The sequence below is a fragment of the Taudactylus pleione genome, unplaced genomic scaffold (assembly GCF_031769625.1).
Source record: "Taudactylus pleione unplaced genomic scaffold, aTauple2 ptg000005l, whole genome shotgun sequence".
Taxonomy (NCBI): domain Eukaryota; kingdom Metazoa; phylum Chordata; class Amphibia; order Anura; family Myobatrachidae; genus Taudactylus; species Taudactylus pleione.
Window position 1 is genome coordinate 25639392 of NW_028284408.1, and position 72089 is coordinate 25711480.

The 72089-nt window shown below is 42.9% G+C and overlaps 1 protein-coding gene across 4 annotated transcripts; it reads left to right on the forward strand.

The window, feature by feature from the left end:
• Nucleotides 1–3635: 3635 nt before the first annotated feature.
• On the forward strand, nucleotides 3636–57468 carry WNT10B (Wnt family member 10B). 4 transcript variants are annotated; one of them, XM_088479535.1, is made up of 5 exons: nucleotides 3636–3873; nucleotides 22433–22593; nucleotides 36680–36942; nucleotides 51781–52157; nucleotides 56431–57468. In XM_088479535.1, the coding sequence occupies exons 2-5, from the start codon at nucleotides 22511–22513 to the stop codon at nucleotides 56887–56889; spliced, it is 1182 nt and encodes a 393-aa protein (XP_088335661.1). In that variant the 5' UTR covers nucleotides 3636–3873; nucleotides 22433–22510; the 3' UTR covers nucleotides 56890–57468. The 4 variants fall into 4 exon arrangements, with proteins under 4 accessions (XP_088335661.1, XP_088335861.1, XP_088335729.1 ...); XM_088479735.1 differs by having other exon boundaries at nucleotides 51781–51956; XM_088479603.1 differs by lacking the exon at nucleotides 3636–3873 and adding an exon at nucleotides 16083–16158.
• The last annotated feature ends 14621 nt before the right edge of the window (nucleotides 57469–72089 follow it).

Here is a 72089-nt window from a genome sequence, read left to right on the forward strand (position 1 = left end):
AAGGCATCTTCCTTATTTCCCTTCTGCTTCCCTACCAACTTTATTGTTTTTCATACTTATATTGTTGCTTTAGTAGAAGATTTTGTTTACCTCTTGTTTCAAACACTGTTTTTGTACTCTTCTCATTTTGTAATTGCGATCTGCATTATTGAAATATATTAAATATGAATTATGCACAGATTTTGAGTTTGCTATACACACGAAGCATTGCCTGATATGCATCATCTCTAAAGATTTAAGATAAAGAATTATTGACTTGCATTAAGCTGGAAAGGGTTACAAAAGCATCTCTAAAAACCTTGATGATCATCATTCCATGAAAATACAAATTGTCTGTTATTGAAGAAAGTTCAGCATTGTTGCCATTCTCCTTAGGAGTTGCCATCCTATAAAGACAACGGCAAGAGCACCCTGCAGAATACTCAAAGAGGTTAGGAATGATTCTATTGTCAACTAACTTGCAAACATATCTGATCACAAGTCTACCATATGTAAAACTCTGAATAAGAATGGTGTTTATGGTGGATTCCATGGAAGAAACCACCGCCTTCCAAAAAACCGCTGTCCAAAAAATATTGCTGAAGTCCGCTTAAGAGCTTTGGATGTTATACAGCGCTACTGGCAAAATGATCTGTGGTCAGATGAAACAAAAGTTTATTATTAGTTTATTATTATCAGTCCACATTGTGACCGAATTAATGATAATTTTTCCATGATTATTATGTATTAAGGGCTACAGGGGCAGCGTTTTTCGATAAAGTGCTGTCCCTGTGAATTACATCGCAGACATATCGGAGGAATCTTTTGCGTTTTATAAAGACTCGCCTACAGTTTCTGACAGTGTCAGATTCAGAGAGTCTTCACTGGAGGACGGAGACTGCGGTAGAAAGATCACTAGATCCCTCTCCTCCGTAAATTCCTTTATAAGGACAAATCAGCTACCATCATCTGGCAATGGTGGCAGTCTTTGGAACCAAGCTCCGAAAACCTACGCTTTTTGGAGTTTGGTACATAGATGTCAGGCTACAGTACCTATTGAGAATAATGGGGAGTGTGGTCTGAAGAGCTAAGTAGCCTTTTGCTGCATTTGGCTATTACATAGTTTCTGCATAATTTTATGTGAAAGGGGCTTGATAAATAAGGCCCTATATGTTTCGAAAAAAGACACAGCACACCAGGATCAAAACCTCATCCCATCTGTACAGTATGGGGGAGGGAGCATCATGGTTTGGGGCTGCTTTCCTGCCTCAGGGCCTGTGACAACTGCAATAAAGCCCAGCCATCTTACTGACTAGCTGCTGTGTAACAAGTGGAAGCTGTCCAATTAGAATATAAAATTAGCTGAAATCATAGTGGCTTCATTTGCTGAAACCAATTGTGATTTTTTTTTTCATTGATTTAATTGAAATTGAAATTGTGTGGCTTTGGCCAACTGTTGGCTCTCCACACTATCAGTGTTTTATCATTCTTCTGACTAATATACAGTAGAGTGAACACTAACAACCACCAAAGATAAGATATGGCATACCATTCTGTAGGGTAGAAGACTGGGCATGGAACTATAGTGGGCATAAGACATGCTGAGGGTGGGACAAAATATGGGGGGGCATGAATTTGTTATGCTGGCACGTTGTGGTGGGTATGAGAAGTTTATGCTGAGATAGATTTGTAAGATTCTGCATGGAGCTTTATGTGATGGGCATCTAGCTATTAAGCTGGTCAGAGTATAGTATATGATTGGCATGTGTTAGATGTGCTGGTTATGGGTCTGCTATGCACAGTATTACTCTATAGGTATACCATGCACAAATAGTTACATTTATTCAATATTATGTGCCATGAGTAGTACAAATTGTCCATTTTCACCATACTACTAGTGCTCTTAATTTGATATCTTGCTCTATTATGAGACCATCCATTCATGGCATGCTAGGTAAATATTCATGTACACTGTACCCTACTAGTCAACATATCACACCACACATATGACATACTGTCATAGCACATGGGATCATTTTTGAGGAAATTGGCTGAGAAGGTTAGGTATTACTAGTTACAAAATAGTATTGAAATTTACAGTATAGAAAACGGAGCATCAGTTGGGACTATACTACTTGCAAGGAATGTTTACTGGATGTGAATACAAAATTACTGTGAGCCCCACAGAGCTGCAGTATATGTAACTTGTATACTTTCTTACTAATAGCACAAAAACAAATTTGTAGTGCGCAAGTATCCTAAACTACAATTTTGTTTTTACAAGAAAGTATATGTAAAAAAGACAAACCTTTGGGACATAAACCTTTCCGTAAGTGACATGTTTTTTACAACCTATTGAAAAAAGTCACAAAAGCTAATGTTCGGCCAGCTAATGTGGTCTCTCTTCCCTCAGGCAATGCAGAAGTCAGTGGGGTTTTCTCCCTGAGAAATGTAACAGGCTTATTTACTAATCTTGTCAAAACAAATGACATTTACTGCAATAAAACTAACATTGTGAACCCATTCTATAATATACTGTAGGAGAAAAATATTTGATGTACCTGCTTTCCTCAAAATGAATACAAGAAATGTACATGAGCAACACGGGTGGTCATAGGATTTATTCTTAATAATCTTTATAATTGCCAAATCACTAACTTTCTTTCTGCTCTGTTTCATAAATAAGTTGTCATGTCGGAGTTGGCAGTTTTGCATCTGATTTGCCAACTTTATGCATGCATACTTCTACTGATTTCTCATTACTTTAAATGAAATATGCTAGATCTTGAAAGGGTTGTTGCCTATTTCAAATAATCTAAAACAGGTGTATGCCGACCGTCATATATTGTTTAAGGACATTGGACCATTAAAATACTTTTAGATCTCATATACTGCATTATGGCAGAAACATATATTGGCAGACCACTGGAGTTCCTCTAAACCACTGAACACATGAACACATGCTGTCTGTTTGTGTAGTGGGACAATGTAAAAAAATGTGCAGTATTGTCCTGTGTAGCAAAAATGTGTTTTCACTTTACTCCACAGTGTCCTTCCATATTCTATAACATAACACTGCTCAGAAAAGTGACAGTGCATTAACCAATCATTCAAATCTTTAACGTTATTGAATGACAGCAACGGTAGCAGTCAGTATATGCTTTGTAGCAGATGTGGTAGGGAATAATTAAAATATGCCTGAGGAGAAATAATTTCAACTGTTTTGGTTAATAAAATGGGAACAATAAATGAATATCTGAATGGAATCAAGACTAGATGGAGCAACGTCCTGTTCATTTCTGCTGTGAAAGTCTATGTAAGTGTTAATAAGACATAATCCATGACAGACATTGTAGTTTAACCTATAACAGCAGCAACTCTTTTGGGCTTTTTTTTTTTTAAGTTTTTAGTTTGCCACCTAGAGCTTAGCAAATTGGCGTTGAACTTTGCCCTGTGATCCCTCACTCACTTGTCCCCCAAAGCAGCAGGGAAAAGGTAGCATTGTGCTTGAAACTTCTACACCTTACAGATGGGAAACTATAGCAAAGGAACAGATGAGAGAAAGAGGTAAATCCTGAGGATGGACAGAGGGAGGGAGTGGAAAAGTGACTTCAGGGAGTGGCTGTGTGTGTATGCATTATCCAGTGCAACTTCAGACAGAGAGGAGAGAATCTGCCAGAGACACATCCATAAAGAAACAACACAGAGTTGCACTACAGGCAGTTGTGACCAGGTCACCAGGACAGTGTCACTGAGAGATGCACTGGCAGAAGATACAAGGGTAGCAGACAAGTTCAAAAGCATCTAGAGGATCCCAGTAACCATGGAGCACACTGATAAATCTAAAGGAAGCATCTTCAGCACATAAGCAGGAATCAAGCACTGGAGAAGAAGGTAGGACAATAATGGGCTCCTAGGGGATAAGCTGAGGTCAGAAAACAATGTTACACACCATACACAACCAGTGAAAAGTTATTGATTCCCTGTGTCACTACTACCACAGACATTTACAGTGAATGAGATAATATGACCTGCTCAGTTACACTAGTGTAGCTAGTGAGAATCACCTGTCAGAGCTTTGTACTTGTTACTATTATTGTATGAGAAACCACTGACTATACAGTGAAATGAATTGTGGTACAGTCCACGATGGTGTGACATATATAATATGTGTATAAAGTTCTCCACAAGCAATGTATCCAGAAATGTATGTTATATGAAATGAACACAGATGTGTGATTGAAATGTAAGAATTCAGACATTAATGTCGGTGTCTGCCTGTGAATGTGCAGCCCCTGTTGTCATGTCATTGATGAGTGTGGTTCCTATTCAGCTGAGGAACCATTTGCTAAGACCTCAGCAGGTACTGTAGACAGAAGATACTTTCAGCTGCAGCCTCTGTATCAAAGGCGTCCTCGTTATAGATATTCAGAATCGGAATGAAAGAGAAATGACCACAGGTAGAATAGGCAGGAACATGCCAGAGATGTAAGGACGACAGGCAAGATTTATAGACGTCTGATAATTGAAAGCTCCCTGCTGTCATAGCAGAATAGTAGCAGCTCTAGCTATGATGCTTTAACCCTGTAAATGGTCCACTAGAGTTTTTCAAAAAGGATTTCACAGTAGGCGTTCACAGTACAGAAACAGGATCAGATTTCTATTTCATACTCCCAAGCCATGTATTGCTGCCCCTTTCCCTACAGCCACAGTGGTATGGTCCCACTGATCACCTCAGTATCCTATACTTTCATTAAAAATAATCATGTTTTTCATAGCAGAAACATATCAAATTAAAATGAACATGAGCATTGTATTACAAACCCACCTATTACAATTTAAAGGGCAGTCTGCCGCCTCTGCCATTGACTTGGGCCTTAGTAGTAAATATAAAAACAAAATGTCAGACAACATTATCATTGCAAATTACTGTCTATATATAATCCATGAACATACTCATAGGACTTGCCATGAGGTTTCTGTGACAAATACTTTACTGGAATGAAGCCCAGGATTTAGCCAAATAAAAGCTAGCATTCGGTTTTTTAAAGATCCATTCCATTGTTTTATTGTTTTATGTCCTATGCTGAAACATACTATCATTCAAACTATGCTGAAACATACTAACATATTTTCTTTCATATATGATAACTGTTATTCCCGAGACCAACCATATTGAATCAATCTGTTGCCCTAGGTTTATTCTCAAAATGATTGATTATGGTATTAATGATTTGTCGTCATTCTAAGCATCTTATTTCAGTGTCACTAGGAAAAGATTGATAATCATGCACCAAGTCTGGGCGATATCCCTATTAGGATGTATCTCACAGAGTTAGTTTACATTGCAATATTTCAGGAATTATGTTATCGCAGAAATCTGAAAAGATTGTTTTCATTTGTATACCATATTATGTACCATTACATATGATGCAATCAGTTACAGGGCTGCGTTTCTCCTGTAGGTTTCAGTAAAGTTAGGAAGATTTCCAGATTTCCCCCACTGCTTGTTATTATCGAGTTTCGGGTGACTAATGAACATGAATTGCAACATAAGTAATAAATATCACAGTTGCCCAACAAGTGTAGTCAGTATTATAATATACATTAAAATGAAAGTGCTGACATGTAGTGTGTGTGTGTATATATATATATATATATATATATATATCTATCACATCAAAAGAATTAGAATTTTTAAACTTATACAGGAAATGTTTTTATGTTGTTCATCAATATCTCACATTCAAAAAAGTAACACCTACAGTATAGTACTTTACCCACTAATTACAAGTTTTACGTAATATTACATATTGTTAAGCTGTACATGATGCTCTTTTTATTTACATGAAAAACGGTTTATCACTATTTAAACTATTACAGCATACTGGCATGACATCCCTGGTGTACAAACATTTTACTAAAATAGAACTTTTAGAATAACAAGTAAAATGATAACAATATATGCCATTTATCTCAAAACTAAAATACTGGATTTGTTAAAACAATTTGTATTAGGAAAACACTATTTTAACATAAACCTTTATAGAAGTGATTCATCAGTGTTTAGTGTGTGTGACTGTCTCACTATCTGCACATGTTAAGGCAGTGGGGCTAAGACTGTTCTAAGAGAGGATATACTTGGAAGTGGTATGCATGAATTCCAATTGAAATTGTATATACAGTACACAAAAAAGAGGTAAGTATATTGGAAACATTGCACGTATCCACAAAAACACTGCGATACAGGCACAGACTTGTTCTTTTTGTGCCCAAAATCATATTTAGCACTACCTACCTAAATAATTCTCTATTTCTAAATCCCTATGGCTTTAGTGTGAATGTTTTACTACTCATTTCATATTAATTTTAAATAAATTAGGATATGTGTGTATTAAGCTATTCATTTAAATCATATTCGATTCACTTTAATAAATGATACACATTACTGTACATGCACGCTTTTTATACTACATATATTCTCACATTACAAATACACTTTAAAAAAAATAACTAAACCAATAATTAAGAAACCTTAATAAGATTACTAAACCAATTTACTTTTTGTATATTTTTGTTATGAACTTTTGCATCTGTTACAAATTACACATTCAGCTCCTGTAGGCATCCAGAAATGTCATAATTGTTACTCTCAAAGGTGCCAATGTAGTCATATATCCAGCCACAAATACACGAGACCTACTGTAGCACACTCTTCAGTGCTGAGCTTGTGACGTGCATCCTAATATATATACGATCTCCTGTACAGAAATATCAGTGTGCACCTGCTTACACCAGGGAGGCAGACATATGACAGATCATAAAGAATAACTGAGCTGCACTATTTATAGAGAAATAGGATTTATTATTTCATGCCAATTTTTTTGTATCTCATATAATAACAAAATAGATTGAAGTATTAATTGAAATACCTTAACTAAATGAACTCCACTATCTGCAGGTCTAGAAAAGCACTGCTTTGTAACAAGCAGTGACCGCTGAGAATTAACTGGTATCAGTCACTGCAGATACCATCCCAAGATTCCAAACAAATCCCTTTCCTTCCCATTTACTTTCATCTACTTCTTACTCCCCACTAGGGCACCTAACACTTGGTTGCTTAAACTCTGCTGCTTATGTGGGTGTTATGGTCGCTAATGTGGCAATAATGTATATTATCGATGTCCTTGTCCTGTATTGTACTGTAAGTCTTTTGTCACCTATTCGTTTTCATACATTTGTAAGGTGCTGCGGAACACTTGTGGCGCCATATAAATAAATAATAATAATAATACAATGCACTTATACAATTGCTGTGTTCATGCTCATACTTTCATTAAATGTATCTTAGATGAAGTTATGGCCAACAACTTACAGTAGTTACTCTTATCTGATGAATACAAGTAATGCATATCATCTGAACTTTGTCACTTTAATATTATTGTAATTACATTTATTGAAATATATTTAGTACATAGGTTATCATGACATGATAGAACCATTTGGAGCTAATACATCTGCACCACTGTAACTGGGCTCAGCCTCTAACATCTTACATAAAACCTCCCTGAGGAGCTCAGAGCACAAGTTATTGGGGCTCTGTAATTTACTAAAACGCTGTCAGAAATGAGTCAGTGGTCTTCACACACACCCTCCCCAGTATCCATGTAAACTGGAAATCCTCACCACACTGAATGTATCAAAGAATAACAATCAAACTCTTCAAGTTACATGTTCTTTGAAATCTGTGATGCAATTATCCAACCCCCAAATTGCTCCACTTTTGCCGTACTACTAAATGAATATGTCCTATTATAGAGTACATGTAACAAGATTAAACCTGCTCTAATGATACCAGCAGAGGATTACTCCAGCTCTGCAGGCACGCAGAGACACCTGCAGCAGATACTGTTCAGCCCCAACACTTGGACTTTTCAGTAACCACATGCAGAGTATTCCTAGTGAACCATGCAGGGTACAGTTTACTATTAAGTATTTCATAGGCTTACATGGTGGTTAAGCATTACTTTGTTTTATAGTCCTGCTGAGCGCTATTTACTTTTACCATTGAATCCCACAGAGCCCTGTTTAATTATATCAGCATGTAAGTGTTTCTCACATACAGGCTGCCACCATGGAAATACAAGTTACATACTTGGGCATTGGTTTTTGTGCTGGTAATTGGCATTAAAAGTTAGTTAACACACAAATGAGATGTTTCTGTACATTTCTATCAGGCTGTCAAGCAAACCAACCAGTTTAAAGCTGTATTATTAGACTATAAACCTCCACTGCTACAAGTCAATGCACTTTAGAGCTTCCTATCCATGATGAATCCTTTATCCATTGTAGAACAGAGACAGCATAGAGCGCTGCAGGAAATTGTTTCTATTAAAGATCTACAAAATCCTGGCCCTGTTTTAGATTTTGTATGAAAGTCTGAAAAATATTTGTCTATTTACAGAGAGAATATCTAAGCCATAATCACTTTGTTAATTAAAACTGAACCATAATCATTAATCTTAATCTGTTTTATTGCAACACTTTTTGTTAGCTGTGTAGAAAATACATACTGTAAGTAGATTTTTAATTGGAGGAAATGTTATTACTTACAGTTGTGCTCATGCGTATCACATTTGCAGTATCATAAATTGTTATTTGCTTTAATGAAATATAGCTTAGTGCCATAGTGCTTTCAGGCCTGAAAGGTGGATGTACCCAGGACTAGATGAAACAAGTGAGGTCTTCTCTGGTGGCTGCATGGACAATGTGAAGAGACAAGGAATCTCTGAGCTAGATCTCCTTCAGCTATCATCTACGGGTTGGGTACGGGATGATGGAGCTCAGGATCCCAACGCCTGCATCCTGACTGGGATACAATGCAGACACTTACCTGTAAGTAGGCTAACCCTACCCCTAAACCTAACCCTCCCTCCCCACAGCTTAAACCTGACTCCCCCGAAGCCTAAACCTAACCCTCCCCCCCGCAGCCTACACCTAACCCTCCCCCTTTGCAGCCTAAATCTAACCCTCCCCCCCAGCAGCCTAAAACTAACCCTCCCCCCACAGCCTTAATCTAACCCTCCCCCTGCAGCCTTACCCTAACCATCCGATAAACCCCAATACTTGTTGGAGGCTGTGTTATGAAACCTGGGGAACATATGATCTTTATAATAAGATTTGTACAAGTAAACAACTGTGTGTGGACCCAAAGAAAATGGCTACCCTGGAATTGGTGACACTGTAATTACCAAAGAACAGTTCTAGCGGGCAATTAGGAGGCAGTACTCTTTTTGTGTCCCTGTGGCACAATATATTTAGGATCGTATACGGTAAAATGTATCTTTTGAGAACTTCTGCAGTACATTATGGTCCTCTGGGCAGTACTTCTTATGGAGTAAATGTCCTGTTGTTAATTATTAAATCAGAGGGAAAAAAACTCAATACAAAAGGCCAAGAACTTCTTTGCGCATTCAGAAATTGCTTGAAAAGTATGTACATCTAGCTTTGTGGACAATGCAAGTGAAATATGAAAAAACAAATGCAGAAATAAAGGACACAAAACTGATGCATAAGCTATGTTTCTATGAAAACAGTCTGCTAAAAGACCATGGAACATGAGTTCATCATGACCTGCAAGATGGAGACATATGACCTACAATCAGATGTTCCTACAAATACAAGAGCTTGATACACAGTAAATATATGTCTCAATGTACTCTGAAATTAAAGCATAAAACAAATAAACAATTGGAAATACAAATATTTTTTTTAACAAAATTCATCTAAATTTTTGACTCCTGAAAGTAGCCGCCTTTTGCAGATAGAATTGCCGGACACTTGTGCCATTGTTCTTTCTACAATGGAAATCAAATATTGTTCAGTAAGTTCTTCCCAACACTATTGCATAAGCTCCCACAAATGTGTTACATTTGTAAATTGCTTTACTTTCACTCGTATATCCAGTTCATTTAAAAACCAGCACAATGGGGTTTAGGTTTGGAGACTATGCTGGCCACTCCATGAAGACTACCATCTTGTTCTTCACCTCGAAGGTAGCTCTGACATAGCCAGAAGTTATGTTTTTGGTCATTATGTTGCTGTAGAATTAACCCTTGTCCAACTAAGCATAGACCAGAAGGTATTGCATGGTGCTACAAAATGCTGTGGAAGCCCTTTTGTTCAGGGTGTCAGTCATTCTGCGCAAGTCGCTGACCTGGGATCCAGCTTAAGAGCCCTAGACCATCATGCTTCCTCCTCCATGGGGTCATAAGAATTTATTGTAAATGAGTCACTTCTAAACATGTTTTAGCCTGAAATTTAAAAGGGCAATGTTTTTAATAGCAAAACATGCATAATAAATCAAAGATTTCAGATGTTGATTTATCTTCTTCCAATTTTCAATAGTCCAATGACAGTGCTTCATGGCCCAGGCAGGTCTCTCTTTCATTGCTGCAGAACAAATGTAAGCCCATTACCTGTTAAGACACACTTGGTCTTTATTTATTTTATAACTCTGAAAAGTACTGACCGCCTCCTCTTTTTTTTAACCTATGATTTTTTTAACCTCTAGAATGTTACCACTTACCCTTGTACTTTTTCAGATTATTCACTGGACTTAAATGCTCAAATTTCAGTATAAACTAGAAAAACTTTTGATGAGAGAGAGAGAGAGAGAGAGAGAGGGGGGGGGGGGGGGAGAGAGATCTTACAAATTTCCCCCTTATTATTCTGCCTACATAAAGCCCCCTAGCAACTAGCATTAGAAATCATTTTTATAATGGTGTATTTCAATGCTAGTAAAACCGGCATTTAAATGGGGGAGGAGGTGGAACCTATTGATATCAGTGACCTGCATGTGTTAGTGTCTGTAATTGGGACCTCTTCTAGCGCGGTGAGTTTTTAGGATGTTGTTTGCAGTGTTTACTTGCAAAATGAATTGGGGTCAATGGATTGTCTTCCATTGACACGACACAACCACAAGATTGCCACAACATCGAATACCATTGTGCTTCACATACAGTTTGCAAACTACTTGCAGAATGTATTTATTTACTTAGGACCTGATTATGATTTTGGAGTAATATAGAGCAAATAACTGTGCATCTTGGTGAGACCATGTTGGTCTGCAGGTGGAGGAGATTTAATATGTGCAGAGATATATACAGTCAGGTGCATAAATATTGGGACATTGACAGAATTTTCATATTTTGGCCTCTATTCACCACCACAATCTCTTTGAAATGAAACAAACAAGATGTGCTTTAACTGCAGACTTTCAGATTTAATTTGAGGGTAATTACATCCAAATCAGGTGAACGGTGTAGGAATTACAACGGTTTCTATATGTGCCTCCCACTTTTTAAGGGGCCAAAAGTAATGGGACTATCAACTCAAAAGCTATTTCATGGACAGGTGTGGGCTATTCCCTCGTTATTTCATTATCAATTAAGCAGGTAAAAGGTCTGGAGTTGATTCTAGGTGTGACATTTGCATTTGGAATCAGTTGCTGTCGACTCTCAATATGAAATCCAAAGAGCTGTCACTATCAGTGAAGTAAGCCATCATTAGGCTGAAAAATCAAAACAAACCCATCAGAGAGATAGCAAAAACTTTAGGTGTGGCCAAATCAATTGTTTGGAACATTCTTAAAACAAAAGAACACACCGGAGTGCTCAGCAACACCACGGAAAACAGCTGTGGTGGATGACAGAAGAATTATTTCCCTGGTGAAGAAAAACCCCTTCACAACAGTTGGCCAAATCAAGAACACTCTCCCGGAGGTAGGTGTATATGTGTCAAAGTCAACAATCAAGAGAAGACTTCACAAGACTGAATAAAGAGGGTTCACCACAAGATGTAAACCATTGGTGAGCCACAAAAACAGGAACACCAGATTAGAGTTTGCCAAACAACATCTAAAAAAGCCATTACAGTTCTGGAACAACATCCTATGGACAGATGAGACAAAGATCAACTTGTACCAGAGTGATGGGAAGAGAAGAGTATGGAGAAGGAAAGGAACTGCTCATGATCCAAAACATACCACCTCATCAGTGAAGCATGGTGGTGGTAGTGTCATGGCGTGGGCATGTATGGCTGCCAATGGAACTGGTTCCCTTGTATTTATTGATGATGTGACTGCTGACAAAAGCAGCAGAATGAATTCTGAAGTGTTTCGGGCAATATTATAAGCTCATATTCAGTCAAATGCTTCAGAACTCATTGGACAGCACTTCACAGTGCAGATGGACAATGACCCGAAGCATACTGCAAAAGCAACCAAATCATTTTTTAAGGCTTAAAAGTGGAATGTTATGCAATGGCCAAGTCAATCCCCTGACCTGAATCCGATTGAGCATGCATTTCACTTGATGAAGACCAAACTGAAGGGAAAATGCCCCAAGAACAAGCAGGAACTGAAGACATGTGCAGTAGAGGCCTGGCAGAGCATCACCAGGGATGAAACCCAGCGTCTAGTGATGTCTATGCATTTCAGAATTCAGGCTGCAATTGCCTGCAAAGGATTTACAACAAATTATTAAAAAGTGAAAGTTAGATTTAGGATTGTTTAGTTTGTCCCATTACTTTGGGCCCCTTAAAAAGTGGGAGGCACATATAGAAAGCGTTGTAATTCCTACACCGTTCACCTCATTTGGATGTAATTACCCTCAAATTAAATCTGAAAGTCTGCAGTTAAAGCACATCTCGTTTGTTTCATTTCAAAGCCATTGTGGTGGTGAATAGAGGCCAAAATATGAAAATTCTGTCATAGTCCCAATATTTATGCACCTGACTGTAGATTTGGGAGGGGTGTGTCCAAACTCAAATCTAAACTGCAGTGTAAATATAAATCTGGCCATCATTTGTGGGCTATATGCAGAAGCAGCCAGTATTTACCCCACATGCAATATGTATGTGTTTGCACCCTTTGCATTGCAACATGGTTTGTTCAGGTACACAGTTACTTGCTCAGGGATTTTAATGCTTGAATTGCCTTCGAGCAAATAAATTAGATCCAGTCTTATTCACCCGAAAAAATATCTGTTTCCGGGCAAATACACATAGGATCCGTGATAAGTTCATGGATCCTATGTGTTAACACCTGCGCCTAACTGAAAACAGATAGTTATCTGGAATTTTTTTATCGGAGACTGCTGAGCTCCTGAAAAATAATGATTGATAAGCAGGGGCAACGAGGGGGGGGGGAATTACCCAGGCCTGGCTTATTGGAGGGGCCCGGGTCCGATGCTACCGCCTCCCTTCTCCCATCGCCTCCCGCACCCTCCCCTTACATGTCAGCAGCCCAGCAATGCTGCTGTGTGCTGGGCTGCAGTGGGACCAGGGAGGTTGCTGTAGCTGAGCAGCACCAGTCTCCTCTCCCTGTGCTGGCGTTGCTCCCCCCTCCTCAGCCCGCATGGTGCTGGTGTTTTTTTCTAAGGGGAGCATGAGCATGCCTCCCGCGATTAGGCCACGCCACCCATAAGTGCGGTCTTCGGGGATAATTGAGTTAGCCTGGGGGATCAATTAGCCGGCGGTAAAGAGTATGAAAAATGTGGACATGACACTGCTAGTAGCATTCTTTTCTGCAATTAGGAATTTGCACATTATACTGAGTTGGATGTACCCTCGTTTGCGTAGCATAAAATCAGTAAACAAAAGCTGCATGTATATGTGTACTGTATATACAGCTTTGCTCACATCTGATTCTTGTGATTGGAGAGGCAGGATGGGGGAGGGACACACTATACACTATATGGCCGATCCGCCAAATATCGTCAGATCGCCCACATTTCTGAATTAACACCTGAATATATGGTGCTGGCAACATATTTTAAAAAATAATGCACAAAATACAGTGCATCAAGGGAGTACAAGGGATACGGCAGTATGGGGTCCAGGCTGCTTAGAGGAACTCTGACTGACTAGGAGGCCCAACCTGATCAGACAGCTTTATTTTTGTCATTACCTTTAAAGTGCAGCACTCTGGTTCTAGTAGAAGAGGGCTTGCCACTGCATATAAACCTCCTAATGGCTGACGTGTGTTTTGTGTTTAGGTCACAATAACATTAAACTTATATAAAATAATGACACTGAGACAGAAATGGCATTAAAAAGAACGTTAGCTATTTATTGAAAAGATCACAAAATAAAAAACTGTATAGTGGCCAGAAAGGACGGGCAATAATCATCGCAGCCCAGCAATACACCAACGCAAACACAAAACATGCATTGCCGGCGTAGTCTGCCATAAAGGTGCTTACAAAACACGACTAACAAAATGGGATATCCAACTCAACCTTGCAACATAAAAAAAATCACCCGGAAAGGTGTAGTGCTGCCCCCGGTGGGGTGGTTCAGACTTCAGACAAATTGAGTGCACCGAAATACAAATGAACTGCAATGGAAAATAGCCAACAACCGAACAAAACCTAATGAAAGAGCGGGTGGGAGGCTTGTACTATGTGATCACAAGCCTTAAATACTCTAACCTTTAACCCCACCCACTAATACCTAACTGGCTAAAATTCCCCCATGTGACCTCACACAAACCACCCATAGCCTTGTGGTTTAACTGATGCAGACATAGTCTGCCTTCTGTTCTTCTTCTGTGGGTCAATGAGTCCCCCCTGATCCTCCCATGCCTTCCTGTTCATTGCAGGGTCAGAGAGTTCTGAAGTCTGAAGGAGTAGTGGAGTGCCACATACCAGTATCAAGGGTTTTATGCTGGGTACACGCGATATAACGTTTGTACAGCAAATGAACAATATATTGTTCAGTCCATCTGGCAGTGTGTACATACAGTATATCTGTGAATTACATCTTTCACAGATATATTGCATCAGCCGTGCTGCCCAGCAGATGTGTTATATCTGAAAGATATGTCTTTCACATCTGCTTGTGTCTACACAAGACTGACCGACTCAAATGCTGGCCACAGGAACCAACGATGATGACATCACAGCTGGTTCTTCTGGCCACACATATTGAGCGACCGATTGGTAAGTGTGTATGCACAAGGTCGTTTGTGCATAACCTTGATTGGTTGGCGGGTCAGCCGATCTAATTATTTGTCGTTCAAGTGTGTACCCCACACATTAGTCTGATCTTGCATTAGTACAGTACCTTACTTTATCCATTGAGAGGGTGAGGTGAGGTGGGGTGGATTTCAGGGGGAGGAGACATTACGTTGGAGCTCTACTTTTTATTTGTCCTGGGCCCCACGATTTCTGATGACAGCCCTGAACACGGCTCTGGCATAATGACAGAGACTATGCGAGTTTCTGTGCATGCGCCACACCATTTATTTTCAGGGGGAAGGGAGTCCATGGACATCTGTACATGAGCCCCCTACAATCTTAAAATACCCTTGATAGGTGCTTTTGTCATTGGATTTGCATATATAATGTGATTGAGTACATATTTTATCTGTTTTTGCTTTCATTCTTACGTGGCAATTTATATGATATTTCCTGTACTAAACCTTATTTTATTGTATAACTCAAAAAAAAAAAACATTTGCCCCAGCTGGCCACCTTTTTTATAAGTTGGTTTTACATGTCCTGGCAAATCAAGAAAGTTCATATACAACAATTATAACATTTCTAACCCCAAGCTCTACAGTATGTACTATTCCTGCCTAGTATATGTGAAGGGTGAAAATTCTTGGTAACAAATGGGCATTGCCATCCCACTATGTTGCAGTAAAACTCAGTGCTAAAATTGTTTAGAGTGTAAAACAGATAGATGGTGGAATGAAAAAGAATATAAAAAGTATAATATTGGTTCTATATATATAAACAGTGTCTTTATTCAGACAACTCAAGTAGGTAAAGCAAATACAATAATTAATGATAGTACTGTAGTAGTAACACACAACTGCAGAATAAAGCACACAAAAGTATGCTGCTTTCTAAAAGATCCCAAGTCGTGGGTCCTGTATTGGTCGTGTGCAATTATTTAAATCCTGTAAGATTTGCCTTATGAAAGGCTCAGTACCTGATTTCTGATCTTGTTCATCTCATTGTTTTGCAGATCAGTCATCTTCTGCAGTCTCTTTGCTTTATGACAGAGAGGACCAGGTGCATTTTGAGACTTATTGCATTCAGATTCTCCTAGATCTACAGATCAATACTGAACACGATTCAATTTTCTTGATCTGGTGATTACTATGATCTGGTATGAGATCAGGACTGCTGTAGGGGGAATCTACACCTCTGTAACCTTTGCAATATTTCTATATGTGGTACTGTGGGCCTGATTCAGAGCTGGACACAAAGGCGATTACGTATGAAGATCGAGCGATACTTTTCCATCACACATGCGTATAAGACTCACTACACATGTGCAGCGGACGCCTAGAGGAATCCATCGCAAAGTGAGAAACAGGTTGTCAGTATTTGGGGTGGTGACAGGGGGTGGTCTGAGAAATGCAGGCGTGTCTGTAGGTTTGACGTGCATATATTATCCACCTCGACTGCATACGCAGCTCTGCGTGTCAGAAGAGCTCCCATGGCTGCGTCAGGTCAGACCTGCCACAAGGACAAGATGGCTGCTCAATGTTCGTCAATGTTACCGATATTTACACATTTACCGTATCTACTCGAGTAGAAGCCGATTTTTTCAGCACATTTGTTGTGCTGAAAAAGCCCCCCCTCGAGTGATGCTCCAAGACCACAATGAAAACTACCTGCTTGAGGTGGCCGGCAGTAGCAGTGTGAGATATCCCGGGGTACGCTGCCCTGTCTGATTCCACTGCGCTGGTGACCTGCTCTGCTCTGTATGCTTCCGGGTGAGCGGCGCCCACAAACCCCCGCCCTCCCATGTGGAGCCATGTGCTCTGTCTGCTTCTGGGTGAGCTAGGTGAGCGGCGCCCGCAAACCCACCCCCCGTGGACCGTGCACCAGAGCAGTTAGCGGCGAGAGGTGCTGAAGAGAAGCTGAGATGCCCTCACTAGTTGCAATACGCACATCCTGACAGTGGGGTCACTGTTATCCAGAGCAGCATAACTGCTGGGTACCGCTGCTTCTAATGAATATGCTTCCACTGTAGTGGAAGCCTGGGGTCTCAGCTGAATGTATAAAAGTAAAGTAAAAAAAAAAAAGAATTCGAACATAATAAAGTGCATAAAATACTAGATGTAAATAACCCACAGCTGCAGCAGCTCCATTACATACAGTGTTTGCAGAGTACACACTGGGCGATTATGCCATTTACCATGAATTTACCAGTATCTGCTGCATTTCCCACCATAGGCTTATACTCGTCAATAAGTTTTCCCAGTTTTTTGTGGTAAAATTAGGTGCCTCGGCTTATATTCAGGTCGACTTATACTCGAGTATATACGGTAAGCAACGTTGTGCACATATGAGAAGGCAGCAGTGTGCGTCCTTATGTTCGGGGAAGCTTTGCAACCATTAGCATATTTTCACAGCTGCGATCACATTAGCGTGTGTCTCTGAATCAGTCCCTGTGTCCCTTAGAGATTCAGTCTTCCTTCTTCTTCTAGACTGAACTGATTCCACTGCTGCATGAGGAGATTGCTAGTTCTCATCTCTGCAGGACTTGGCATGATTTTGTTCCTTGGTATCTGAGGTGTTTTCATTTGTTTCCATAGTCACAGTTGGACATAAACTGGAGCCTTTCTTTCACAATGCAAACTAAATACTTTATATTTACATGGATATGACCAGTTCCAACTGTCCAGTCATTTGGATGAGAAGGATGTAAGGGGATGCAGTCAGGAAGCCGACGGTTGAAGTGCCGACGCCGGCTTCCCGACTGTGCAATCCCGACGGGACTAATGATAGGCATCGAAATCCCGATGCCTATCATAATCCCTACGCCGGGACCCCGACGCCCGGGATACCGAACGAACGTAAGCCGGGCGGGGACAGCCGCGTGTGGGGGGGGTTAGGGGCTTCCGGGGGGGGACCTAGAGTTAGGCACCCCCTGGGAGGGTGAAGGTTAGGCACCCCCCTGGGACGGTTAGGTTTTAGCTGTTTGGACGGGGGGTTAGATTTAGGCAATTACGGGGGGAGGTTAGGGTTAGGCACCCCTAAGGGAGGGTTAGGGGGGGAGAGGGTTAGGTATAGTTACTTTACTTACCCATCAGGATCTTCACTGGTGCCGGTCTTCCGGCGTCGGGATTTGAACCGCTGGACATAGGTCCGGCCTTCATTCTTACCGATCCCGGATGTAAGGTATATGGTTTTACTTGCTGAAAAGAACTGTCAGTTGTAGCCAGACCTTCCAACTTCTTATTTTAAGAGTACTAGGTGACTTCACTAACATTCCCTTCCATTTCCCTCTTTTCCCTCCCATCGACCTAGTGACTTTCCATGTGACAATGGGCAATGGGCCTGATCCGAGATGGACGGAATTGCAGAGCTGCACCCAAGCGTCTGTGCTATTCCGTCCATCTAAATTACTAATGTAGCAGGAGGTAGCAGACACCTCCTTACTGCATTTGCGATTCCAGCACTGCGACCCACGTCACAGCCTGGGATCACCATTGTAACCATTGTTACTGGTTGCTCCTTTGGCCAGGCTGTGGAAGCTGAAGTTCCGTGTTGAATCGAGTCCCGGCTCGGAGCACTTTTGGGGTTCCGAGTAGAACAGAGTTCCGGCTCGGGTCTGCTAAAAGTTCGTAACTTGGATTTAAAAAACTAATCTCAGGTTTTGCATTGCATGTAAACAGGCGCAAATGGCATAAATTATTAGCTGTTTTTATCAACAGAACCGAAACCGAATCAAAACACTTAAGTTTGGTTTTGCAAAAATGAAAACCATAGCATTTGAGGGTGGTTTTGCCAAAATCAAAACACTTGGGCCCGTACACGTCTCTACTACAAATATGCTTTAAAAAAATTAAAAAAAATATTGGATTCTCCATTGTGGTCTTTTATGGTGTAAATGACTTGCCTACAAGTGCTTCTGATAATATGTCTAAGGGATAAAGGGCCTGATTCAGACCCACTTGCGAGCGGCTGTTTTGCACTGAGCACGCGCACGACGGAGGGAGCTCCGTCGTGCGCATGCGCCAGACGCGACGAGCGAAGGAAAGTCCTTCGCTCGTTGTGTCCGATCAAAGGGGGCGTGCTGTCAATGATTGACAGCACACCCCCTTTGGTGGGCGTGCCGGGGGCGTGCCTCCCCGACGGGGGCGTTCCCACGGGAACGCCTCCCGTCAGAAGCCGGCCCACTGACATCACTAGTGATGTCAGTGGGAGTGATTTTGGCTCTGATAGAGCCAAAATCACTCCGGAGCTTGAAACCTCAACCGCAGGCTCCGGCTCGCAATTTCGATGGTCGCGATGGTCTTGACCATCGCGGCCATCAAAAAGCACGCTCGTATAGCCTGTGGGTGGTGACCCACAGCTATACGAGCGTCCAGGAGGACGCTCCATGAAAATGGAGCCCGGCCCTCATTCAGAGCGTGCGCTCTGCTCAGAGCGTACGGCTCTGAATGAGGGCCAAAAAGAGCTATTTCTGTGGCAGACCACTCCTGCAATGACAGATTTAATGAGCCCTCTTGTGGCAAATGTATGCAAAGATTTTTTCACCACTTAAACTGGACACTATATTCATTCATTATCTTTATCCAATTTTCTTTCCAAAATAAAATGTACAACACATTTCCGAACTCGCTTGAGTGAGTAATTTTAATCTGGCGACATGACTGCCACTTTACTAGGACATATGTTTCTTATGTATTTCTTGAAAATCATAAAAGTTTCCATTTAAAAGAAATGTCTACATGGCACTTCAGAACATAAAACACATACTCTTAGAGACATAAATATTTTTTTTAATTATGTTTGTAACGTGCAGGTATCATTGGAGTGAATAGGTGGTTTATGGATTAATAATTGCGGAACTGCCGCGATTATTAAGGATCCGTATCGCGGCGGATATTTTCATATGTAATAAAAATATCCCCGCTATGTACAAAGTAGAGCTCACAGGGACAGCAGTTGCGGTAACCACTGTCCCTGCGAGTTATATCCCCGGCATTTAGTAGAAGTCTTAATCATTTGTGAAAGACTTCTCTGGGGGAAGCTGACACTGCGCCACCGTGCAGTGTCAGTTTCCGCCGCCGGCTGGAGGTTGCAGGAGAGAGATCGGAAGACCTCTCTCCTGCTTGTAAGCCTCCAAAGGCTTAAAGTAGTTTACACCATCTGAAGATGGTATAAACTAGCGGAGCCAAACTTCGAAAATCTTTGCTTTTTGGAGTTTGGTTCATACAGTAGAGGTCAGATCATACTCCCCATTGATAATAATGGGGACTGCGATCTGCAGTGCTAATTAGCACTTTGCTGGAGATTTCTGTGCAATCACCTGCATTGTGCTGTTTAGTACACAGGAACAATATATAATATTATGCAGAATATGCAGTTTCTACAAATTTTTATGGGAAAAATAAGCTTGATACATAGGCCCCTTGGAGTTAAAACGTCTCTCTTCATTTATAGTTAATTAATATTAGTGTAGCTACGTTCTCCCCACCTCAAACCACTCTTTTTATCTCATTCTTCTTTCTCAGAAAGCAAAAAGTTTCATAAACAACTCAATAAAATGTAATTTATGGAAGCTCATTTCACTTCCTCAGTGTTCTTGCCTCCAGCATTGTGCTCCACTCCCGCAAGAATGGATTTATAATAACATATTTATTAAACTGTTGTGTAACACCAATATCATTATAGAAATTATACACAGACGTTTTCCTCCTCCATTAGTGTCACTCTAAACTTCATACCGTGTGCTCGGATTATCACAAAAGGTATAAGCTTATTTCTAGGGCCTGACTGTGCATTCGTGATAGCCCTGTAATACATAATTAGTACTGAACATGTCTGAAGAATAGGTTTGTCACAGCTTACTCTGATCATCTTATAAGGCAGAGGTGTTCAACAAGTGGCCCTCCAGCTGCTGTGGAACTATACATACCAGCATGCACTGCCACAGTTTTAGCATGCACTAATAGCATTACTGTGGCAGAGCATGCTGAGATGTGTAGTTCCACAGCAGTTGGAGGGCTCATTTTGAACACCCCAGTTACAAGGCTTCCTGCTACTCCCTATGTATTTCTCAATTATAGGCTGGCTGGCTGGCTGGCTGGCTGGCTGGCTGTATGCATGTAATGTTATGCTGTTTTGTTTTTAGAAGTCATAGGACTTGAACTCTCTAAATAAATAATATTAACAAGTCTTTTAAACAACAGGAACGGCTGTGATATCATCGTCGATGTATGGTCATTTTTGCTACTGGTGGAACTAATTATTCATAAAAATATACTTTAATAGTAAACTATTATGTAGGTGCCAGGGGAGTATGTGTTAGAATTGTACGAGTGTAATATATTTGGGCGATTATGTAAAACCTAGTATAGAAAATATTTAGGGACATCATTGACTTAGGTCTGCTGGAGAGAGTGAGAATTTACACAGATTACGGGATATTTGGATTTGAAAGGATTAATCATAGTGTTTGTTATTTTATGAGCATAATGTAAACTGAGAAAGAGATCGTAACATGTTTTAGCTACTCTAGAATTCAGCCACTTGCTAAGTCATGTTTAGATATGTACAGTATATGGCTAGCAGACCTATAGTGCTCCGGGTAGCGAATGTGTGCTGCCAGCAAATTTAAAAGGTTAACAACGTGCATTCATTAAAGGACTTTTCAGAGTAATAACAAATGCCTTGTAGGTCATCTGTAAACTTACCCATGTATTATTATATCAATTAACACATTATTACAAACTAGCCAAAAATACCTTTGCATTGTTGGTATACTGTATACTGTATATACTTTTTCTTGCTCTATATGACCTAATCTATTGTCTGAAGCCAAATTATTCTTTTTTATTTGCAGAGCACCACAAAGTGATAAAACTATGCATTAATTTAGCACAAGTGGAGATAACCTCCAACAATAATGTTATGTTTATTGTATTACAAATGTATTTATTTTTTCTTTATGACTTTATATGCTTTTATAACAATTACTATCATTATAATCTGTGTTTATGGTAATCTCCTCACGCTAAATTCATCTCTCTGGCAGGTGGGAGGTTAATACCGGAAAGATATTTGCAGGCTATATTGCTACATACATATACATGGGCAAGAGGAGGGGAACAGACACAGTGTAGAAAAAAAGCCAAAAATAGATAAGGATATGGGTCAAACAGCGGCTGGGAACCGGTGCCTAATGAGCACTAATCAGGGAACCAGTAAGAAGGGAAAGATGAACAATCATTTTTTCAATTAGAATTATGCTTTGTTGTATTGGAAAGAAATCATACCAGTATATTTCTAGTATTTATTTCCGATTATTGTCACTCGTAAGGATTCGATTTTATTTTGTTTGTTTGTTTTTAGTATGTTTATATAATAGAGTTTAGAAATGTTACATTGCTATCAATTTCATTGTGGATTGTCTTTAACAGGCTCAGCAAGACTGGAGAAGAGGCAGCTCCTGGACCAGGAGATGAAGAAAGAGCCTCATCATCTGACACAGCTGTCCAATGAAAGGTCAGATGATGGCCTGGGACACTCACACAGGGACCTGGCCCTGGATTCTTACCATCGTCTTATGGCTCTGCAGCCGGTAAATGTTCATAAGTGAGAGAATGGGAATATATTGTTGACATCTTTGTTGACACCACTAATTATGGCTAACATCATAGAAAATGACCGCGCAACCACTTTTACAATTGGATTGAGCTATAATCAGGAGCATGCAAATTTACTATGCGATAGGTGCGTTAATTTAAACAGTGGTAAATGAAAATATTTTGGCAATTAATTGAATTCCCGCCATAGTCTCTTTAATCATCTCATCATATCATACCTCCTCTGCCCCACCTCCAGCTCACCTTATCAACCTATCTCTCTCCACTGGCAGATACCTATCCTCCTTTACATACACTTTCATCTGACCAGCGTTAAAGAAACCATATGATGACACAAGTCTCTCTGTCCAACTACCACCCTATTTCTCTCCTCCCCTTTGCCTTCAAACTACTTGAGCAAATTCTGTACAACCACCTATTTCATATTCTCTCCTCTCACAGCGTTCCTCACTTTCTGATATTAGGCTTCAACATTCCACTGTGACTGCTCTACTTACAGCAAACTCCTAGGGTCAGTTTTCCATATTGATCCTAAGGGGCATCTCTGTTGTTTTCAAATTGTTGATCACCCTCATCTCCTGTACACCTTCACTCCATTACCTCCGCGACACAGTTCTTTCCTGGTTCACCTCCTATCTATCATGCCATTCCTTTTGTGTTCTTACCACTGACACATTCTCCCCTCCAATCACATTTTCTGTTGTGGTTACACATGGCTCTGTATTGTGCTCTGTATTTTGCCCTCTACTTTATTCATTGTATGTCTCTTCTTTTGTGATGCTACTTCACTCATTCAAGTACCATCTCTACTACCACCTCTACACAGTACCACCTCCATATCTACACTAACAACACCCAAGTCTCTTTGCTATTTGTTTTAAAGTTAAATGTGCCCTCCGCTTTATTCCTATTATTATCAGTCTCTCCCCGAGTACTGCCACCACCTCCTTAGAAATATTTCCAGAATATGTCCTTTTTTTACCTAAAATGCTACCAAAAAACTCTTTTCCTCTGTCATCAACTCTCTCCCTGATTTCTGCAAACTCCTGCGCTTTGGCATTCCCTTCTGACTCCACATGTCATCCAAAATCCAATCCTACAGAGAATTCAGCAGGCCCAACCCATTCATACATCTCACATTTCATCATAAAATACTCTCCCTCTTAAAGCTACCGCTGACCACCCTCTCACCTATGGTAATCACCTAGCACTGCTGCCTACAAGACTTATCCTGTGGTGTTACCCACTTATGGAATTCCTGACCACTCCCAGATACAGCCTTCACATCTTTAAATGCTCTCTGAAAACCCATCTATTTATTAGATCTTTTTATTCGACCTATACTCCCCACGCTAATGCACCCTCATAACGTCATGATCTCCCCTCTGATTTCCCCTCTGAACCTCACTCGCTACTCTTGTTTCAGCTGTGTCTTTTTCCAACTATAATATAAGCTCTCTCATGAGCAGGCTCCCCCTATCCTTTGTGTTCATGTCCATATTTATTTTGTACGTCCATGTCCTATTTTCCCCACTGCTAGCTCTTTCGCTGTCTACAATAACAATAATAATGAAAATTTTCTCACAAGACTGGTCTGCAAATGGTTTTCCCAGAAATGTGTGCTCCATGGCTAAGTTAAAAAAAACATCAGTAAAATATAACGTACCATAGCTTGAATTGTTTCACATTGTTGGTGTCTTTGTTATACTGCTGAATACAAGTATCAACCCTGTGGGCTCTGAATTGTTACTGAATGAATCGAGGCTGAGAGATAGGCTTCTTATAACCTTATTTCAAATCTCTTTAGTTCCTGAAATATTTGCATATCTACTGTATCTGCTAAAATGACTAAGGCATGTATTATACATGACAACTTGAATAATAGTGCTTTAAAATTATTCTTACTTCTTAGAATCTTTTAGCACAAAAATGATCTATAAAGCACACGATACTGAGTTGCAGGCAAGTTCATCTTTGAATAGATTTTTTTTTTAACAAGCTGCACATATGTTCGAGTGATTTAGGACAATTTCGTCAGATTGAGAGTTGTACTTATCTCAGTTGTATCACTACTCACAGCTGAGTAGGTGTAACTAGGTGGCAACTGGGCGTCTAACTTGTGGGATAGCCATGGAAGTATCTTGGGCATGTAGGTGGAATTGAGGGCTGTTCAGAGTTGTGACTATGCAAAAATCTGTCCGAGTTCAGACGGACCTCTTGTACCAAGGATAGGACAGGTGCTGATAATGGTGATAGCTACTTCCTCAAGCGGATGGGGGGCAGTGCTGTCCCCTCTCCCCCTACAAATTCATGCACAACCCACATTTATTTCTGAGCACAGAAATCCACTGCAGTTGTGGCCACTTTACATGCAGCTCTAAATTGGGCCCTTATTATGAATAGTTGCAGCATCAATCCCCTGCAGGGTTTGTATATGTATATATATATATATATATATATATATAAATATATGTATATGCATATATATATATATATATATATATTAGTTTCTGTATTAAAGCTCGTGCGTGCAAGCATGGAAAAATGACCCTAATACAATTACAGACAAAATATTGTAATTTGTCCTTACTTTTACCAGAGTATTCGAAACACATTCATTAGCGCTTCTCAAAGCTTCCCTGCAGTATAGTGTACTATGCACTTAATGAGTCAACTCCACTGCTAAAGCTTCTGCATGCCACAGGCAATGGGGACATTTCCACAAACTAAGCAAACCAAAATGAAATAAATATAGAAGGATAAAACAAATCATGCTCAATTTTGGATACACCTGTAAATAGATACTCCTTTAATTTAATTTGTAATCTACTAATACAATATATTACTATGTTGATTTAAATTTACTAAACTAAAGGGCAGCTCTAATCTACCTGCAATTTCATACGAATGTACAGATACATTTTTACTGATACATTGTGCTATACAGAAGTGCATCCAGTGCTGGAAATAGAAGCCACATTTACAACAAAAGAGAACTGTATGTAAAAGGTTTAGGCTTAGGGCTCTATCTATTATGGTAATTTTCAGGGTTCGACCGGACCCTGATAATTAACATTCTAACTCGCCGCAGACACCGGAGCAAGTCATCATTGCTCCAGCGGGGTGACAGCTGATGAGAAAATCAGCTGTCACGCATGCGCACAAGAGCCCCGACATCCGGCGGAAGGAGCTGGACAGGGGTGGAGGAATCTGAAAGGATCCCTCTTCGCAACCCGGGACTCCGTCCCATAGGGAAGGAGCGGGTAGTAGGAGCACTCGCCATCTGAAGATGGCGAATGCTCCCGCATTCAAGCTCCGAAAATATTGTATTTTCAGAGCTTGATGAATTCTGTCCCCATGCTAGTGTATGGGGACAGCGGGCCATTCCGCCAGATGAAGGTAAGCAGGAGATATCTGTGATATCTCCTGCTTTACCTTCTTAATGAATGGCCTGAATACTTAATTTCTACAATTGCAGGTTAAAATTACAATTTTCATTTGCTTTTGTAGAAATTAAGTGATGATGAATAGGCCCATAAATATCTAAAGCATTGCTGTAACCCATCTGGGGCTCATGTAGAGTTAGATGTAAACATATTTTCCACTTTATTGTAAATGCAAAATCATCTTTTTCAACAGTGCATGGGTATCAAGAATTTTTACATACCTGTACTCATACCAACTATGGCGCATAGGCTTACAACACCTTGTGGAAGGGGGGATAGGACGGGGATAGGAGGGGGCATGCAAGCTCAGTCAAATTACAGTAAGGGTGAGTATATGCAAAATGTGTCACATGCTGACCACAAGAAAGACACAGTTTAGCCCAGTGGACTCCAACATGTAGCTCGCGGTCTTAATTTTGGGAGCTCACCTAGCTGCAGTACTGCTGGGTAAACTAAGAGGAAGTGACCTCCTCACTTGACGTGCTTCCCTGTGGTTCCATCCACGTTGTCTATGCTATGGCAGAGCAAGTGACTCCCGCCCAGCCCTGGAGGAAAATCACACAGCAGCCCTACCTATACAGTGTCTTTTGCTCCTCTACTGCATGTACTTCCTTGGAGCCGGTAATTAACAGTAAAATGTGCCTGTGCTTAGATTTTATATACAAATACAACAATATCACTGTAATAATTAAATGCATTGTTGTTTTCTGTGAAACATTTTTTTTTTAATTTTGATTAAATGACCTTCAATTGTTTGGTTATTAGCCAGATTTTATTTCTACAATTTTAGTAGCACTTCAGGACGTTTCATTTTACTAAAGTAGCTCAGACCTCAACTAAGGTTGGCGACCACTGGTTTAGCCTGTTTCAGAGATGGCTCCTAATGCGATCACATCTGTGATTTCATACACAACGCAGCAGAGAAAATATGCTAATGTTAGCAAAGATCACCTGAGCATAAAGATGCCCACTGCTGCCTTCTTACCTGCACGCTACGACGCATACCCATGTAAATATCGGTAACATCGACGCACATCGGTGGCCATCTCACCTTGCTTAAGGTCTGACCTGCTGCAGCCTTGGTAGTGCTTCTGACACGCAGAGTGGCTAATTTATGCATGCCCATGTAACAGCATTTAAACGGGCAGACACGCCTGCATTTTTCTGACCACTCCCCGTTACCACCCCCAAACGCTGACAACCTGTCAGTCACTTTGTGTTGGGATCCTCTGTACATCCGTAATCGCAATGTGATCGCTGCGAATCACGTGTAATGGCAAACAGTCGCTCGATCTGCATGCAAATTGCATTAGCGTCCATCTCTGAATCAGGCCCTTTGTTTTTAGCAATTATGGTGTCAACCAGGTGTGTATATAACTATATATATATATATATATATAATATATATATATATATATACGACTGCTATCTCCAGGGGTAAACCAGTGCACATCTTGTATATGCACCAGGCCAGCTCTGCATGCTAAGCAAAAGGCGTCTTTTTGTGGGATGCATTTACACTTGTGATACAGATGCAGTTACTTCCAGCTCAGCATGAGACCTTCCTTTGTGCCATTGTGGCATCAGAAGTGGGTCTGATTTTCAAGGACATCATTTTTTTTCATATGATAGGTGAAATGTACTGTCAGTAAGCACAATAATAGATGGCAACCCCATGTGTCTACCGTGTCCCCTGGGGTACTCATTTCAGACAAATGCTGGTCTATAGAATTTCCAGATATGCTGCATGTTATGTTATATCTCTGTTTCCAGTCATCTGCAAGATGCTACAGTAATTGTGTAATTGTATATGAATGTGTTTATTTTGTTGGTGTCAAGTTGTATTATTAAGTCCCAGTTCAAATACTGTAGTTGTAGAATAGACGTAAATGTCAATTCTGCCAGTGGCAATGAAATGCTTTAGCATCTGAACTTCAGGAGTGCTGTCAGGGTGGATTAATGGTAGTCGTGCACCTTGACCTGAGAGGGTTTCAAAGTATTTATCTTCCATCACTGGCAGCTCAGTACTGTTGTGCACAAGTCATGTCTCAGACCAGTTGGATATAAACATTCACAAAAAAATATAAACATTTAAAAATAGTCTCATAACCCCTCACTCCCTTCAATAATGTAAAATATAAATAATGGCAAACTGGACAATGTTTTAGGAGAAAAACAAAAAAAGAGATGAATGGAGACGGTTGCTTGTAGTGGAATTAGGTTTAACTTTGATGGGCTTTACTATCATGAAGTGAGGTTAGTACATTGCCTCAAACAGTATCCTCTAGGACGCATCAGTGGGGGAAATTATTATTTATTTATTTTTTTAAATGACATCTCCCTTACCTGTGTGTCCCAACCAGTGGTGCACTCTTATAGTGATGCAGAAGTTGTGCAGTGACAGGCCTGGGAATGGCTGGATCATATGCACCACCTCCTGAATTGTATGATGAGCGTCCCAGGGATGTTTAGTCTTTCTCTATTTACTACCTCAATGGCTTGTTCATCATACTGATGCAGAAGGTGGTGAGCAATATTCTGGTCATTCTGTGGCTGTCTGCATGTGTCTAATGAGTGTATCACTGACAGCACAGGGGAATGGGAGTGCTGTGCATGGTTGTGTAAGCCAGATGCAAGCCAGGCTGCAGAGATGTCATGCGGTCAAACTAGATGTTCCTTTTTTTTTCTTTATAACCAAGGTTAGTTGTTGGAGGCTGAGGCAGTGGCCAATGAGCACCTCTGGGGGGTATATGGGCAAAGCTTCACCTTTGATAAGACATATTTAGTTTACACTATGTGCATGCACTTCCCCATTTATGGCAGTATCTAAAGGCTGGGAGCAGACATGCATCTTGAAATAAATTTGGTAGACAAATACGGTAGCTGTAGCTGCACAAATACGTATGCAGCATGTGTTCACATAATTTGGAAATGATCGTTGATGACATAACTGATTAGATTGTGCTCCAGTTTATTCTGCCTACAATGTAGCTGGTGTGGTACCTTGGTTTAGTTATTAATTGCAGAATTTAGTAAATAGTCCCCAACTGTATACTGTACTTTTACCATGTGTCATTTGCAGGAATGTTTCATCACAAAGGGAGGTAGAAACACAAGCATCTTCTAATGAGATATGATATTGCGCAAACTGCTGTTAAATCTGAGTATCACAAAAAACGTGTTTTAACAGAGAGGGAGCCTGACAAAGATCTGGAGATAAGAGCCTCCTGTTTGCTGGCACTTGTTGAACATACCTCATGTGTGCCTGCCAGTCAGCACATACATACAGGGAAGTGTTTGCTGGGCCGAGTTCCTCACACTCCTGAACACATGCCTACTGTACATCTGGCAGAACAAGTGTGCAAATAGAGATAATCAGACAGACCACCTCTCTGATTCATGAGTCATTACCATTAAAAAAAAAAAAAATTCACAACTTCTAATGAAACATTTGCATTGGCAAATAGTATATAAAAGTGAATTATTCAAACCTATACATATACCGATATAGTAGCATTAACTTCTACCAGTCCTACTGTACAATCCCAGCTGTTTCTCTACTATATATACTGATGTGGCCAACAGAATATTTAGTAGGATGGACTATTATTATTATAGCAACTTGCAGAGAGCATAGAGGTAATAATTAATAGCTTCCTAGTTAAAAAGATTGTTGTATAAACCAAATTCAATTCACCCTCTAGCATTTATTTTGCTTTAAAGAGGATAGGACACATAAAATAGCCTCCGGGTTGCCAAAAGTGCTGATGGTCATGCTTAAAAAACTGCTTTAAATCCTGTGGCTAAATCGTCACTTTTGGCAATCCCGAGCCTATTACATTTTGTCAAATATCTTCCTGGGTCTTCTAATTTCCTTTCAGTGCTTGTTTAGCAAAAAAAACCACACAATTGGGTTTTCCCATGACCAGATTGACCCAGGAGATAGCATTAAATCCAGTCGGCTCTGATTGTTCTGTGATGTCTCTTGGCCTGGCTTCCTCCAGACTGCATAGCAGGAAAGTGGTATGGAGGAGCTGGCCCAGGAGTAAGCTCTTTAAGCTGAGAGCTCGCCAGCCAAGCCTAGGTATCAGACTGCACAGTGCTCACTTCCCAGCAGGCTCCCTCTGTACGGCACTGCTCTTCCGCTGTTAGATCTGGGGGAAGAAAAATGACACAGAGATGCACACTGAAGGCCTGATTCAGAGGCGCACGCCATCCGCACACAATGCTGATGTTCAAGTAAATGAGTGATTTTTTGCAACTGGGCATGCACAAAAAGCTCAGGAAACCGCTATGAGGCATGAGGCATGCCTTACACAGATGATGTTGCATCATCTTTGGTGAGTACAGATGGAACAGGTGTCGGCAAAGAGGTGATGACTGGAAGATGGCCTGAAGTCAACACAAAAAGATAATTTCATGGACGTGTTATGGGAGTGTTGCGGCTGCATTCCCAAACGCACAGCCACAGCCACACAGGCCATGTTCTGACAAAGAGACTGCACCTGCCATAGGGCTAGTACAAGTACCGATGGTGTGCGCGATTGTGGTGTGTCAGGAGTCATCGGTGGGGTTACAGCATGCAGAGATGCAGAAAGTGGGCATCTCAGTGCTAGCAGGCTACTATACCATGGGAAGGCTGATACTAGCATTCACATATTATTGCAGTCACCACTACGGCAACAGGTGTTAAAAAACATCAGAAAACTGCAGTTTTGGAGGATTACTGCAATACATCTGGCTCACCATTTGTATTATAAAGGTCTCCGGTAAATATCTTCAATATAAGCTGCAGATACCACAGAAGTTTATGGGGCGGTGATGTGCCCATATGCATCCAGCTCTGGAAAGTGTACACTTCTGGAAATTGTGCTCGACAGGCAATGCCATCAGTAGATAGCGTTTGCTATAGAAGCCTACGGGCACCTTTACTCAATGAGTACACAAGTCCACAAATACATATAGAATATATATGTATATATAGATACACACTATTGTAGAAAAGTTTTAGGCAGGTGTGGAATAAATGCTGCTAAGTAAGAATTCTTTCAAAAATAAGAGTGTCAATAGTTTATTTTTATCAATTAACAAAATGCAAAGTGAAAGAACAGAAGAGAAATCTAAATCAAATCACCCTTGACCACCCTTTGCCTTCAAAACAGCATCAATTCTTCTAGGTACACTTGCACAACGTCAGGAATATTGTAAGATTATAGTCAGGTGTATGACTAACCAATCATACCAAATAGATGATAATGATCATCATTTTTAGATGTAGGTTGAAACACAGTCGTTAGCTGAAACAGACACAGCTGTGTAGGAGGCTTAAAACTGGGTGAGGAACAGCCAAACTCTGCTACAAAGGTGAGGTTGTGGAAGACAGTTTCATGTCACAGGATAATACACCATGGCAAGACTGAGCAAAGCAACAAGACACGAGGTAGTTATACTACATCAGCAAGGCAAAGATTTCTCTCCCGGGCAAAGATTTCAAAGCAGACTCGGGTTTCAAGATGTGCTGTTCAAGCTCTTTTGAAGAAACACAAAGAAACAGGCAATGCTGAGGACCATAGTCGCAGTGGTCGGCCAAGGATACTTAATGCATTAGATGAAAGACACATCATGCTTACTTCCCTTCGAAATCAGATGATGTCCAGCAGTACCATCAGCTCAGAACTGGCAGAAACCAGTGGGACCCAGGTACACCCATCTATAGTTCGGAGAAGTTTGGCCAGAACTGGTCTTCATGAAAGAATTGTGGTGAAAAAGCCATACCTTTGACATGGAAACAAGGCCTAGCGACTCAACTATGCATGAAAACATGGGAACTGGGGTGCAGAAATAGACAGTAGGTGCTCTGGACTGATGAATCAAAATGTGAAATATTTGGCTGTAACAGAAGGCAGTTTGTTCACCGAAGGGCTGGAGAGCGGTACAATAATGAGTGTCTGCAGGCAACAATGAAGCATGGTGGAGGTTCCTTGCAAGTTTCGGGGCTGCATTTCAGCAAATGGAGTTATGGATTTGGGGCCTGATTCAGAGCTGAACGCTGTGACCAGAGCTCTCGCTCTGAATCAGGGCCGTCCCAGCTAAATTTGGAGCAGCCTCCTGGCCGCTCGCATAGCTGTGTGTGACCACCCACAGCTTATGTGAGCGGCCAAAAAGATGGTCGCGATGGTCAAAGACCATCGCGACCATCGGGCTTAAGACGAGACCCTGCGGTAGGGTCTCGCTTCCGCAAGCCCAGGAGTGATTTACTCATTACTCATTTACTCATTACTGATGTCAGTGGGGCCGGACTCAGACGGTAGGCGTTCCCATGGGAATGCCTCCGTCTGGCAGCCACGCCCCTGGCACGCCCACCAAAGGGGGCGTGCTGTCAATCAACATCAACAGCACGCCCCCTTTGGTGCGAGACCCGGAGCGACGGAGAGCCCGTCGCTATCCGGGTCTCGGGCATGCGCACGACGGAGCTCCCTCTGTCGTGCGCATGCGCAGTGGGGCAACATCGACCCGTTTGTGAGCGTCCTTTGCTCGCGAACGGGTCTGAATGACCCCCTTGGTCAGGATTAATGGTGTCCTCAATGCTGAGAAATACAGGCATCATGCAGTTCCATCAGGGAGGCAACTGATTGGCTCCAAATTTATTCTGCAGCAGGACAACGACCCCAAACATACAACCAATGTCATTAAGAACTACAGTATCTTCAGCGTAAAGAATAACAAGGAGTCCTGGAAGTGATGATATTGCCCCCACAGAGCCCTGATCTCAGCATCATCGAGTCCGTCCGGGATTAACTGAAGAGACAGAAGGATTTGAGCAAACCTACATCCACAGAATATCTCTGGTTAGTTCTCCAAGATGTTTGGAACAACCTTCCTGCCGAGTTCCTTTAAAATCTGTGTGCAAGTGTACCTAGAAAAATTTATGCTGTTTTGAAGGCAAAAGGTGATCATACCAAATATTGATTAGATTTAGATTTCTCTTCTGTTCATTCACTTTGCATTTTGTTAATTGATAAAAAGTAAACTATTAACACTTCTATTTTTGAAAGCATTCTTACTTTGCAGCATTTTTTCCACACCTGACTAAAACAGTACTGTATATATAGGGTGAGCGGGTTCGGTTTTACTCGGTTTTACTCGGATCTTTTTATTGGCTATCGCCGAACACGTGTTTTGGATAACGAATTAAATCGAGCCGAAATTGCGGTAAAGTGGCGATAAGAACCGAGTAAAACCGAGTAAAACCGAACCCGCTCACCCCGAGCAGAGAGAGAGAGAGAGGATCCATGTAGTAACAAAAAACCTGTGTATTTTTTGTGTTTATTTTTCTAGTCATGTAACTTTAATAATATTTTATTTTAAACAACATATAGCATTTTGATGACGGTTTTCCCTTGAAGGCAAGGAATGTAGTAATGTTTTATGTGATTTGTCAGAGCTATAACTCACTCCAGAAATGTGAAAATGGATATGCACCTGTATGATGATCGAGTGTTGACATTTATTGCGCTGTGTTTTTGGCCAATTGGGATGTTGTTACATTAAGATGTACATTAACATACAGTATAATGGACCTTTCATGTTATGGTATAAATATTTTTGTATTTGTTAACGTGTATGTTAATAATGTATCACTGTGTCTGTTTTATTACATTCTCATTTCCTGTTTTGAGAAAGGCTGCTTTTATTGCTAAGGTTATAAAACATGAATTATTTTCCCTTCAGCATGGGCATGTTTTGATCTGTCATTCGGTCCCTTGGCTTTGACTTCTGTTTTCCTGCCCCTCCTACAGCAGGAGTGAAATTGCTGAGCCCTAGTTCCAAAGTGAAGACAAATATATTCTCACCCTGCAGGGAGCGTCCCACAGCCTTTCTGACAGCGGTCGAGCTTTCTGTCTCCACCCAGGGCAAGTTGAGCATTCGGGTTAACCATTTTACAGTTGCATACAGTGTACGAGAAAGATTAGACACCTGTTCTGCCCATTCACTTGCACATTCCAATTCTAACAGAACTTAAGGGACATAGGCATTGCCAATTTTCTTTGTATACAGGACTAGACAGTAACAAACGAAACAAGAGTCCAGAATAAAGGAAAATAATATTCATTGGAATGCAATTCAGGTCTTGCATTTTATTTTTATTGATGACCAATGTATTTGACAGGTCTTATCCCAGCATCTAATGGCTTCATGTACATCTTGTTATAACGAGCATTTAAATGAGTATTCCAATCTAAACAGTTACTTTATATAGCTGATTTCCTAGGTATGATATGTTCTTTTATAATTAACAAAATAAAAGACAATTACTTATGTTTCTCTGTCTTCCATATAATTCCTTGAGAATTTAGACTATGAAAATTGGCAGATGTGACATACATAACTGAAAACAGTAGTGTGTGCATTGTTGTTATTTGTGTACAGTTGTTTGTGTTTTGCCATTATTTTGTTTGTTTGCGACTTTGCGGAGGTTGTGTTGACAGTGGCTTTTGTCTCACTGACTTCCAATTTAAATCTATATGAATTTTCATCCTGGGTGTGAGCACCAGATAGCTTTAGAAGTTACTCACACATGCACTTCTGTGTCATTGATCATATGACATGTTTGCCACCTTTATTATGCTGCCATCATAGGCAAACACAGGGGGGGGTTCCGTCTGCCTGGAAACCCCCCTCCTCAGCCCACACCATGGCACAATAGAAATAGTAATATAATAGAATTTTATAAGTGCTGCATGTTATTCTCAGTATCACAAATTAAATAATTAGTACCACCTGTGGATCTTTTCACATGCATCAGCTATTAATAAATAACCCGTGCATCAACTAGGAGTTCTGGAAACCATGCACTGTTAGGGATGTGCTGCTATAGAGCCCAATATGTACATATATGTCCAGGGCAGTGCTAGGTTATTATGCTGCTCCCAGACTCCCAGACTTGCTCTAATAGTCAGGAATGGTGCCCACATATAAAATACAAACATTCAGCTTAGGCAGGATGGCCTACTGCCACATCTAATGACTTATTGTGATCGCTGGTTCTGTACATGCTGGAATTATGACACACAATACACTTTGTATGATGCATATTAAAGCTGGATAAGTGCTAATTCTGCCCTCTTCATGGACTGGCCACACTCACTCTAAAATCAAGCATTTGGGAATGGAATGGGTATGAAATACCGCCAGCCCGACAGGAGCAGAGTGCGACACAGCGGAAGCCTGACAGCGCTGTAAATCCCGATCGTGGATAGGTAAGTATCCACTAACCTAACCCCCTAACCCTAACCCTCCTTAGGGGTGCCTAACCCTAACTTCCCCCCCAAGTGCCTAACCCTAATCCCCCCTCTAAGTGCCTAACCCTAACCACCCCCTTCCCCGCTACCTAAACCTAAGTCCCCCGGGGGGGTGCCTAACCCTAAGTCCACCCCGGGAGCCCTAAACCTAACCCTCCCCTCCCGCGGCTGTCCGCTCGCGGCGCCCGGAATCACGATCGTAGTCTCCTGGCGTCGGGGAAATGCGGGCGTCTACATCTAGACGCCTGGCATTTCACCCATGCCGGGATAAGACAGTCGGGAAGCCGGCTGCCGGTATATAGGCAGTCGGCTTCCCGATTGCTTCCCTTTGGGAACCCCCCTCTAGAAATCCTGCGTTTGCCACTGACCATATCAAATCCAGTCTGATTGCGTTTTCCTGTAGAATTAGGTTTTCCAGTAGCGCTGTGTGTGCTGTGGCAGGATGTATACAGTAAGCTGCTGTTTTTCAGAGTTTGAATGTAGCTACTGATTTAGAAAATTGCCTATTGTCTCATCTCGAGGCCACTGAATGAAGTTACCATATTTATATTAAAGCTACTCTCGTGGTTAAAAGTTGTGCTTCTCCTTCCCTGTAGTGGAGCAATGGGAGCTGCCTACCAAATCCATTTTTGCAGGACTTCCTCAGTTTTTTATAGTGCAGCTATGGCAAAAGCATACGTGTGAGCAGTCTGGGATGGTCACGTGTAGTGACCATGGAGACCAATAAGAAACCTTCAGCGGGGAGCTTTTCGCTTCTGATTGGTCTTCTCACTCATACCTGTTTAATATGTTAGAATGGCAATCAAGCAGCCATATCATGATTAAAAATGACACTTTAATGCATGTTTTTATAAGGCAAGGTCTCCTATAAAGTAGAGAACAACAGATATATCCTCATGTTTTCCAAGCAGAACACTATGGGGACTGTGCAGAGTTTAATGCAAGTCAGTTATCAAAATGTACATATTCCATTGATGAGTGTATGGGCAATTCAGAGACATACACAGCTCAGTCACATCTTGGCTTGCGGCTGAAGGGGCGTAACTGGGCAGTAATAGGACGTTGCCATGTAGGCAAAGTTTAGAGATGGTGTTTTCAGATGGATCTCCTACACCCTGGATAGGGCAGGTGCAAGTGTGCACTGATAATGATGATGGCTATGATACTAATCATATGGATAGGGCTGGTCGTGCAGACACATGGATGCGTACAATTCACCTTGCGTTCAGCTATACATCAGCCCCTATATGCTGTTATCAGTCATGTGTATCTTCAGAGTCAACCCTCACCTCTCTGTCTCTTCTTCTCCCCAGAGTTCTGTGCAATGATATTTTGGGTTTGAAGTTACCCAACGACCCCATACTGACTCCCAACACAGTCTGCCTGACATTACCTGGCTTAAGTAAGCGCCAGTTGGGACTATGTGTGCGCAGCCCTGATGTGACAGCTTCAGCGGTTCAAGGAATCCAAATTGCCATACATGAATGTCAGCACCAACTGAAAGGACAGCGCTGGAATTGTTCCACTTTGGAGACTGTGGGAAAAGTTCCACATGACAGCGCCATTCTGAAGAGAGGTACAGTCAGGGCTTGGGGCATGAGTCATAACAAACTGGCGTCATTCTAAAATATTTATACATTTATATAAAAAGCATTTTACCTCTGTGCATTATTTTCCATTGACTGACATGACAGCTATTTACAAAACCTTCAGAGTAGTGTCTTAGTAAGATATCTGGACTAATATGTACAGTACAGGTTGAGTCTCCCATATCCAAAATTCTTGAGACCAAGGGTATTTTGGATATCGGAATATTCCGTATTTTGGAATATTTGCATATCATAATTAAATATCTTGGGAATGGGACCCAAATCTAAACACAGAATGCATCTATGTGTTATATACATTTTATACACACAGCGTGCAGGTCATTTTATACAATATTTTCAATAATATTGTGGCTCACTCAAAGTTTGTGTACATACATAAAATTCAATTATGTTTCATATACACCTTATACACAAAGCCTGAAGGTAATTGTATACTTTATTTTAATAATTGTGTGCCTTAAACAAAGTTTTTGTACATTGAACCATCAAAAAGCAAAGGTTTCACTTTCTCAGTCATGCTAAAAAAGTTCCGTATTTCGGAATATTCCGTATTTCGGAATATTTGGATATGGGAGACTCAACCTGTATATGCAAACCAACTGGATCAATCCTTTCCCAAACTTACTGCCCTTGTGCTTTACTAGCAGTGTCATTGAGATTATATATACACACACACACACACACACACACACACATATATATAATATATATATATATATATATATATATATATATATATATATCAAAATAAAAGCACTCCAAGCACAGAATGACTTTCTTTTACCTTATGGTATTTAGCATTACTGTCTTACAGCACTAAGATAATGAGTTAATTTACTTGTCATGACTCATCTGTGTGGAGCTTGTATGTGCTCCCTGTCTGTGCACGGGTATTCTCCAGGTGCTCCAGTTTCCTCACACACTCCAAAAAAATAATGTCAGGTTAATTAGATTAAAAAAAAAAATGAAAAGCGCTGTGGAATAGGTGTGCGCTATATAAATAATAACTGTAAGTAAAGGCCATGATACTATGCACTCCCATTGCCCGCTTTGTGACCTCCTCCTACACGGAGGCTGGGCTCATTAAACACCAAGGGGTATTATATGATGACCTAAGTAATTACCTCCATGTAACAAGTTAAGTGCTTATCTCTTTTCTTGTATAACTTTTAGCACTTTCTTATATATTGGTCTCCTTTTATTTCTAGAAAATTTGTTGCCATAATATCATAAGCTTTATACCTGCAACAATACTATGCAAAATATGTACACATTGTCACTGCAGTCATAGGAGCCAGTTCTGTAGGTCCTTCAGCATCCCTAATATTTATACTATTAATAGCAACTTTCAGTCATATGGATGGGATGGGGCCATAGTAACGTGAGCAACCCCCAATGACTTTAAAAAGTTGGCTCCTATGACTATTATTAATTGTATTTCAAACCACATGGGCTTCAAACTGTTGTGTTGTTGCCAAAACAGAGATACCTTTGGCTATGAAAATATCCTAATACACCTATTACATGCCAGCTCAGGAGGTGTGTATGCAGCTTACTACAACACACATTCTGAACATGTTATCCCTACATAAAACCACATTGATAGCTTTAAACATTTAATTAAGTTATATCTAAATCTGTGATTTAGGGGTCTATGTACTAATAATCGTGGAACTGCTGCTATTATTATGTAACCGTATCGCAGGGAATACTTTCATTTTTATTGAAACTATCCCTGCTACTGTATGAACTCGCAGTGACAGCGGTTGAGGTTATTGCTGCCCCTGCAAGTTATATCCCTGGCATTTAGTAGAAGTCAATAACAGAAGTAAAAGAGTACTCTGTGGGAAGCTGACACTGCGCATGTGCACAGTGTCAGCTTCTGCCGCTGGCCTCAGACTGCGGGAGAGAGGGCGCAAGATCTCTCTCCTGCTCCTAAATTTCCTTGGGTTTAAAGCAGTTTACACCATCCCTGCAGCCTAAACCTGTCTCCTGGGGAAGTGCCTAACCCTAACCTCCCCCCGGGGGTGCCTTACCCTAACACCCCCTATCCCTAGCCTAAATCTAACCCTCCTGGGGTGGTTGCCTAACCCTAAGTCCCCCCGGGAGCCCTAAAACCTAACCCTCCCCCCCGTGGCTGTCCGCACCCAGCTTACCTTCGTTCGGTATCCCGGGCGTCGGTCTAACGGCGTATGGATAATGAAATCCCGACGCCTGTCAGTAGTAGCACGCCGGGATTAGAGAGTCGGGAAGCCGGCGGTCGGCATTTAGACCGTTGACTTCCTGACTACATCCCCTTTATAGACACCTTCTCTTAAGGAGCGTACACACTAGAGGATATGCTCCCTGAGCGATATCGTCTAGTGTGTCCCCGGCAGGGTGTGCTCAATGTCGTTCATGACATTGAATACACCCGCTGAACGATATCATTAACACTATCGTTCAGCGCCGGGCTCTCTCCCCCATTCCCCAACATGCAGCAACCTGACAGTATCGTCAGGTTGGCCTGCATGTTTACCCGATGAACGATAATGACGAACGACCCGCGGGAATGCGCATCGTCGTTATCGTTCATCGTTTTGGTGTTAAAAATGGACGATAAAGTGGACGACTGAACGATAACAATATCGTTCAGTCGTCCACTTTAATCGCCCAGTGTGTACGCACCTTTACCTTTCCGCTGAGTAATACTGAGGGGTCTATTTACTAAGCAGTGTTAGGAGACAGAGTGAAAAGTGATAAGAAAGTGATAAGGTGCCAGCCAATCAGCTCCTAACTGTCATCTCACAGGCTGTGTTTGAAAAATGACAGTTGGGAGCGGATTGGCTGGCACCTTATCACTTTTCACTCTGTCTCCTAACACTTCTTAGTAAATAGACCCCTGAGTCTTTCTCACTTCTCATTTATATAGAATGGAGCTGACATTAGCTGGGCGACTCCTAGAAAAGTGCATGTTACTGAACAGTCTCTATTTTGACAGGACTGTCCCAATTCATGGTCTCAAAAAGGGTTGTAGTCTCACGATAATGTGGATATGATTTGGACAGATTGTAGAGTGGGCGTATTTTTGTCTCAAATTTTCTTTTTGAAATTTTGGGAGGTACAAAAACATGTAGGAGGATACATATAATTAAGAAGAAAATAATCTCATATAGCTCAAGTGCAATGGTTTCAGCATTCAACTGCATTACTGGAACCATAAACAGACAGCAATGTTCTGCCATACAGGGACACCCTAAAACCGCCTTTTCTTGTTAATGAAATTATCAGAAACCACGCAGCTCTTTTCCTCAAAGGAAGGGTTGACACCAGTGGCAGCTCTTTCCTTTCAAATGAAGGGGGGCTGCAGCCCTGGTTGGGTCCAGCAGAAGACTCCTACTCATCCTCAGTCTGAAGGAAAACTCTAGACCCTGTTGCGTTGCACAAGCGTTAAAAATTGTGATGAGAATGAGGCCATGTGATATAGAAGTTGCCAGCTGCAAACAAAGATCAAACTTATGTTGGGTACACACGGAACGATCTGTACCACCAACAACTCGAAAGATATCTTTCAAAGAGTATGCAGTCAGGAAGCCAACAGTCGAAATGCCGACCGCTGGCTTCCCGACTGCCATATCCCGGCAAGGTACTAATGATAGGCGTAGAAATCCCGACGCCTATCATTAGCCCTATGGTGCGAGACCGACGCCCGGAATACCGAACGAAGCCGGCAGCGGACACACGGAGTGAAGGGTTAGGTTAGGGGCACCTGGGGGGGACTTATGGTTATGAACCCCCCTTGGAGGGATAGGGTTAGGCTAGGGGAAGGGGGGGTTAGGGCTAGGAACCCTCCACGGGAGGGTTAGGTTTAGGGTGCGGGGAGGGGAGGTTAGGTTTAGGCACCCCTAAGGGAGGGTTAGTGTTAGGGGGGGAAAAGGTTAGGGATAGATTAGATACTTACCCTGCCGGAATCTGGTCCTTGCTAGCTTCCGGCATCGGTATTACATCCGCTGGGCTGACGTCCGGCGGGATATAATACCGATTCCCTTTCAAAGATATCTTTCAATTAAGTCATCCTGCCAAATCTCTGAACAGGCAAAGTTCACAATATCGCCCAGATTGGCCTGCATGTACGAACGATCATAGATATCGTTATCGTTCATGCGGGAACGCGCATCGTTTGTCGTTTACAGCAGGGGTCTTCAACTTTTGGCCCTCCAGCTGCTGTGGAACAACACATCCCAGCATGCCCTGCCACCGTTTTGATATAACAGCATGCTAAAACTGTGGCAGGGCATCCTGGGATCTGTAGTTCCACAGCAGCTGGTGGGCCAAAGGTTGAAGACCCATGGTTTACTGCATAAAAATGAGTTATATGAATGATATATCGTTGAACGATAACGTTATCGTTCATATCGTTCATAGATATCTTACTGTTTGTATGCACCTTTAGTCTAATTATCAGCTTTATGACCAGCCAAGCTTCGCCCACATCACCAGCACTCATGAAATAAAATACAGGTGAAACTCTGTAGGTCATAACCTCTTAGTAATAAATAAAAGTTGATGAAGCTTTGTGGCGCATAAAGCAGAGAATGAGAACTGGAGCTGATGTTGCATAATATAGAGAAAAGGGCTAATAATACATAAAGCTGGAAATAGCCTGGGCCACAGATGAAGGCTTGGTGGACCGCTGGCAGCCAATAGCCTACTGTTGCTTACCCAGGGGCATATCTATAATGGGTGCAGGGTGTGCGGGGAACAGGGTCCCACGTCGGCGCTGGCCTCAGGCGCTGTAAAACGACTAGAAAATGGCCACGGCAGCAATTTTCCCGTCATTTGCGCATGCGCAGTACAGGGAAAATGGCCATTGTGGCTTTTTTCACGGTGATCTGTGCATACACTTTAGGATCTGGGCACACTCTAGTGCCCAGAGTCTATAACTCCGGCGCTGGCCGCGAACAGCTCCTCCTCTCTAGAAACGTCCCTGTGCTTAACACTGCATTTGTTTTTCTAATTTGTGTTTTGTGAAGATAAGGACATTCATGGAGTGATAACGCTTTGTGTGGGATCAGGATATGCCTTAAATTGACCAAGAAGGGCAGATCTGGACACTTGTCCTGAATGGAGAGAGGACAGATTTGTCATACTCATGTCCAGTTTGTTCACACACATATATGGTCAAATTAGATTGATTCTATGGTCACAACTAGTATGCTCATACAATGCACATGTCTGGTAAGATTAAGAAAACAAGTTCATTTGTTGTCAAAATTGCAGTTTTCATCGGCAACTTTATTGAGTGACTATGGTGGAAATAAGTTACAGAGAGAACGTTCAGGAACTGTAACCCAGGGAGTTCTCATCTGTACTGCCACCTGAGGATCCCCTTCCTATTTTTATTTTGCATAAATAAAACAATTATTTGTATTAGGCAGGTGGCAGATGTTCCCCAAGGTTGGCAGTATTTATCATCAATTGTTATTTTAAAACAAAATATATAATAGTAAAATTATGCTTAATATGTGTGAATATTCCATGTGTTCTTTTTATGTTTTCCTTATGTGCATTTTAGAGTTTTTCTTTGAATGAATTATGAGACTGTGGTGATGTTAGGAATATATTTATTACATATGTCTCTGTGGTACATTAGAAAGTTACAAATACATTGGCACACATACACCTAAATTTGTTTTCCCATAATAAAGTGCTTATGCAAGATGCGAGTAAATTAATTAAAAATATACGTTCAGGTCTGATCTCCTAGTATGTGTGAGATACAATGCAAGGCATATTGTGCGCCTAGCCTGCATTTACTAGGAATACCTGCCTGCTGGGGTCCTCCCATCGGAGAGACTTTGTACCACTACAGAGATGCCGTTATTTTGACAGACCCACATGCTTGCTAGTTGCTACCCATACTGAAACAGTTGCGCAAAATATGTCTGCAACTTTCTAAATTACAGCAAAAGAGAAAGAGAAAAAGAAGACTCTTGTGTGGGGACACTCAAAATTATTATTATAGATCGAACAGACTAACTAGACATAAAATTGGTACCTTGGTGAGATAAAACTTTACCTCTAACTGGTACCGGGATCAACACACAGTTAAACAATGTATTACATTAAAATTATTTAATCCAGTGATATCAAGCTAATCAATGTGACATGTCTACATGTCTACATGGTAACGATCAATTATACTATGGATCTCCCACAACATGCATGTATGGATATGTAGGCCGCTATTAAGTCCCATATGTCAGAAGACCTTTTATCTTATTATGAATATTCAGTGATAGTTCCTCAGTCTTAATAATACTATATCATGTATGGTGCCGCCCCCAGCACCTATGCCAGCCCCAGCTGCCGCCACCCCCTATGCAGTTCCATTTATACAATGCCCCCAGTAGTGGTCCCCCTATGCAGTGCTCTCAGTAGAGGTCCGCCTATGTAGTACCCCCCAGTAGTGGTCCCCGTGTGCAGTGCCCTCAGTAGAGGTCCACCTATGTAGTGCCCCCCAGTAATGGTCCCCGTGTGCAGTGCCACCAGTAGTGGTCCCCCTATGCAGTACCTTTAGTAGTGGACTCCCTATGCTGTGCCCCCAGTAGTAAGGCCCCTGTAGTGCCCCAATAGTAAGGCCCCTGTAGTGCCCCCATATGATGCCCCCTGTAGTATGCCCCCTATAATGCCACCAGTAGTAAGCCCCCAGTAGTAAGCCCCCTGTAATAAGCCCCCTGTAGTGCCCCCTGTAGTAATCCCCCAGTAGTAACCCCCCTGTAATAAGCTCCCAGTAGTAAGCCCCCTGTAGTGCCCCCAGCAGTAAGCCCCCTGTAATAAGCCCCCTGTTGTGCCCCCAGTAGTAAGCCCCTTGTAATGCCCCTGTAATGTCACCCCAGTAGTAAACCCCCTGTAATAAACAGCAGCCCCCTGTAATGTCCCCAGTAGTGCCCCCCCCTCCCCGTACACACACACATACAAAAAATACTTACCTTAAACCCCGCTCCAGTGCCTGCTGCCGTCCGTCCCTGGCGCCCGCTCCTCGGAACTATGGGAGTGACGTCATGACGTCACTCCCATAGTGCACTGCGGGACCCGAAAGCCGGAGCTCAGGAGTGAGCTCCTTCGTCCCGGCTACCGCCGGGGGGAGAGAAGGAGCCGGGCGCCCGCTGGTAACACACTCAGCGGGCGCCCGGCAAATGGAGGGTGCAGGGGGTGCAACCGCACTTTCCCTAGTTACGCCACTGGAGGTGGAGTGCCGATCAGCGGCGCGCCTTCTCCTGGTGACAATGGAGCCAGGTGCCCCCTTCAGGGCTGGCGCCCGGCGGCAAATGACTCCATTGTCTCCGGGAGTTCTGCCACTGTGTGTATCCACCTTTACAGTACAAAACATTGCAGAACAATCACAAGGTTTATAAACAGTGCTGCATCAGCAGTCATAAGACCCAGATAAGCAGCGGGACAGCTGAATCCAAAGGTTTAGTGCCATTGCGAGATGGTAAGGAAAAGCACAAAAGGGAAAAGGGCCCTGCTCGTGAGAGGGATTTGTACTATATTTCTATTCTGACATATATTGTCAGGATTAAGGACAAGCAAATATTGGTAAAATTTAGTGTGATTTTTTTTTATCAAAGTGCAAAGTTCTAGCCATACAAACTGCATTGTGTTTGTATGTTTACATTTGACAAAATGTATAGACTACATGAATAAGGCTAGCCAGGGCCAGTGAGAAATCGGGTAGGCTTGGGTACTGATGGGACGTGGCCACTGGAGGGGATGTGTATGTCCTGTCATGATGTATAAGTGGTAGTGCGCACACTGGAGGGGGAGTGGTCTCAGCATATCATGCATAGGGGCTTGGTTACGCCACCCCTGAAGTACTAACCAATACAGAGGCTCAGGCGATTTGCACACGCCCCCCTCCCGGTCCCCCTGAAGACAAACTCCATCATGTGAACATGTAAAAATTTCCATAAATGCTGAAGAGTTTGAAAATTTTACTCATCTCTATTTAAGATATGTTTTAACTCCAACAATTGCTCATGGCAAAGATCTGCGTACACCAATGTGAATAACTTTGCCAGTCTTACATGACCGTTTGTGCATTCACGGCCTGGTGCAGAGTTGGGTGCATTTTACATAGAAAAACACAGATGTAAAATGCATCCAAAAAAAGAAGCAATTCCGTGTGTATGATTAGCCTTAGTTTGCACCAGTAGAAAACACTAGGATTAACTAAAGCATAGCGGTGTGGCTTAGCAGCGTTAGTAGTAAATGCTGAAAGTCACATTAACTAATTTCTGCCCAATATACAGTAATACTGTAATGATGTGTCTTATACATATATACTAACTTGTGGGTTCTATTCTCACTACGGCTCTAACTGTGTGGAGTTTGTATATTCTCCCTGTGCTGTGTGGATTTCCTCCAGGTGCTCTGGTTTCCTCTCACACCTCCAAAAATTACTGGTAGTTTAATTGGTCCCCAACAAAAAAAAAAAATTAACCCTAGTTTGTATGTGTGTGAGCATGTCGTAGGGAATATAGGACCAGATTCAGAGCCGCTCGCTGCTGGCGAGCGCTCGCTCTGAATCAGGGCGAGGATTTAAAAAAATTTTTTTTTACCAGACCGCTCGCTAAGCTGTGGGTGACCACCCACAGCATTGGCAAGCGGCCTGGAGATGGTCGTGATAATCATGACCATCGGGCTTGCGACTAGACCTTGTGGGAATGCCTGCGTTTGCTCAACCCCCCCCCCCCTACCCACCTAGAAAATGGAGTGAGCTGTCAATCAACATAGACACCCACCCCGTCTGTAGCGAGCCCCGGAGCGACTGAACTTCAGTTGCTCGCTAGGGCTCGCGCATGCGCACGCCAGACGCAGGGGGTAAACATCGACCCGCTTGCGAGCACTGTGCCCTTGCGAGTGGGTCTGAATCAGGCCCATAAATTGTAAGCTCCACTTGGGCAGGGAGTGATGTGAATGTCCAAATATTCTCTGTAAATGCTGCAGAATATGTGTGCGCTATATAAATAACTGGTAATAAATAAATTATAATAAATAAGGTAGAACAGTGCCTGGACAGTGTTCTTCATCAGATGCAACAAATTCCACAGTGTCTGACAGTCAACATGACTTCTAAGTAAACAAAATAGCAAAACGTGACAGCAGAAACAAATGGCGCATATACAAGTACAAATTTTTGTATGTGCAAGTTAAACATAAGTTAACATCAAAATACATAGGAGTTTAATGACAAAGGTAGGGGAGCAAGCATAGTTATATAGGAGGGTGGAGAGGCAGGCAGTAGTGACAGGCAGTAGGGGCAGGCAGCAGTGACAGGCAGTAGTGACAGGCAGCAGTGACAGGCAGTAGGGGCAGGCAGCAGTGACAGGCAGTAGGGGCAGGCAGCAGTGACAGGCAGTAGGGGCAGGCAGCAGTGACAGGCAGCAGGGGCAGGCAGCAGTGACAGGCAGTAGGGGCAGGCAGCAGTGACAGGCAGAAGGGGCAGGCAGTAGTGATAGGTAGCAGGGACAGGCAGCAGTGACAGGCAGCAGTGGCAGGCTGTAGCAGTAGTAGTGGCACATACGTAAAACAACTGGGGGTGACAAAACTACTTTTCTAGTTTACACTGATCAATTTGATGTGCGACATTTGTACATCTGTGTGGGACTGAGGGCCTGATTCAGAGCCGGACGCTATTTGCGTTCGCTCGTCCAGAAAAAGGGGTTGGCTATTTAAATTGACCGTTCGCTCTTTGCGGTCTGTTGACGCCTCTATGTCTGAACAAGCGAACGAAACATGCGGACGTTTTTTTGTAAAAAACGCCCCCTGGCCGCTCGCATCATACGTCATCTCCGCTATTTATTAGATTAATCGAGTACATCGAAAGGCGTCTGAACTGCTCGCAGTGCTTGTGGTTGGATTTTCCTACCGCAATCATGCGAACAGTTCAGGCTAAGAAACAACCAAGTGACGTGGCCAATTACGCTGCTTTGTTAATTATGCACACCCTTAAAACGCCCGTTTTGACCTTTTGGCACGCCTGTGTTCGGATCTCCACTCCCCGTTTTCAAGCACCTTCCCCTGTTTCCACCCACAAACGCCTCATCCTGTCACCCAAATTAGCAGGCACTCGCAATTTTGCGAGCACACAATTTCCGACCGCAATGAATGGTTCGCGCATGCGTTCTAAAACCCATGCGCATGCGCAGATGTGCGAACATCGCTAGAAGTGAACGAGCGGCCGCTTACGAGCGGCTCTGAATCAGGCCCTGAATCTGTGTAAGAAGTGCTCTGATGCCGCAGCTTTTTCTCACTCCAAGTTTTGCTTCATCTGCACCTTTTACATACAGTATTTAGAAATGAATTCCTGTGTGTTTAAAGTCGCAGCCCAGCTTCTCTAGTACACTTTGGGCAGGTTCAATTACCAGCGGTAACACTCCAGGTTTAATGCCCAGAGTTATTCAATTATTAGTCAATTTTCCCATACGGTGAACCCATGAGTAACACACGTTAACCCATGGATTCATCATTAAGTGTGGAAATGTATGGGTTACTCTGCGCATTACGCCACTGAGGGTGCATTTAACACAGAATTTTCCTTGCAGCTAATGAGGCTGCAAAGAAACCTTCTGGGGCTGAAAGCGCAGGATAGCAAGACTTGATTGACTAGTTCAGGGCTGACAATTAAACCCCGCAGCTAATTGAATCTGCCACTGGTGGTGTTCTGCTGTGTCTGCGATGCGAATAAGATACAAACTTTAAAGAAAAGTACGGAATGCTACACCTCTTGGACGGTCTCAGTCGCATCGGGCATCTTGCGCCGTATTTCGTATAGATGCTGTTGAAGCTGTACAGCTCTACTATGAATGCTCCAGGGAGACTTCAATCCCTCACCAAGATGGTCGCCGTGTATAGTTCTGCACATGCGCGGCGCCATCTTGTCACTGTGTTAGAGTGCCACAGTGAGAGACAGATGTCTTCCTCAGAGACCCTGCAATCACTGCCTATTCAACCCTAAAAATGCTGATACCGCTTGCATCCTGCACTGCTAGCCACATAAAGTCACTGACTGCTCAAACTCTTCTCCATGCAACAAGTCTGTGTATGCATAACTGTGAGTACAGTTGCATATTCATATTGCCACTAAATAACCCACCCCAATGGTTAAGTGATGAACTGTTTGTTGTTTCAGGGGATCCACTGGTGTGTACATACACTCTGCCATCTATACACACATATTCCAAAAGACACTAGGGGGTCTATTTACTAAGCTTTGTCAGGAGATAAAGTGAGCGGTGATAAGGTGCCAGCCAATCAGCTCCTAACTGCCTTACCTCCGTTCACTTCATCTCCTAACACAGCTTAGTAAATAGACCCCTAGGTGTATTAGGACACATCTGTATCATACTTACCAACATTCTTCTGCAGCTTTCCAGGAGCAGCAGGAGGGAACCTGCTGCTCTCCTCTTCGGGGGGCGGGGCCAAACGATAGACACAATTAGGCCCCGCCCCTTTACAGAAAACACTCGCGATTTACGGGTCCGTGAGGAGGGGGCAGGGCTAAATGACGCGCTTTGCACCATCATATAAATAGTTTTTACCATCAAATTCTTTTGATGCAATGGTTAGTTACCATTGCATCAAAAGTTTCAATGGTGGAAGCACAGATATCATTTGATGGTGGACTTCCAATGTCCATCCCTAACACAAAGAAAATTCACAATGCCTTGCACCTTGCCCGTCCCATTTGATCATGCAGTAGTATCATTAAGCTTCACCCCTATCGTACTATCATACACTCTCCTAGCTATGAATAAGTAGGTAATTGTGCTTCCATGTAAACAAAAATTCTAAACAATTTATTAAACTTTTACCAGACTCAAAACATATTTTACTAATGGACATGCAAATTCAGTGGTCTGCAAAGGTGAGAATATCATTGCTGATTGGTTTCTATGATTTACAAATTTAGTAAATAAACATCACTATCTCCTATTTGCTTCTATATATAACATTAGTATTGCTGAAAATATAAATTCTTATTTTTTACAGCTATGGCAATGCAATAGGCAATAGGCACAAATCACAAGTAATAATAATAAGCAAGCACAAAAAATAAGGAGAAAGTGCAATCATTGTTACAAAATCCCCACATTAATGGCTACTTTCTCCCGGTACTTTTGGAACAATCCCAACCCTTCTATTATCACAAGGCAGCCTGAAAGCATATTGAACTATAGCCAATAAGGATAGAGCTAGGAAAGCATAGTATATAAAATAGAATAGAGGCATACTATTTACAGCTGTGTCTGCTGGGAAATTCCCAAGTACAAGCAGTACGAGATTCTAAGTAGGGATCTTGGGTAACTGCGCTGCTTTTAGTGTAACAGGCAAAAATTATCTTGAAGTTTAACCCATTCTCTGTAGCTGTATCTCACCAAAAAACATTTGTATCTAATGATGATGAATTTTTGGTGACAAAATTATCCAATATTTGGCCAGAAATCAGAATTCAGGATATATGTCCACAAACTTGCATTGGCACAAATTAATGCTGAAAACTAACAACTTAATTAATATGTGAAACTAGAGCTATTTCAATATTATTTGTGTTAGACCCTCATTTTTGCATTTATAATTGGTGAATTATTAATTTTCCCCTCTCTAATAGACATGCTAATAGACATGCTCCCCACATCCTTGGCCAAACTACTGAGGACCTGTGCACCTAACAGTATATATGAAGAGTGGAAAAGCTGACATATCATAATGCTGCTAGAACAGTTAGTAGGGCCACTGGATCCCGCAACAGTGAAAGCCTCGGGAAGCAGTCGGGAAGCCAACAGAAGGAATCCCGACCGCCGGCTTCCCGACTGTCTAATCCCAGCAAGGGTTAAATGACAGGCGTCGAGCTCCTGACGCCTGTCATTTTACCTACGCTGGGAGACTGACGCCCAGCTTCCCGATCGAAGGTAAGCCGGGCGCAGACAGCCGCGGGCTGGAGTGTTAGGTTAGGGGCACCCGGGGGGGTGCCTAATCCTAAGTCCCCCCCGGGAGCCCCTAACCTTAGGGTTAGGCTAGAGGAAGGTTGTGTTAGGCACCCCCGGGGGGAGGTTAGGGTTAGGCACCTCTCCCCCCCGGGAGACTTAGGTTTCGGCAGCGGGGAAGGGGGGGTTAGGTTTAGGCACTTGAGAGGGGAGGTTAGGGTTAGGCACCCCTAAGGGAGGGTTAGGGTTATGGGGGGGTTAGGTTCCTTTATATTTACCATTAGCGCAGTCAGGTTCTTCACCTCTGCCGGGCTTCCGCTGTCGGGTAAATCATACCTAACCCAAAGCCTCTCCCAGTAGAGCTGTGTTTCTCAACATTCAGCCATCAGATTGTTTACCTATATCGTACTGTAAATTAAGATTTCTTAACGTTTTATCACTAATGTTTCACAAATAGATATTTGTTAAATTGAAAGATCTTTTTATTGAATGATCTGTATACATATGTAATGGTAGTTATATTTGAGACTGAGTATTGCCTCATTCAGTCGGCTCCACATTAAGCGATACAATTGTTTTCAAGTAATGGTCAGTCATATGGTCAAACTCGGCAAATCACTTTTCTGAACAATATTATGGATTACTTCAATTTGCATTAAAATTATTCATGCGGCTCATACATAGCCATAATTGTACATTCTTATATAATATTATTGCAGTGCAAATAAAAATCAATTCATGTGAGTACCTTCAGAATAGTATTATAAATGATCACTACTTATATATTGGAGATGTGTGCGCACCCCCATGTTTTGGTTTTGGCAAGAAAACAACCTCAAATGTTATGGTTTTGGTTTTGCCAAAATCACCATCAAGTGTTTTGGTTCTATCTTGTTTTGATTTAGGATATCTCTAAAAGAGAATTGTTTTTTAAATAACAGTTCCAAACTTACAGCACACCCGAGCTGGGACTGGGGTTCTACTCGGAACCCCAAAAGTGACCTGAGCTGGGACTTGGGTTCTACTTGGAACCCCAAAAGTGATCCGAGCTGGGACTTGGGTTCTACTCGGAACCCCAAAAGTGATCTGAGCTGAGACTTGATTCGACTCGGCATCCCAAAGTCCGGTTTTCAGCAAAACCAAACCACACATCTCTATTATATATGTTTTATAGCTATCCCATCAGATATACACTGTAAATATGTTTTACCTAAACAGTAACCAGTTATTATAGGGATAATATATACTCATAAGTGTAAGTAAAATAGATATTAGAAGACACAGAAGAGTTTTGCGATCATATAAAATCTCAGGTACTACAGACTTTTGTACAGTAATTTGAGATTTCCATAACTTATTTATAAGAGGTGGGCATTATTGACATAATACACAAGTTTTCTTTAGTAAGTAATTACATTATAATTTGGATTTACAAGAGATGACAACAGTACTCATTGATGTTTTTTATTATATTTACTGGTGTTTATACATATATGAACATTAGAATTGTATATTATATTGGAATAAATGGAATTACACCTTGAATCTGTCTGAGGTACCTATGGAAGATCATGAAGCAAAAGTTGGGTAACCCTGGCATAAAGAATAAGATATCCTGTTTATTCAACAATAACAACTTCTATACCATCCACTATTTGGTGGAAAACATCTTCTCTTATTGCCAAACATAGCAGTGTCTTCTCTGTAGGATGGCTGACCTTTATACACCTGTATAATTACCATATTTATAAATAATCAGTCAGAAACACTCTCCACTGAATACTTTGTCCCGATATACAGTAGGTACTCACACTCTGTTCTCCTTTCCACCAGGTTTTCGGGAGAGCGCCTTTGCCTATTCGTTACTGGCAGCAGGCGTCATGCATTCAGTCGCCACAGCTTGTAGTCTGGGCAAGCTGCAGGGTTGTGGGTGTGAATGGAAGCGCCGGGGAACTGAGGAGAAGATACGTATGAAGCTGAACCAGTTGCAGCTCCAAGCTTTATCCAAGGTGAGGGATCTCCCCAGAGACTTGACCCCACTGCTCCGGGAGACCCCTGAGCCCAGTGCCCAGGATACATGGGAATGGGGCGGCTGCAAGCATGAGTTGGAATTTGGAGAAAAATTTTCCAGGGATTTTCTGGACTCCAGGGAGTCACCAAGAGATATCCAAGCAAGAATGAGGATACATAATAACCGCGTGGGGAGGCAGGTACTGAATTCACAACAGCATATGAAGGACATTTTATTTAATGAGGACAAATGCAAATATGGAACTATATATTGGTGACTAATAAAATAATGGTATTATATTATATGCATTAATTTACAAGTGCATGTGGACTTGGAGAAAGTGCCAAAGACTTTTTCAGGCTTTGATAACTGAATCGCCAATGTGTTCGAGGATTAATGGGTTTATAAACCTTCTATCTACTGATGGGCGTGTCTCTCATGTCAATCACATAACCAATAACATTAACTTTGATATAACTTACTGTAAAACGAACACACGCACACAAAGTTTAGGGAGGTCAGAGCGGCAAGGGTGATCCCTAGCAACGGTGCGGGGGGGGGGGGGTAATGGTGCCTGGTGGATCTATGTACACAGGAGCAAAAGAAGAAAGATAGTAAGAGCAGAAAGGCAGACAGGAATGAATATGGAAGAAATAAAAATATGATATGGAGAAGAAGATCCAAGAGAATGAAAACAAAACAATCAGAAGAACAATTAGTATTTGTCACAGACACTTCCCTATTAAGATCCACTGAGAGAGAGGCTTAAGCCCAGTCAGGCCCACCAAGAGCAGCGGCAGGCCCGGGTAACATGGGGCGTGGCCTAATCATGGGAGGCGTGTCCACGCTCCCTTCCCGAAAAAATTAAAAAGCGGCGCTGCGGGCTGGGGAGGGTGGGCGCTCTGAGCCCCCTCAGCCCTGCTCAAAGCCAGGGGGGGGCACGATCAGTGTGATCGCTCCCCCCCACAGGCGTAGGAGACTGCAGTGGCTGCTGCTCAGCAGCCACGAGCAGTCTCCCACTGCAGCTCAGCTGGGCTGCTGTGAGGGAGGGGGGGGCGGCGCCGGCCCCGGGCCCCCGCCGGGCCCCTCAGGAAGCACGGGCAATCTGTACCCACTTCCCCCCCCCTCTCAGTGCCCCTGTGCCCAGTAAAGCAACAGATCTGTTAACCCACCCCTTTATAAATCTGATAATATGTGATTGGCACTTGTGGTTTAAGCCAGCATATGCTGCCCTCCGTTTTTCTAATGGACCTTCTGACTGATTATTTATTAAAAGTAATAAGGTTTTTTTCTCATATATGATAGACATATATTATAAAAAAAACAACATCTATATATATAATATATAAACTCAAATGTCCAGACTGACTCATCAACGCCTCGCCCAAACCCCTGGACCTAGGAATATAAAAATCGGGGAGTAAATACCCTCCATGACATAGGTGCCGACTAAGAAGGGATTTTTCGAAATTCGACTCCTAAGGGGGTGAAAAAGGCTAAAATGTTTAATCCCCTGTGCAATGTCCTGCCTGACTGACTCATAGTGGCTGCAGCACAGTTCATAGTCATACACCAACTGTCACCCCAACTGTTGCCAAACATCACTGGCAGTTGGTGCGGCTCCCCTATTTGAATAGTGAGGGAAGGGAATGTGTTACCACAGAGGCAGTGATGTATTACTATAGAGGTGAAGGATTAATGTGTTACTGGAGTGGTGAGATGGAAATGGAAACAGTAAATATCTTAAGGCCCCCCACACATCGTGCGATATAGCAGCCGATCCAACGGATTGGTACAATATCGCTGCTATATCGTTCTCTCCGTGGGCATGATAACGGCCAGTGCACGCTCCCGTGCGGTCGTACATCGCACCTCCAGATCTTACTGCTTTGTTCACTTGATCTGGGGATGCGATGTACGATCCCATGCAGCGCTATACGGGTATGGGAGGGTGTTGCCGGCATATCGGGCGGTCGGGCAGCGGATTTCTCCGTGTGTGGAGACCGCCCGATATGTCAGACATCGGATCGTCCCTTGCGTCGCAAGGTGCATATATCGCACCATGTATGGGCGGCATAAGGTCTACCCAGGTGAAACGGGTACAACAGCTAGTACTATATAATAGTATATATACAGGTAATACTATGTACATAATGCTCCAGGAAAAGTGGCAATAATAAATTTGCAGTTATTGATTCCATGGAAGAAGCAATCATTTATAGGCACTTAAAGGTCCACCAATTGAACTTAGCTTGTAATTGACTTTTGGGAGTAAACATATTAGGGTGTGATTTTTGCAATAACTTCAGAGTCGCTGAAAATCAACTTTGCCATTCCAAGTCACCATATTTAATAACTAGCAATTTTTAGGGTGAAAAGCCATAGCTTGCTGGTGGTTGGGGGTATCTTAGCATGTTTAAAAAAAGTATCCTACTGTACCTTGGTGTTGAATAGGCCAGCACTATTCAACACCAGGTCCGCTGCACAGTGGTACTTAACTCTGACCCTCAATTCACCCTCATCAAGTCATGTTTTGAGGAATTCTGTCTGTGGAAGAAAGTGGGATAACTACTGACCCAGCAAAATAGATTAACTTGTGCATGATTAAAGATCTCCACAAAAGATTACCTTTTTGGGGTACTTGAGAACAGGACTTGAAATCTACTGTTCTAGCACATTCGTTTGTCTGCGCTATATCAGATGATAAATCACTCCGACACGGATTGGAACAATATATCGGCCACATCACTCAGTGTGTACGGCTGATTTCACGCTCCCGTGTATCGTTCGCTGCATTTTCTGATCTACTGTGCATACACGGCAGATCATTGGTCCGACGGCCGACAATACATGGGGGAACGTTATATTGAGCAATCGTACACCAGATTGTGCAGTGTGTACAGACCACCCGATATATTTGTGCCGTTGCTGGGTACCTACATTTTCTAGTGCGTACCCAGCTTAACAGTCAAATTTTATTTTGTAGTAAAAGTAACACAAACTATCATAGACAAAGAATGTATACTGTTAATATTATTAGATTAATTGGGATGTGGCACTGTGTTATGCTAACCACAAATGCTGCAATATTAATGCTGATACTGGGTAATTGGTTCAATATAGTAGAGTGTGGCCTGAAAATGATTGTGCTGCCCTAATAATAAACTGATTAAAGTAATGGATTTCTCATTGAGTATGTTAATAAATGTCAATGGAAGATGCCCACAGATCATATTTTTGTTAGGTTCGGCCCTTATGTGCAGTGGCGTAACTAGGGTGGGTCGAGCAGGGCATGTGCCCTGGGTGCCGTAGCAGGCCCAGTGTGCGGCCAGGGCAGCGTATCCTGAAGTTACCATTATACAGGAAACGTCCCTTGGCAATGTAGCTTCCTGCTCTGTGAGTTCCGGGCCGGCATCTCCTCTAATGTAGCTTCCTGCTCTGTGAGTTCCGGGCCGGCATCTCCTCTAATATAGTTTCCTGCTCTTTGAGTCCTGGGCCGGTATCTCCTCTCGGTGTCTGATCAAATATCCTCCCCTTCAGTCATATTCACATTTTAAAATACAGTCTTAGCTGGGAATAAAAACTGTACACTTATGCTTTGCAGTCAGACAGTTTACCATTGAGCTATCTGCTGTCACAAGGGAAGCCTGTGAATTCTAACTATATAAAGCTACTTTACATTCTCCTTAATTTAAAATACATTCCATGGGTTATATGTACAAAAGTTAGAGTTTTTAGAAGTGGAGATGTTGCCCATAGCAACCAATCAGATTCTACTTAACATTTAACTAGTACCTTCAGGAAGAAAATAACTAGAATCTGATTGGTTGCTATGGGCAACATCTCCACTTCTAAAAACTCTCACTTTAGTAAATATACCCCATAGTTGGGATTTAAACCTGTGACTTCATGCGTTGCAGTCAGTCACCTTATCAATTGAGCCACCTGCTACTATAGAGAAAGCCTGTGAATTCTAACTATATCAAGCTACTACACTTTCTTATTAATTTAAAATACAGTGAGGTAGCAATGTCCATTTTTGACCTGCGCCAAAGGGAGGGGCAACATTTTTCATCTTGCCCTGGGCACCAAATACCCTAGTTACATCTCTGCTTATATGGCCATCTTTAGCCTGTAGAAGTGATGCTGGATCAATTTATGCAGAAAACAACAGCATTGTATAATAATGATATATTATTATGGCTACCTACAGTAATTCCATAGATGTGGCACGCTTTGTGGACAAAATCACCACTTGTTCATGTGGTACTTACCTTGCTTTCATGTAAACTGAGAATTATTTTAAAGCTGTCCTAAATATGGGACCTATGTGCCCAAAAATCTTGCATAAAATGAAATAATAGACATTAACGGGTGTCAATTATGTACAATTTTGCTTTTGACTATTAATAAATAATGAAATTCAATTAGTAAGTTCTTACTGATGGCTACTTTTTGACCTATCTTTCCAGGCGGTGACTGAGAACATGAAGCGCCGCTGTAAGTGTCATGGAACATCTGGAAGTTGCCAGTTTAAGACCTGTTGGCATGTGACTCCTGATTTTCGGGCTGTTAGCACATTGCTACGGGAAAAACTACAGCGTGCTGTCTTTGTGAACTCCCGCAATAAGAACAGTGGGGCCTTCCACCCACGTCTCAACAAAAAGCGGTTGGCTCGAGAACTTGTTTATTTTGAAAAGTCTCCTGACTTCTGTGAGAAAGACCCTCTGGTAGACTCCCCGGGAACCCAAGGGAGAGTTTGCAATAAGACAAGCCACCAGATGGACAGCTGTGCCAGCTTATGTTGTGGACGGGGCCATAATATTCTAATGCAGACAAGACGGGAACGTTGCAACTGCCGCTTTCACTGGTGTTGTTATGTTGTTTGTGAGGAGTGCCGGGTCACACAATGGGTCAATGTGTGCAAGTGAAGAGATATTCCGTTTCCAAACCTTTATTCTCAACAGCAATTAATTTATTCCTCCTTACCACTGTCCAGCATCTGTCCTAAAGTCCCAAAGAACTTACTTTGTGATTCAAACTCATTCCATGTCAAGGGGAATATTATCCAAACTCACACCGCATTAAAAAATGTCTACCAAGTCCTAGCACTAAGTACATTCCAGGAAACTACAAACCTGATGGACAAAGAACCTGTATCTCTGGACCAGTAATTCCAATTAACCATTGGAAAAAAAAGAAACCACTACGCCACATTCTGGCCTAATGGAATTGCAATACATAGTCATACAGCGAAAATAATTGTTATAAAAGGACAGACTATTCCGCAATAAATTTGAAGATGTCCTCTTACCAAAATGTTCTGTTTGGAACTTTGAAATTTGTGGAAGTTTTGTACTGACACCTACACTGAATAACTCAGAGACCTCCATGCTCTGGTCCCTTCTGACTCAATGACAGGTTTATCTCAGGCCACAGAGGATGCAACTAGGAGGTTAATTTATTAGCGTTTGTATACATCTCTTAAATTAAAAAAATACTTTAGCTTACCTTCCATTTAATGTTTGCATTCTTCTCTAACAGTTTCATGCAGAAATGGAAAATGCAATATAAACATGAGAAATGGTTGATTGATTAATTGTCCTGACCAAAGGACAGTCCAGATTTTGTGGATCCAGATGGGGACAGGGTTTGTGGGAAATGTGGTTATGTGGTTGTAACATTGTATTCACTTGTGTTTGTGTGAAATGGGGGCATGGCTTTCATGGATGTTTTTTCCTGGGAAAACATTGTGAGGTATACAGTATGTGTGTGTATCTGTATGTCTGTAAAGGAACTTACACTACGTACAAAGTACACTATAAAGGGAAGCTACACATGGAGTACATTAATTAGAGACAAATGGTGCAATGTAGCACAGGTTGCACCACAAACTTACTGCAGCAAGCCAACTGTGGCACAGTACATTGAGGGTTACATCGCAATGGGGGTAGGCGCTCTAAGGGCGGTATTCAATTAGTTTCGCCTGCCTGACTTTCCAGACTGTTTTGGAGGCGGAAACTTATCATCTGCGCCCCCGCTATTCGCCGTATTCAATTCCAAACCAAGCGAAAATGGCAAACGGCGAAGTCAGAACAGGCGGAAAGTGCTGTCAGAATAGGGTGAATCAGCCTGAACCCCCCCCAAAAAAGATGCAGTAACATTGGGAATCAATGTAGATGTGCCCAAATAGCCCTAATAAAGCTATTTGGGGTACTTAAGTTGTTTCAATAGCTTCTTATTAGTGTCTTTGTACAAGTGGTGAAGAATGGCATTAAGCACTATTTTTGGGTGAAAATAAGTACTCCTGTCAAATTTGGGGTACTTGAAAACGGGTGCTAGTATATTTTTATGTCTCTAAAGTGAACTTTTAAAAAAAGGTGAAAAACTACCCTCATACATGCACCTGCAATCCCGAAAACACTTGGCCCCTTCTTACAGCACCCCAAGAATTCTATTTCGTTAGTTTTTATGCTTGTCCCCCCACTTTGTACTTTTTTGGCCCGAAAATGAAAGTACTTTTTGGGGGTGTTCTTAAGTGTTTCCCCTGGATTTTTGACACAGTTGTCCTTTGGGGGGCTATCCCAAGGGTTCTGAGTGTTCCCCACGTTTGCACCCCAAAATAAAAATTTTGCACTTCTTTTTTCCTGCTATTCTTAGGCGAAACTTTTTCGCCTATTACATTGCATTTACTTCCCTCATAGGCAAAAAACGTCTGGAATTGAATTTGGAGATAAGTTCCGACCACGCAAAAAGCCACGATCCGCGACACTTTTTGGCGAAAAATGGCTTTTTGCTTCTAATTGAATATGGACCTTAACATAGTTGCCTACCCTCCCGCATCCTGCGGGAGACTCCCGGTTCCCCATAGAGTCTCGTGCTGCCCCGAAAAGTAAAAAAAATCCCCCGGATTACCCGACCAATCAGAACAAGGCATACAAATCTGTACTAGTGACTTCCAGCCAATCAACATGCTGCTTTCATTAATGCGCTTTTCTTAGCGCTACCAGCAGTAGCAGCAGTGTAGTACTAGTGACTAACCCTGAAGGTGCTGCTGCTGCCGCCTCCTGTGTGTGCGCGCTGCTCCTAGTGACCCGCCTGCTGGGTGCTGCTGCCTCTCATGTGAGTGCTGCTCTGTGTACATAGCACTGAGTCAGTGGCTCTGCCACGTCTGCCCACCAGCGCACTGCCTGCCCACCACCAGCCAGCGCACTGCCTGCCCACCACCAGCGCACTGCCTGTTCATGGCTCTCCGGAAGGACCAATCTCCCTGCAGCATTACTAGGAGAGGTGAGTGGCTTTCTCCTGGTGCTGTCATGGTGATTAATGTATACATTGTATCAAGCAGCAGGGTTACCTACTTACTTCCTTGTCATGAAGGTAGCGTGCTCATATGGTGCGGTGCTTGTATAGTTAAACACCCCCATAGTCTTGATTATAGCAGGAGTTGATGCCCTGCCTATTACACTGGTGCTTGTACCTACTGTAGGAGGCAGATGCTACACATACTGATATCCATTCATGGGACCTATTAGGTCTATGACAGCTTGTATTTCACAATTGCTGGCTGATCTTGGAAAATATTGACGTCATATAATTCATGCTGCAAATTCTTTTTTTTTTTAAATCAGGTCTCCGGATGTTTTTCCTAAGTTAGCTGTATTATGATTAATTTAAAATTCATTTATACCATATTAGCATACATGGAGAGAGAGAGAGAGTGTGTGTGTGTGTGTGTGTGTGTGTGTGTGTGTGTGTGTGTGTGTGTGTGTGTGTGTGTGTGTGTGTGTGTGTGTGTGTGTGTGTGTGTGTGTGTGTGTGTGTGTTGTACTTTAAAAAAACAAACCTGAGTGCCAATAGTGATGTGGTGGGTGAAGCTAAACACGCCCTTTGGGCCTAGCATTGCACACCCCTTCGCACGGCGCATGCTACTGCTGACTATAATCTCTCTGAATTTACCGTATATACTCGAGTAGAAGTCGACCCGAATATAAGCCGAGGTACCTACATTTACCACAAAAAACTGGGAAAACTTATTGACTCGAGTATAAGCTTAGGGTGGGAAATGCAGCAGCTGGTAGTGCCCCCAGTAGTAATTCCCCCTGGTTGTGCCCCCGTAGTAATCCCCCCTTGTAGTGCCCCCAGTGGTAATCCCCACTTTCAATGCCCCCAGTAGTATTCCCCCCCTGGTAGTGCCCCCAGTGGTAATCCCCCCCTTTTAATGCCCCCCAGTAGAAATCCCCCCCTGGTAGTTCCCCCAGTGATAATCCACCCTTTTAGTGCCCCCTGTAGTAATCCCCCCCTGGTAGTGCCCCCTGTAGTAATCGCCCCCTGGTAGTGCCCCTTGTAGTAATCGCCCCCTGGTAGTGCCCCCAGTAGTCCCCCCCCCCCAGTAGAGAGACGTAATAAAAATAAAAAAATAAACACTTACCTGAAACCCCCGCTCCTGCCGCTAACAGCTCCTCCGGCCGCTTTGCATGGGAGAGACGTCATTACTCATGACGTCTCTCCCATTACCCACTGCGGGAGCCGGAAGATGGCTCCCGCAGTGGGAGCAGCAGCAACCACTGAGAGTCTGACAGACTCTCAGCGGCTGCTGATTACAACAAACACACAGCTGCCGGTTCCGGCGGCTGTGTGTTTGTGCTGTGTAGCGCTGACCGAACTCCGTCCGGTCAGCGCTACACACTTCACTCGAGTATAAGCCGAGGGGGTACTTTTTCAGCACAAAAAATGTGCTGAAAAACTCGGCTTATACTCGAGTATATACGGTAGTTTTTAAAAGTAGGCAAGTATGCCCTTAGATGGATAAGGATAGTGCCCTTAGCAGCTTCACATAAACAGGTATTCCTGTCTCTAGATAAGTACAGCAACATGTGGGTGTGGTGTGCTCTGGGGCCCTTATGTCAGATATATATATATATATATATATATATATATATATGCACTCACTATTTTGGGGGGAAAAAGCAACAAAGAGCCAGCACTCACGTTTAGTAGATTTAATGTGAATGTCACATATGAAAAATACAGCATCCAATAGTCAGCAGCAGGTGCCCACCCGAAGCCCGTTTCGACCAAATCCTTTGGTTTTCCTCAGGGGCTAATGGTGCACAGTGTCCCTGCTTGTATTTATCCTAAAAAACGGCTCCAAACAATCTCAACCATTGCCTATACTGACATCCCCCAGCCAAGCAATGATTGAGACTGTTTGGAGAAATCACTCGCGGCTGTTGATGTTGATCGACAACTCGCCCCGTTTTGTAGGCGGGTCGGGGAGGTGGCTGTACAAACGGAGGCATTCCCAAAGGAACACCTGCCATTTGTGGGCGGCCCTACTGACATCACACGTGATGTCAGTAGTGAACTTCCTGCTCTATTAGAGCAGGAAGGTCACTGGGGCTTGCGGTGGACGCGACCCTACCACAAGGGTCTCGTCGCAACCCCACCCTGATTCAGACCAAGCGCTCGTAAATAGTGAGCGCCTCTGAATCAGGGCCTTAGGCAATTAGGAAATAACACTTCAAACACAAGAACAAACAAAAAAATTTAATTTGTTAAATACTGTTATCCTTAACAGCGGGTACCTGGCAATTTATTGTGGCAGTGCAAAATGGGCTTAGGGCGGCAGCGCCCATTCCACAGTCATATGGACACTGGCACAATAGAGGAGGTGCTCTTTCAGGGCTACTGCCCGGAGGCGGCCGCCTCCATTATCTATGGCAGTTCCAGCCCTGTACATATATATGCAGTGCAATATGCACTGACATATGGAACTACAAGTCTCAGGATATATATTAAAAAAGTACAGTCTCCGACCAACTCAGACACTGTGGCTATTGTTGTTATTCCCAGGTCCGGCACACGTGCAGGTAGCCAATGGATATACAGATCTTTTCTGTCGCTCACAGTTTCGGCATCTCCTTCCCAAACGGACTAATGGTAAAAGACACCAGGGCTGCCATCAGAAATTATGGGGCCTGGGACTGACAGCCCCCCCACCCCCCACGTGTTTTTGAAACTCCAGCACTGTAGTGTCTCTCCAGTTTCAGCCAGCCCCCTTCTGTCTCCCCAGCCAGCCCCTCTTCTATGTCTCCCCTGCCAGCCCCCCTTCTGTGTCTCCCCTGCCAGCCCCCCTTCTGTGTCTCCCCAGCCAGCCCCCCTTCTGTGTCTCTCCAACCAGCCCCCCTTTTGTGTCCCCTGCCAGCCCCCCTTCTGTGTCTCCCCAGCCAGCCCCTCTACTGTCTCCCCTGTCAACCTCTCTTCTGTGTCTACCCAGTCAGCTCCCCTTCTGTGTCTCCCCGTCAACCCCTCTTCTGTGTCTCCTGCTCAGCACCCTTTTGTGTCTCCTGCCCAGCCCCCCTTCTGTGTTAATGTAAATTATTAGAACTGTTCATGTAGTCATAGGCATGAACTGTATATAGCTCCCTCTTCTGTGTTGCCTGCCCTCCTTTGTCGGACACTTGTCTCCAGCCACAGCCAGCTCCCATGCTTGACTTACCTTTCCTCTTGCTGCTCCTCATGCGACAGTGGCCCAGCTCCTCTCTCCAAAGCTTTATTGCACGGTGCCGTAGGGCGCCAGTCAGCGAGATGGTTTGCAGGCTGGCAGCAGGGTGGATAGCGGGCATGCCCCCCGTTCCGTCAGGGCCGAGGACTCCAGGCCTGGCAGTCCCCCCCTGGTGGTGGCCCTGAAAGATACACCACCATTTCTGAGGTCCAGAAGTACACAGGGTAATCCTTAGTAGTGGCTATTTTAAACGTGAAAATCAGCTTGTGTGCAATAAAAAGAAAAATGATGGTTAGAGTTGGACGAGACCCTAGGGAAAATACTAATCTGGCTTTGTCACGTTTACAGATTAGAATTGTTGTATTTCTTGTGGGAGAGGTGGTATCGATAGCACAAAGAAGCCATGGGTGTCTAATTGTGTGTGGCAGTATAATCAACATAGCAAGTAGCAAAATAGTGTGACTAATATTTGATTCGCGCATTAAAATTAAACAAAAAAATTATAATAAAAATAAATATTTTGTTCTTGTAAAAATCTAAGTGCTGACAGCTGGGTATTGATGTGAGGGCCAGTATTACATTTGTGGAAGCAAGCGGTCAAAATTCAGGGTGCTGTGGCTGTTTGTTGGCTGTGGCTTTTTCACTCAAAACAAACAAACAAAAAAAAACCCAGTTCACAACTTCACATCTGTATCAGCAAGCTGTAGACATTTAGGGTAGTGGGCTGTTTAATGGCTGTGGTCCTTTCCCTCTGTGCAAGAACCCCTCAAAATACAAAATAATTCTAGTGAATGAATAACTTTGTTTTTATCCTCCCGGTACTGATGAGGAATCGCTGTGAGAGATGGAATTGAGGTGGAATTTGTAGCATGGACAAATGACCTCAACTAACCTGCTAAAACCTGATGCATTCATGACGGAAATTGGATGCAGATCCAATGCTAACATACTGTAGCTATCGTAGCTTTAGTGATCCGCAGTGCAACAGGATGCTGGCTGTCATACTGGGTTCCTCTTGCAAACAATTATTTCACAGACAATTGTTGTATAAAAATCTATGCTTAGTAATGAAGTTTAAGCCCCAGCAGCTTTGGTGTACAAGCATTCTTCTTGGGTAGCTTGGATTGCATTAGGGGAGTCAGTTTGCATTTGCAAATTGGATGCAGCAGAACTACTACTAATGAGGAGGTTGATGATGAAGGTGTTGTTGATGAAGATAGAATGAGGTATCTATCCATGCTGATGGTAGCTGATGTTGGACTGCTTGTACTATTCATGACATTCCTGCTTTTGATGAACAATTTGAATAAACTTGATGCAAATTACTAATAGGGAGGAAGAGCCTAGATCAGGGGTGTCCAACCAGTCAGAGGCAAAAAGCCAAAATATATCAGGATTCAAGTTAAAGAGCCCTCCCCCCCGAGTTATCTCAACAGCCCCACTCTACCCCCATAAACAGGCATCATCCCCCCAGCTCCCAGGCTGTCCCCCCACTGGCTCACAGGCAGTAGTGCCCATTATGCTGTGTCCCCTGTAGTTGTGCCCCAAATTCAGTGCCCACTGTAGTTTTGCCCCATATGCAGTGCCCGCTAAAGTAGTGCCCCTTATGCAGTGAGCCCAGCCCAGTACTTACCTGACCACGCTGGCTCCCGCTGCCCCTGCCTGGATCTAACTAGCCTCTGATCGCTTTAGAGGCCAGCATTCACAGTTTCAGTGGGGGGAGCTGCATCTCAAAATACAAAAGAGCTGCATGCGGGTTGGCCACTCCTGGCCTCGATGGCTACTGTCCCTACCTCTATTGAGTGTGGCATGACACATCTTAAGATGCATGGACAAATATTGTCAGAGCTAGATTGAAAAAAAAAACAGATAGAGGTTAGATTTCCATATGCTAGAGGTAGATTTTTGTTTTATGCCCAGGCAAGACAATGTGCTTATAATGGGCACGAGGTGGTACCACTGGTGGTTGCTTCACTTCACTTTGCCAATCAACATCATCCTCATTATCATGTCCAACTCCTTCATAATCATTACCAGCATTATTGTCACCTGTAACAATAGCCCTCTCATCCTGTTGCACATTACCAACTTCCAATGTAACACCCTCACTTTCTATGTATAAATTATGATCCTCACATTTCCAAATGGTTGAGAAATAGTGGAAGGTGACAGCACTATAATTACAGTTTCAGAATCTGAAATGTCAGACCTACACATAGAACTCATGGACACCCTTATGGGTATATTTACTAAAGGTGGGTTTGGGATTTGGGATTTTGGTCGTTTTTCTGTTGGTTTTTCAAATCAACCATTTACTAAAGTAAAAAAGGATGGCAAAACAACAAAAACCTAACTTTAGAACATCGGACCAACAATCGATTTTTCCACATAGAGAAGAATAGGATCCAGATTTACTAATGGTCAGTTTTATAACTGACCAAAAACCAACCAAAAAATAGACCTGTCTGAGACAGGCAAGTTTGTGAGAAGCATTGCACAGATCACTATCACTGACAGCAGATTCATACTTCTGTGTAACAGCGGAGTGTATCGTACAGGGGGAAATCCCACAGGGTTTTAGACAGAAAAAAAAGAATGGGTAACGCCTTAAATAGACAATAGAAACTCAAACACGATGCTTAGTAAATAGTTCATTTAGACCCTCCGAACTGCTGGCGATGCATGGAAAGGTACCAACAAATGAATAACAAAGACATTTGTAACAGTTTTTATTGTAGAAGATCAAAACATTTGTGTCATTCTAAAGTTTGAAATGTAGCTTTATGTTTCTCTTAAGTACAAAATATTTATACAGAAGATAGAAATATGAGGCACACAGCCCGAAGGTAATTTTATACAATCATTTTAATAAATGTGTGCCTTAAACAAAGTTTGTGTACATTGAGCCATCAAAAAGCAAAGGTTTCACTATCTCAGTCATGCGAAAAAAAATCAGTATTTCTGAATATTTGGATATGGGAGACTCAAGCTGTACTTAGCTTTTCCTAAGAGATTACTGAAAGGTCTATGCTTGAGAAGGAAAGCATGTTTTTTTTTTTCGAATATTGAATCAATAATAGAAGGAATACATGGAGTGACAGGGAGAGCTATGGGTAGATTACAAACACCCACCACTTGAATGTTTGATTTACAATTGTATAAGATAGAAAAAATAAAAAACATTTTCAGGAAGGATTAAGCTGTAGGGGTTCATGCTGAATTGGATGCAAGTGTGTTTAAAATACAAGAGCCTACATAAAAAATAACGTATTTAGACCCATGTGCTGGGTCAGAGGCATCTCTACATATGCCTTGTTTACATCAGATGTGCTTACATCTAGATGTACTTACACCATACATGCCTACCCTCACGGTTTTCGCGGGAGGCTCCCGATTTTTCGGGTAACTAGCCGCACCCCCGGAAGGGTAGGCATTTCTCCCGCATTCTGCCCACTTCCCAGTGAAGTGGGCAGAATGAGGAGAATTCCCGCAGCGATCGCGGGTCTCCGTGTAGGGGGCGGGGCTTAAGACGTGATTCTACATGAGTCACTTCATTTGACCCCGCCCCCTGTGTAAATTCTAGCCAATCGTGACAATTTTACCGCAAGGGGGTGGGGCTTAATGACGCAAATCATCAGGTCCCGCCCCCGTTGCCACCCTCCTACTTCTCTTACCAGGGCTTCTCCCGGGAAGAGATATTGAAAGGTAGGCAAGTATGACTTACACCCAACCAGCTCATCAGCACAAGAAAAGGTTTTAACAGTTGAAATGAAATAATGTGATACTCAGGTAAGTTGTATTGTGTCGTGAGGTGTCTTCCTTACCAGGGCTTATTATTCTGTTCCACCGCTTCAGTGCAGGTTCCACTGTTGCTAAACAGAGAAGTAAAGAAGGATGGTTACATACAGAATATAATACATTATCTAATAAATTTCACTACAACAACATTTTATATAATTTAGTTAACTGGAAACTGGACGGAGTAGACTTCTTTGGCTGAAAGAACTTGTGGTTGATTATCATAACCAATTGTACCTTACAATAAACGGTTTGTAATATTACACTTATGCAGTTATATTATCCCTATAAACACCTCTATAGCAGAACAAATTTATTATACTTACAACCAATTTAAAGCATTACACAATAACAGTTCACAGTGTCAACAATACCAATGCCGGAATCCCGACACTCGGCATAATGCCGATGCCGCTATTCCGAAGACCTCAGGATATCGACCCCCGCCATCCTGAACAAAGAAGCTGCAAGTATTAACTTATGTTGGGGATGGGGCGGTTAGGTTTAGGGAGCCTCCCCTGTGGTTTAGAGTTGGGCCCCCCCCCCGGGAATGGTAAGGGTTAGGGTGTGGGAAGGAGGGGTTAGGGTTAAGCACTGCTGGGGGGGAGGTTAGGGTTAGGAACTCCCCCTCACTCCCGAGAGGGTTAGGTTTAGGGTGCGGGAAATGGGGGTTAGTGTTAGGCACCACTGAGGGGGAGGCTAGGGTTAGGCAGCCCCCCGGGGAGGTTAGGGATAGGCAGCACCAAGGGAGGTTTAAGGAGGGGAGAGGGGGAGGGTTAGGGTACTTACCGGCCCCTGTCGGGATTCCAGCGTCAGCATTTCATCAGCCAGGAATCCATCCACCGGCAAATCATACCCAACCCACAATACTTAACATGGAACAAGGCAGTCACATATATCAACTTTAACCTCTCAGTTCAATACGATGGAGCTCGGTGGTGCACTCACCAGAACGTATTTCCTCTTTCTAGACTCTATCAGAGTTACAGAGTGTGTGATTTATATATGTTACACAGCAGGCACTGTGTTTGCTAAACTGTGCCATATATGCACTTGCGGATGCAGGGTCCTGTCACCCATCGGATCAGCTGGCTACATATCATTCTGATATGTACCCTGCTTTAAAAACACACCATGCAGTTTTGCTCCCACCGGCGGTTACCTCACCACAGCGTAGCCACCAACTGCAGTTCTGTCGAGTTCAAATCTTTGAGCCTGCCACAGTACTCACTGTCCCCTAATGTCCACCACCACTAAGGTGGCCAGTGCAAAAAGTCCCTCAACCCCAACGAAAACAGAAAAATCATGGCCTATATTAGACCATGGCAGGAGGCACATTATAACTTTACACTTTTTGTAGGAGCACCTCAGAGTGTGTAGGCACACAGGGTCTTGGTGGTGTGCCACAATAATGTTTGGGAACTTCTTCCCAACACTGTTGCAGAAATTTTCACAAATGTGTTGTGCTTGTTGATTGCTTTCACCCTGCTGTCCAGATCATCGCAAACCAGCTCAAGAGGGTTTAATTCTGTAGACTGTTTTGGTCCTTCCATGATTTGAAGCCTACAGTACTGTCTTGCTTTTTTTCTCAAAGATAGATCTGACATAAATTGGAGGTACGTTTTGGGTCATTATCTTGTTGTAGGATGAACACTTGGCCAAGTAGGCATAAACCAGAGGATATTACATGGAGCTGCAAACACCTTTTTGGATTAGTGTGCCAGTCATTGTAGAAGTCTCTGACTCGGGATCCAGCAAAAGAGCCCCAGACCACCGCTCTTCCTCCTCCATATTTGTCAGTTGGTGAGACAGTGGTTTATTTACTAAGGTTTTAATAGCAAAACACAGGGTGTATTGCTATTAAAAGCATTGCCCTTTTAAATTTTGGACTTTAACACATTGGGAAGTGGTGGCTTTTACCCGCTGCCACTTAATAATTAAACCCTACACCCTGCTAAGCGAGAACACCCTGTGCTGTCTCTTTTTGTAGCAACCCCCCACCCAAACACCCAAACACACATTGGCTCCCACAGGAATTATGCCACACAGTGCCCCATTATTATGCCACAGCACCTCATTTTTATGCCAGACAGTGCACCATTGTTTTGCCACAATGCCCCATTTTTATGCCAGACAGTGACCCATTATTATCTCACACAGAGCACATTATTATGCCACATAATACCACATTATAATGCCGCAGTGCCCCATTTTAGGCCACACAGTGCCCCATTATTATGTAACAGTGCCAATTTGTATGCCACACAGAGACCCATTTTTATGCCACAAAGAGCCCCATTATTATGTCACAGTGCCCCCAATATGCCACACAATGCCTCATTTTGTGGCGGGCTCTGGCTCCTGATGTCATACTGCCGTGTGTGCAGGCAGTGCAGCAGCTCTCAGTTCCCACAGGTGAAGTCACGCTTAAGGCTCTTGGAAGTGGTATCCGGTCATTAGGTCTGCAGTAAAAAGGAAGACAATGTTTGGGTAGACAATGGAAGTTAGACAGGCAATAGGTCGACAGGGTCTGAAACTCAACAGGGTCTGAAGGTCGACACACAAATGGTCGACTATTTTTTTTAAGGGTTATGGTTAGGCACTTACCGGAGGGTTAGGGTTAGGCATTTACTCTGACGGTAGGGTTAGGCACTTACCCCCACGTTTAGGGTTAGGCACCAGGAGGGAGGGTTACGGTTAGGCACTTACCGGAGGGTTAGGGTTAGGCACTAGAAGGGATGGTTAGGGTCAGGCACCTACTCCAACGGTTAGGGTTAGGCACCTACTCCAACGGTTAGGGTTAGGCACCAGGAGGAACAGTTAGGGTTAGACACCAAGGGAAGGGTAGGGTTAGGGTGAAGAATAGGGCTAGAAAAAAAAAACATATGTGTTGACCATTTGTATGTCGACGATTTGTGTGGCGACCTAATGACCATGTCAACATTCTGTACCTGTCGACCTTCTTACTAGTCGACCTTCAGTGTGTCGACCTTCAGACCCTGTCGACCTATTGCTTGTCTATCTTCCATTGTCTACATATTTACTGTAGACCTAATGATCCACACCCCTTGGAAGTTGGGAGGAGGAGCTGTGACACTCCACTTCCTGCGGTAACAAGAGCTCCTGCACTCCGCATCTGGGAACAGATATCACTGGGTGCCTGTTCTTGGAAAGTGTAAGACAGTGTGGGGGGCGTTCCCCTTTCCTTTCAATATTCCGGCACTGTCCTCTCAGGATTGTGGAAGAACTATCGGGTAGGCTGCACTGGTTGTACAGCGCCTAAGGGGTGTGCGGACACAGTGTTAGAGTCATCATGGCTGTGGTGTCTGTACTGGACCCCTTGGTTGCCCGCTCTGCTTGACTGGCCCTCAAGTCGGCCATGTGGATGCTCAACCTCTGACCTTGTGCACTACTGCTCATCCATGAGTCTTCAGTTCCATCCTAACTAAGGCGCTGGACAAACCATGTTGCAATGCAAGGGGTGCAAATACATACATGTTTTGCATCATAGTTGCCTACTTTCAGCTCCCTCCTTCTGGGAGGGAGCTGTCAGGCTTCCACAGATGGGGAGCTTGATGCTGCGATGATGCTCCATTGGGGGTGGAGCATGGGGCGTGATAGCGTGATCACGTCACCGTGGCCCCGCCCCCTCTTCACAATGCCAAAATGAATGGCATTGTGAAGCAGGGGGCAGGCCACGATGATGAGATCCATAGTGAATCGCTCTGAATCAGGGCTGTCCTTCTTAATTTTTAGAGCGGCCTCCTGGCCGTTCGTATAGCTGTGGGTGACCACCCACAGCTATAGCGAGCGGCCAGGAAGATGGTCGCGATGGTCTTGCGACGAGACCCTTGTGGCCGAGAGCACTCCCACTGACATCACTTGTGATGTCAGTGGGGCCGGCCCCAGACGGTAGGCGTTCCCATGGGAACGCCTCCGTCTGGGCAGCCACGCCCCGGCACGCCCACCAAAGAGGGCATGCTGTCACTCACCATTGACAGCACGCCCCCTTTGTAGCGAGACCCAGAGCGACGGCTTGCCCGTCGCTATCCGGGTCTCACGTATGCGCAAGACGGAGCCGCCTCCATCGTGCGCATGCGCACTGGGCCATCGACCCGCTTGCGAGCGGGTCTGAATTAGGCCCTGAGTCACCAGGCCCTGCTGCGGTGATTTCTAGTCTAACCGCTTGGATGGGTCAGCGGTCGCTTGTCTGCCTTTCCGGGGGCCCGAGAGCATCACATGATTTTTGGGAGGCTCCTGGCCAAATTGGGAGGGTAGGTAACCCTATTTTGCATGTGGGGTAAATTTTGGCATGTAGCCCACAAATGCTGGACAGCTTTATTATTACACTGCAATTTAGATCTCAGTTTGGACACATCCCTCCCAAATCTAAATCTTTCTGCACATGTTAAATCTGCCCCACCTGCGGTGCAGCATGGTTTTACCAAGGTGCACAGTTACTTGCTCTCTTACTCTATTCCCAGATCTGAATCAGGCCCAAAGTACACAAGACATGCCTGATACGAGTGACCCTCACCATGCATAATTATGCTTCATCTGCGACTTTATACTAATTATTTTGTGATGAAAAACCTACTGTAGTATTTATTTATGTATTTATTATCATTTATGTATATGGCGCCACAAGTTTTCCTCAGCACCTTTCAAAGTACATAAACAAACAAGTGACCAGTAACTTACAGTACAATACAGGACCAGGACATGGATAATATATATTGCTACATTAGCGACCATAACACCCACATAAGCAACAAAGCATAAGCAACCTAGAGCCGTATTCAATTAGAAACGGCCGGCGATACTTTTTTGCCTCCCGGACTTGTCACCTACATCATGTGTTTTGTAGGTGAAAAAGTATTGTGCGCTTCCCCACGTATCCCCGTATTCAATTTGAAAGTATGCAGAAACGGGACCCGGCAAAACTGAAACAGGCGAAAAGTCCTGTCAGATTTGGGGAAATTAGCCTGACACTCTCCAAAAGATGCTCTGACATGGGGGTTAGTTATGGTTACCCCCAATTTGGCTTGCTGAAGGTATTTGTTGTTTTTAAACGGGCTCAATAGCTGCTAAATAGCGTTTTTGTATAAGTGGTGCAGAATAGTATTCTGGAGGTTTTTTGCAGAAAATAACTTATCCCAGCAAATTTGGGGTACTTGAAAATGGGGGACAGCATATTTTAAAGTTGCTAAAGTTAAGTTTAAAAAAACTTGAAAAATCCACCTGCCGCAAGCCCCTGCAATGAAAAAAACACCTGGGGCATACTTGGGGACCCCCCCAGAGTAAAGTTCGCTAGTTTTTAATTTTGTCCCCCAACATTTTTTTTTCGCCCACAAATTCAAAGTGATTTTTTGGGGGTGCTCTTAAGTGTTTTCATTTAAAATTTTGACACAGTTTACCTTTGGGGGACTGTCTGAAGGCTGCACGGGGGTTCCCGCAATGCTGCACCACAAAACCCCAATTCTGCACTTTTTTCTACCTGCTATTCATAGATGAAACTTTTCCGCCTATTACATTGCATTGACTTTCCACCTAGGCGGAAAGTCTTTCAAATTAAATACGGCGATACTTTTCCGCCTGGCGAAATTACATCATCGTCGAAAAGTTTCCGCCAAAAACACGCGAAAACGGCTTTTTGCCTCAAATAGAATATGTGCCCAAGTGTTAGGTGCCCTAGTGGGGAGTAAGAAGTAGATGATATTAAAGTAGGGAGAAGCACAAAAGGGTAGAGGGCCCTGCTCGTAAGAGCTTACATTCTAAAAATGCTCCGGTGAGGGGACAACAGCTCCGAAAAGCAGTTGTCCCTGT

Excerpts from the sequence above, each read along its gene's own strand:
- WNT10B (XM_088479535.1), top strand. The coding sequence starts at position 22,511 with ATGAAAGGTCAGATGATGGCCTGGGACACTCACACAGGGACCTGGCCC. Across the intron at positions 36,943-51,780 it reads CAGCGCCATTCTGAAGAGAG|GTTTTCGGGAGAGCGCCTTT; the intron begins GTACAGTCAGGG and ends CCTTTCCACCAG. Across the intron at positions 52,158-56,430 it reads ATAACCGCGTGGGGAGGCAG|GCGGTGACTGAGAACATGAA; the intron begins GTACTGAATTCA and ends CTATCTTTCCAG.